This window comes from Neltuma alba, unplaced genomic scaffold (assembly GCF_004799145.2).
Source record: "Neltuma alba isolate B1F8T4 unplaced genomic scaffold, ASM479914v2 tig00012854_pilon, whole genome shotgun sequence".
In the NCBI taxonomy this organism is placed as follows: domain Eukaryota; kingdom Viridiplantae; phylum Streptophyta; class Magnoliopsida; order Fabales; family Fabaceae; genus Neltuma; species Neltuma alba.
In genome coordinates, this window is record NW_021637238.1 from 3109 (window position 1) to 75197 (window position 72089).

At 33.2% G+C, this 72089-nt stretch overlaps 6 protein-coding genes and 1 pseudogene across 6 annotated transcripts in view; 6 read left to right on the forward strand and 1 right to left on the reverse strand.

Moving 5' to 3' along the window:
- The first annotated feature begins 6128 nt into the window (after window positions 1-6128).
- On the forward strand, window positions 6129-10426 carry LOC114731853 (WAT1-related protein At5g40210-like). Its single transcript, XM_028919097.1, has 6 exons — window positions 6129-6401; window positions 6538-6651; window positions 6821-7022; window positions 9618-9779; window positions 9969-10120; window positions 10258-10426. Exons 1-6 carry the CDS (start codon window positions 6163-6165, stop codon window positions 10424-10426), a joined length of 1038 nt encoding a protein of 345 aa, XP_028774930.1. The 5' UTR covers window positions 6129-6162.
- Window positions 10427-13786: 3360 nt separating this feature from the next.
- Window positions 13787-35431, forward strand: LOC114731854 (WAT1-related protein At5g40210-like; annotated as a pseudogene).
- LOC114731855 (WAT1-related protein At3g28050-like) lies at window positions 21569-28739 on the forward strand. Its single transcript, XM_028919098.1, has 4 exons — window positions 21569-21968; window positions 22101-22214; window positions 22412-22640; window positions 28674-28739. Exons 1-3 carry the CDS (start codon window positions 21730-21732, stop codon window positions 22548-22550), a joined length of 492 nt encoding a protein of 163 aa, XP_028774931.1. The 5' UTR covers window positions 21569-21729; the 3' UTR covers window positions 22551-22640; window positions 28674-28739.
- LOC114731857 (uncharacterized) lies at window positions 26919-28309 on the forward strand. Its single transcript, XM_028919099.1, has 4 exons — window positions 26919-27139; window positions 27328-27390; window positions 27526-27639; window positions 28234-28309. The coding sequence occupies exons 1-4, from the start codon at window positions 27046-27048 to the stop codon at window positions 28251-28253; spliced, it is 291 nt and encodes a 96-aa protein (XP_028774932.1). The 5' UTR covers window positions 26919-27045; the 3' UTR covers window positions 28254-28309.
- An 11702-nt stretch (window positions 35432-47133) lies between the features above and the next one.
- On the forward strand, window positions 47134-55430 carry LOC114731860 (uncharacterized). Its single transcript, XM_028919103.1, has 13 exons — window positions 47134-47423; window positions 47557-47670; window positions 47868-48096; window positions 48312-48473; window positions 51171-51322; window positions 51653-51800; window positions 52695-52951; window positions 53063-53128; window positions 53264-53377; window positions 54191-54425; window positions 54505-54663; window positions 54756-54907; window positions 55023-55430. Exons 1-13 carry the CDS (start codon window positions 47185-47187, stop codon window positions 55147-55149), a joined length of 2154 nt encoding a protein of 717 aa, XP_028774936.1. The 5' UTR covers window positions 47134-47184; the 3' UTR covers window positions 55150-55430.
- Window positions 55431-58597: 3167 nt separating this feature from the next.
- Window positions 58598-60574, forward strand: LOC114731863 (WAT1-related protein At1g70260-like). Its single transcript, XM_028919106.1, has 6 exons — window positions 58598-58984; window positions 59102-59218; window positions 59314-59554; window positions 59678-59836; window positions 59946-60097; window positions 60213-60574. The coding sequence occupies exons 1-6, from the start codon at window positions 58722-58724 to the stop codon at window positions 60364-60366; spliced, it is 1086 nt and encodes a 361-aa protein (XP_028774939.1). The 5' UTR covers window positions 58598-58721; the 3' UTR covers window positions 60367-60574.
- Window positions 60575-61344: 770 nt separating this feature from the next.
- LOC114731859 (MLP-like protein 423) overlaps window positions 61345-72089 on the reverse strand; it is a 21383-nt gene continuing 10638 nt past the window's right edge. The window contains exons 3-4 of the mRNA XM_028919101.1: window positions 62239-62424; window positions 61345-61790 (exon numbers count right to left, since the gene is read on the reverse strand). Coding sequence (XP_028774934.1) covers window positions 61519-61790; window positions 62239-62422 — 456 coding nt within the window. The 5' untranslated portion in view covers window positions 62423-62424 and the 3' untranslated portion in view covers window positions 61345-61518. The remainder of the gene's footprint in view (window positions 61791-62238; window positions 62425-72089) is intronic.

The following is a 72089-nucleotide window of genomic DNA, read 5'->3' on the forward strand; positions in this document are numbered from 1 at the left end:
CCTTATTATAAGACCCCATTGACTTTTATTGGTCCTAATTATAAGACCCCAATCCATTTTGTCTCTTATTTATGCATTTTTTTCCAAGAAATCCTTCTAATAATGATAGTTTTAGCCAATATACTTAATTAGCAAGGATATTTAGAAATGACAACACTTATTATTATAAATAACCAACTTAACTTACTTCTTTATCTCCTCAAATAAGTCATTTGTCTTATAATAGGACCGGAGGGTATCATTTACCATCTTCTTTCTTTATATACATGGCATGTAAAAAACAATATATTGCTATATATATGTCTCCATGATTTACTATACGGACATATCAAACAAGATGTTTTTCTCGTTTTTGTCTCCGCCTGTGTATTATGTTTGTTTGCACCACACCAGAGAGAGAGAGAGAGAGAGAGAGAGAGAGAGAGGAATTAATGATTGAAGAAATGGCACACATAATTGAGAAGACGTACGAGATGCTAAGCGCAAATTAATAATAATGAACGATTTTAGTTAAAAAGGGCTAAAGTGAAGCTATAGGTCTTTTCCTTTGCCATAATCATGTTTGGTTCGAACGGGATGATGATCATAAGGGCATGAAGGTGGACAAGACAGACAAATTCTACAGAAGGTGATGTAAGCATTAACATTATCATTTGAAATGCTCTTTGGATTTTTATTGGGAGAAAGCTGTGTTCCACTCTTGCCTTGTGATGTGTTTATCAATTATTTGTGTCACACACACATAACGTCTATATATTCAGAAAACACTACGAAAATTGAATCACAAAAAGTCCAAGGGAGGGAAAAACAAATTAATTAAGAAGGCCACGGGAAGAGATCGAATTGGTCAAGAGTATTGCGTGTTGAAAGTATAACAGTGATACAATCACCAAGATACTCATCAAAGCTAAAGTGTCTCTGGAAAACCAAACACAAGCATTTATTGACAAAGTCTGGCTTTCAGAAATGTCTCCGGCAACTCGTTGTGTCTCTTAATTAATTTGGTGGCAGTTTTTTGGGATAATGGTTGGGGTTACACACATCCCACGCGTACGGTGCTTTAAAAATTTGAAGGTTCTGATAAAAATCCACTTGACATATATAACTATAAGTATTAATCTGCTTTAATATGGTGCTACGTACGTCACACATGCATAATTAGTATTTGTCGGTGGCACTGATTATATTTAAATATGATGACGAAGACCCTATATCAAGTTCTAGTTTCATCCTGTCGGGCTTATTCCCATTTCCCAAATGGTTTATGGGAAACAAAGAATATTAATTACTATTGAAATTAAGCCTTCACAAACAAGATAGGATTAAAACTAATACGAATATGATTCATACATAATTAAATGGAAAATGAATTACACGTGCAAAAATTCAAAAAAAACTTTTAAAAATAATTTTAGGTGTTGGGTGGAGGGAATTATATATGGGCACTTTTATTATCAGTAGTTGTTGCAGCCGACAAATATGGGGTGGAAAAAGCTGTAAAATTAAAGTGGAAAGCCAACCCCCAACATTGAAATAAACGAAGAAGCTGGATGCCACACGGCTCGACTTCTTTCGACTATTACTTTACATCTTTAGTATTAAAATTAATTTGACTTTCAATTTAATCTTAAATATAATATTTTAATTTATTTTGTTTTTCATATTTATCTATTTTTTTAAAACTAGTCCTTGTAATAGTTGTAAAAAAAATTATTAAATAATAGTTCTAACTAACACACACGATTAGTAGAGCTATTTTAAAGAAGACTATGCCTATTTATTACAAACAGGTAACAAATTTTTTTAATCTACTCACATTAATGAATTAGCTCTTTTATTAAGAATCAGGCTATTATCATTATTGAACCCTCACTCTTCTCTGGATCCTCGGCATACATGAAGAGGCACATTACAAAGATACTATATATGTTTGATTAATCAAATCAAGTACCCTCAATTAATAATTATATACACGTTTTTAATTTACAGTTAATAACGAAAATTAATATATCTAAATGGGTGGTGGTCCTCTAAATGGCAGCATGCATTTACGAACGTACTTCAATTTTACAGTGAAAAGCATTTGACGGATCGCAAATACTAATTCTATATGCGCCCTACTCACGGACTGGTATTACGTGCTGTCAAAGTTACTAGCTAGTAAATTCTTTTTAACACTGTGATATAATATTGCGCTGTAGAAACAGTGAACTGTATAAGTATATATATATATATATATATATTTCAGAAAAATTCATATATATACACTTCAAAATTAATTAAATGCAGCCCAAAAGTCAAACTGAAAGCGATTGATCAAGCTTAGCTCTTTAATATGGACAAGTGACATCCACTACCACTCCCCTCAAACACAATATTATATCTTCAAGCTCATCCCATGAAGGTGTTTCCTTATCTGCTGTCATGTGTGTGTGGTGTGGTGTGTGATATACAGCCATCTTCAACTCACACACACACACAGAGATGTTGTTGCATCAAAATTCAAACACTACACACAAAGAGTTATCGTACGTACGTTTGGACATGAGAGGTCCACACGTCTAGCCTGTAATGTTTTGACATCCATCCACTAATTAAAACGTTGTGATTGTGATTGTGTTTTTTTTGTTTTTGTTTTTTAATGCAACAGACATCATACCTGCTGTTCGCCACAACAAAGAGCTTGCAAATAATAATTGGTTTATTACGTTAGGGCTTGTTTGGAATGCAGCTAGGAAGCTCCCTCCAAGCTGACTTTTGGAACCCTAAAAGCTAATTGAAATAAAAAAAAAAAATTTATGGTTCGTATGGTTCTCCAGACAAATGATTTTTGGCTAAAAATCATATCTAGTTGAAGTAACTTTTTTTATTTCCGACTTTTTTATATTTATATTAATAATTTTTTTATAAAATCCTGTCCAAATATAAATTATATTATTTAAATAAATTCTTGCCAAAATTTTAATTTAAAAAGAATCAGTTAAGATGAAAGTCGAATTTTTTTTTTTAACCGATATTAAGAAGGCATTAGGCATGGACTGTGTGTGGCGTTATGGTACAAACACGATGCTTTGTAGTTCATGATTTCAGTGAATATATAGGTACGAGAGGGTAGGCTTGTGATTTGGGGAACTGGGACTTATTTAACAGCATGCGTTCATAATATGTCATGTCAAGTAAAGTTGAAAAGACGGCACGCACCCTTGATGCGTTAATCATTTATTTTGCTTCATCATCTCCGGTGTAAATTGCATATGAGGACAGATTTTGATCTTCAATTTGGAAATTATTTACTCCCTCCATTTTTTCAAAAAACCATTAAAATCGTACAATTCAAGATATTAGTTAAATTTAATTAGAAACAAAAAATATATAAAAAAATATAAATAAAAATTTATTACAAAGAGATAATAAATAACATATATTTATTGATAATAAAAATTGAAAGGCTAGTTTAACATTGTAGGTTTTCCGACAAAAAAAAAATTGTAACTATAGAGTATTTGACTCTTCTATTTAGAAACACACCAAATGGAGTAATTAATTATATATAATAAATAGATGAAAATTAAAATACAAGTACAAATAATGAATGTGGGAAGCGAGTTCATGTATCCGCAACAATGATTTTGTGGGAATTAAATAATATCGGAGAAAAAAATATTAGTGTCAGTTGTTAAGTGTGGAAGGTGGTATGGTAAAGGGTAATTAATGAGAGGGAAGAGAGGAAGCGTGTGAAAGGGACGTGAGATGGACAGAGTGGGATAGAATTGGCGTGTCATGTACCTTCCCACAGCTGTGCCTCGACTCAGTAGCGACTGAGATTTATGGATGGAGCCTCTCTAGCCCATTCCTATCACATATTTTTGTTTTCTTTCATAACTCACCAAAATTAATATAATATATTTAATTTATAGTTGTTTTTTTTTCTTATTTTATACTCTTTCGGTTCTAAATATGAGACTTATTTTATAATGTAAATTACATTAAAATATAAGTTTTATTTAGGATTGAAAGAATTACATTACAAAATAAATATTATTTAGAACCGAAAGAGTACCATATACTTTTCTGACTCTATTCATGAACCATTTTTAAAATAATGTTTTAACAAAATTAAAAAACAAACTTTAAATTAAACTTACTGACTTTGTTTTAAAATTTAATAACATTTCAATTTTGGGGGTAACATATACATTTTTTGTTCCGATACAGCTGGGGGGGTAATATGTTGAAGGAAGGAGGGAGTTTAGTAGGAAAATGTTGGTAGCTAAGGGTGAGTGTCCCAAAATGAAAGGCGTGGAAGGTGGATGGGAGGGAACATCGTACATGTTTGGACGCACATTATGGTATTCCTACTCCTAATATCAAACAAAAAAACAAACAGCCACCATTTCAGTCCTCCCCTCGAAAAACCGGGTTGACTGCCACCTGTCCCTAACCCCCCAGTCCCTCCACCTCTCTCCATGGGCCTCCTTATGCTATCTCTTCCCACCCCCCCACCCACACACACCCAAAAAAAAAAAAAAAAACAGTAGCATAGTCATAAAATCTAATCAAATTAATTTAGGGGCAAGGGAGATATATTAATAAGTCCCATCAAATGATCAATCCCACTCCTTCCCGTCTTTTTCTCTTGTTGTATGCAGCAAAAGAATGTCCCCCAAAACTATTTAATACTCTTGATATTATTTATAAGGTATTTCTAATATATTTTTCTTTTTTTAATTTTATTAACTCTATTTATAAAATTAAATAACTTTTTAAATTTACTATTATTTGTTATTTAATATATATAATTTTTAAGAAGTTAATAATCTATAAAACAATAAATTAGGGAATAAAATTGTATATTCATATAATAAATTTAGCTGAGCGATTTATATTAATAACAAAAAGAACTCTCTTTCTATAAGGGAGAGGAGTGTTTATTAATTACCAAATGTTTAACTAGTTCGTAATCTAAATTGGTGCGTCATTCTATTCATCATCATGGTTGGTGATTAATTCCATAATCCGTGGACTGGATCATGTATGCCTACAGATGACCCACCATGATTTGATGGGGCGCTATCAACTGTAAAAGATGGAAGGGTTGATGGGCTTCGATCAAAGGCCCCGATTGGGCGACAAGCCCATCTAGCCCTCTGTTCGATTTCAGCCATGGCATATCGGACTCGGGTCACACAGAAGCCCTGATAGTTACTTTTTTTTTTTTTTTGAAAAAATAACCTTTGTTTATAATATTTGAAAAAAAAGTGCTTTCAGAGATTTTGTTCGTTTGTGATCATGTTTGAAACGTGTGCCGTGAAAATTTACTTTCTCCTTATCTTTTAAAAAAATTCGTCATCTTTCATGAGTGCCTTAATAAATTATTGGCTAAATTTGATGGTTAGTGGAGCATATTTTAATTCATAAAATGATGCACTACATAATATTCGACCACCAAGGTATAAAAAGTAGACGGATCTTTCCATTAAACTTGAATTATATGGTCTTTTCCTTTCTGATGCAGTGAGTGAAAAAATGGGGCCGGGCAAGAAATTTTTGTTTCACTTTTCTCTATTGCAATGCTCCTATCTATTTTCAAACATGAAAGAAAAAAAGAAGAAGGAAGAATTGTAGTTAGATGCTAAAAAAGGATGTAATTACCTTAAAATACCAATAATAAGTGAATAGCAAAAATTAGTTGTCATTGCCTTCGGGAACTTGTCGCTGCATACTCTTTATGTTGTCAACAGACTTTAAGGTAATTAAATTCCTTCTTTGAAACTTAATTACAATTAAAAAAAACAAGATTTGGTTATACTATTTAAATACAGTTTGGACAATTTAAATTTCAAATTTTTAGCACATAATTTTGAATAAAAAATATTTTTAATTAAAATTAATTTTATTGCTCATCATTCAGAAACATTTCCTCCGCCGTTAAAATTTCTTTCCCCTCTCTTTTGTTGAACCAACAGGGTCCTAGTTCTAAAAAGAAAGTGGGGCATGGAGCACCTATGTTTCTTTTTGTAATAAAAAAATTGAAAACGACTAAAGCGGGCGGGGCAGGGCAAGAGGAATCGTGTCCTGAGGTAACAGGCGAAGCTGAGAGTAGAAAGAGTCAGAGGAAAGCGAAGCAGGGGAAGGAGCAAGAAAAAACAGAGCAGAAGATCAATGGAGGATCTGAAAGTAACAGTATTAATGGTAGTAGCTCAGGTGCTTGAGGTAGGCATGAACACTCTGATCAAAGCAGCCACCGCCAAAGGGATGAGTGACTATGTCTTCATGGTCTACTCAAATGTCATGGCTTTCTCTCTCCTCCTTCCATCTTCCTTCCTTTATTACAGAAACCGACCTTCTCCCTCCATCACCATCTCAATCTTCTGCAGAATATTTCTTCTCAGCTTGCTCATGTATATATATTATCCTTTACGAAGAAATCAAAAGGCTCTGTTTTGATTACTTATTTGCGTATCATCAATCTGAATTCTGATGATGTGTGCGCAATTGTGGAGAAACTTGATGGATTTATGGTGGAATTTGTGGTAGTTGTGCAGCGCAGACATTATTATATACAGGTATTGGATATAGCTCTCCAGTTCTTGCTTCAGTCATGTCTGATCTCTCCCCAGCTTTTACCTTCCTTCTTGCCATCATTTTAAGGTACGTCACCCACCATCTTTTGAACTTCAGCTTCTTTAGTTTATGTTTGTAAGAATGCAAAGAACGTTCTTGGGAAAATAAACCCCTAATTAGACCCGACAGCTATGATCCAGCACTGCTGGAGATGGGATAGTGAAAAAGTAAAACCAGATGTTAGGCAAATCTGCAGATATGAAAAAGTGGAGGTAAGGCAGGTGAGCAGCCATGCAAGGTGTATAGGGACAGTGTTGTCCATTACAGGAGCGTTAACAGTGACACTGTACAGAGGAGAGGCAAATGGGGGAGATTCCAAGGTGGAAGATGGGTGGCTTCTCGGAGGCATTTTACTTGCACTCGGCAACTTCTGTGTTTCAGTCATTTTTAACGTCAAGGTAGCTACCCTTAGCTTTTCCATTATTTTTGTTTCTGCGTCCCTTTCGTGTTCATAACCACTCAATAATTATTGCTTAATTACACTTGACTTTAATCTAATTTCATAAGCACCTCTGTCGCTTCTATATGTTTGTATTTTGGGTACAATTTTTTTAAAAGGCCACTGGACCCTGTATAATTTATTTGAGGGCATAGAGTTGACAAAAGGGAGCAATTTTATCACTTGGTTAACTGAGTTAAACGTCCGTTTGGGGATTTTGTGAGTCCCACAATTTTTCCATGCCTGAGGTATCTCCATCGTCCATCAAGGACGCGACCAACCTCCTCAACTGCCATTAACCAGGCATCGTCCTCCGCAGCTCAACTTCTCCAAACTTAGTATTTCTCCTCTTCCTTCTAAAGATCTCTTCAACTCTCATCACTCCAACTCATTCACCATTCAACTCTAATTAACCAACGCCTTCTGAATAATATTCTCTCTCTCTCAAACTTGCCCTCTCTTACTTTGACGTCAGGTCACATGGCTCTAGAAGCTCTCAAGTCCCCCACCGCTGTTCCTTCCTCCTTCCCTTTCGAATTAGACTCCAATTTTTATTCCTTGCAGCGATGGACTAAGAGCCCCCGTCTCGACCATCCTTCGTCGTGCCTAGGAAGAGTATCTCGCTCTCTGTCTCATTATGATGGCTCGCGGTGGCACTAACCCGCGCCGGAGGGGGAGATCATGCTGATATCAAGATGAGCTCTTTGGTTTTGTCTTGACTCAAAACATTTATCAACTAAAAATTAGTTTCGGCTAGGTGAAATACTTGGCATTTCCACTCATGAAAAATTGTATTTAAACTACTGATGCATCAAATCCTTTAAACTTGCTACAAGAGGACTTGATGAACAGCAAGAGCTTCAACTGAAAAGAGAGAAAATTGAAAATGGTCGTTGAGAATGGTCTGACCTGAATCTATGAGAGACAGGTAAAGATGGGAGGCAGGAAGGCCGGTCAAGGTGACAACGGAAAAGACAGATGAAAATATTTTATGCTTGAGAAACGGAGATGATAGGGAAGCTTGGTCAAAGGGAGGAATGGGAAAAATTTGTGGGGCTCACAGAAAAGGAGTGGAGAATTTTTATTGGAGAGTATGAATGACATGGAGACTATGTGAGAACCACCAGATTAAAAGTAACCACGGTTTAGGTTTGTTAATGAGAGTGGTAAAATTACTCCCTTTTGTCAACTTCCCTACATCTTTGCGTCCAAATAAATTTTATGGTTGCCAATATCTCTTAAAGTAAACTTAATTGAACAAAACATCATACTCCTTTAATTTTTAATATGAGACTTAATTAACTAATTTTGGTAGATTAAGAATGTTAGTTAAATTAGTTAACATATCATGTTTTTTTAAAATATTTTAAGAATCTTTTTAATTCTCTGACCCTCTCTCTCCTACTTAATTATTGTTAAAGAATTTTAATAGGGTTGATTTGGAAAAAAAATTAGTAAACATATAAAATAGGTCTTACGTATAATATTAACATCAACTCTCTAATTAGGTTTTATATTAAGCAGTGAAAGATGAGCATTAAGAAATTACTCAGATATATGGGGTCCGCAATTACGCTTGAGGCTGCAGCGCATACTTGTATTCATTCATTCAAATGTAAATTAAATTCCTCTTTGCAATAATTCATCTAACATTTTAAAATATATTTTTAATATATTCTAGGTGAGTGTTAAAGAACAATTAAATCATTAGTTCTTTTTTTTTTTGCCAACTTAAGTTATTATTGTATTGATAGTAGTCATGGTACGTACATCCGAGTATGCAAGAATTTTTCATATACAAGGAACCCGGGCATTATCTTTCAGTGCTTCATAATCTCACAGGCATCAGCTCGAACTCATGCCATGTGGTTTATTCAAAGCAGAAAACTACATGACGCATCAGAAAAAATACTTCTTTCCCTGAGCCAAGTACCTTAATATACTATGAAGATAAAATTTTACCATAAAAAAATACTCCTCCGGTCCTTAATATAGGATCTAATTGTTGAGTTAGTTTTGGTCCTAAATATAAGACCCATTTATTATATTTATCGAGTTTCTTTAAATTACCCCTATGGACACTCTCTCAACCATAATCAAGTAGAAGAGGGAGAGGTGGTATTAAGAAAGATGATTATGGTGTTTTAGGAAAAACGTGTCACATTTCTTATAATTAACTAACTTACCTAATTTTCTTAATCTAATCAAATTGGTTGAATAGGTCTTATATTAAGGATCGGAGGAGTATTTTATAGTATTGGCTTAAAAAAAACACTTAAAGTTTTCTTCGAAGTTAGGGCAATCTCTTTCTCCCTTTAGACCATGAGTGATTGTTTGTCTGCTAAGTTCATGAGTTAGGACTCATAAAATACTTTAAATATTTCATAATGTTAGATGAATTATAAAATACTTTAGGGCGTTAGTTGCAACTGAAAAAAAATTTAAAAGTGTTAGCTAAACCTTAATCCTAATTTTTTTAAAGGGCCGATATTTCTTTTTGTGTGGAATAAACAAAAAACGATACACACATACTTGGCTCGATATATATATGCAGACATGGATAATGAAGGAGTATCCTGAAGTTGTGATGGTGGCAACCATATCATGCGGCTTTGTGGCAGTGTTATCCGCCATTGTTGCTGTCATTGCTGAGATAAATAATGCTCAAGCATGGACTCTTCGCCCTGATCTGGAGCTGGCCGCTATATTATATTCTGTAAGAAGCATACAACAAACAAACACCACATGCATCATATATTTAACATAAAATCTGATATCATTATTTGGTATAATTAATACTAACACATTATATATCACATATATATTACTTGCACATTATATATATATATATATTCATGTTCCATAGTAATCGCTAATATCATTGATATAAAATACACATATGTAGAGCATCATTGTCGGATTAGTGAGAAGCATGATGTATATATGGGCATGCGGAAGGAAGGGACCTGTCTACGTCGCCATGTTTTCTCCTTTAGGGATGATCTTCGCTGTTGCCATGGGACTTATCTTTCTCGGCGAATCTGTTTCTCTTGGAAGGTACCCTATAAGTTCCAAAAATTTCAGATTTATAAGTTAAATTTTTGAGACTTTCCCCCCCTAAATATATGTATAGTTACAGGATAATTATAAAATGATAATAACGAATATTTTTGTGTTTCTTGTTGATGAGGCAGTGTGATTGGTGGTGGGGTGATAGCTATTGGGTTTTATGGCGTTCTATGGGGTCAGGCTCAGCAGGAAAAGATGGCTTTTGAGAAACAAGCAATTTGTAGCTGTGTGTCTTCATCATCGTCTTCTTCTTCTAATAATGCAGGGCCTCTTCTTCAGAACCAACGTGTGTGAAAGTGATATTAAGGGTTATGGTGGAAATTTGTTTTGGAAGTTTTCCCTCACAAATGCCAGGTATCTAAAAGTATTTTTGAGAGCAAAGTTGCCCCAAAAGTTTAAAATAGTAGTAATATTATCTTTTTACCGTTAAAAATATTGATAGTTAACGTCATTATTTTAACTGTCAACGTTAGTCTTTTGACAAATAGGGATAATATTGCTATAATTTTAAACTTTTGAGACAAATTTATTTCAAAAAACATTTCTGACACTGGAACTCATGAACGAAAATTTTGAGACAAATTTGCACATTAATCCAAATATTAATATGATCAGTTGTTTTTCATTACTGATGGAAGTATAGTCCGCATACGCGCAACTTTATAATTCTTTGGTTCTTTGTGAGCGTGTTCACAAATAGTCTACTTAACTGATCTGTTGATGTACGGAAATCAAAATGTCCAATAATATTTAACGGACGTCAAAGGGAATATAACCAAATCATCAATCGTGTTAGATAGGCATCAACGGCACGAGCTTATAGATAGGGTCGAAACTGCAACATTCTTTTTACATGGAAGCTCTCAATCTCATGCCACTAGAGTATAAGACCAACCATGATTAAGTTGATTTAATATGTTTTATTCAAGTTTACCAATTTGATTCAATTTAAATAGATTTAACAAGTTAAAATACTGAAAAAATTGCATCCTACTTGCTCGCTTTACGTGCGTAAGAAAAACATATAAAGGTATGACACACTATCATAATGATTAGATATCACAGTATCGAAGTAATGCCCTGTTTGGTACTAGGGAACTGGAATTAAGGAATTGGAAGTGGAAGTGGAACCAGCTTATATGCATGTTTGGTGTCCTGGAATCGACTTCCTCATGGAACCTAGTTCCATCAAAAACGATAGAACTTGATTCCATGCTCCTACCCATGGAACCGAGTTCCTACCTCAATTCTTTTCCCATTTTCTACCTCTGCCCTCAATTCTTCTGGCATTTGTGAACACTTCGACCCATCACCTTTCACACTCTTCTTCTCTGCTAGTCATCACTCTACCTCCAAGGCCGTCACCGACCGTCCACACCCACAGTTGCCATTGTCTCTGTTTTGAACTCATCTGCACACATCTCCCTCTAGCATCCACTTGCCAAGGCATGTATTTTCATTGAAATTATTCTTTTTAATTTAATTGCTGTATTGCGATGCTTTGGGGCTAGATTTTGAGCTTGCAAGCGGTGAAGTTTTTTTCTATGCGCTATCACGGTGGACGAGTTTAGGTATGGAAAGGAGGCTTCCTTTTTTTTTTTTTGGGGTTAAAGGGGCAATTTTGTTCATTCATATTTTATTTACATATATAAATTAGAAATAATACTCTTCGGTCCTAAATATAAGACCCCTTTTGTAGTGTAATTTACACTACAAAAGGGTCTTATATTTAGGTAATTACACTACAAAAGGGATCTTATATTTAGGACTGGAGGGAGTACATTACTTTCCTAAACATACCAAACACATTTTAAGTCCCACTTCCACTCTCCATTCTAATTCCACTTCTATCCAAAACTCTTCCATCATGGGACATATTAGTTTTAATAGTTATTAGTTCAAATTTAAATATAATCAATTATAATTAAAATAATAGTAATTTATGACGCTTGATTTTCCAAACATCAAATCCACCTTGTTCACTTAACTAAAGCTCGGGCAACTCGAGTTGTCTTACTCTTTCTATTCTAAATATAAAACACTTATATTAGTGTTGTATAAAGATTTTATATTTAAGACTGGAAGAGTATTTTGTTCATTTATAGTTGTCGCAGACGGAATCATGAAGAAGTGTACCAGAAAGAAAAAGCATGACTATACGTGAGAGACGGGGAGAGTTTCCAGTACCAAACCTCCGTTATGTAAATTATTGGACCAAAAAAAAAAAAAACAAAAGACGGGTCCTTGTTTTTTTGCCACATTACATGGGTCCTATGTCACGCAAAAAGCACAGCAAAAATTCTAGCCCCATTCTATTTTCTCAATTATAATTTTTACAACATCTTGTGTATATGAAATTTTAACTCATTTTTAATTAATTTTTTTTATAATTTTTTCAATTATAGGTATTACTTCCTATACTCATAATTTTTCAATTTGTACGAGAAGCTGCATTACTAGCTGATAGTGTAATTCTCACTCAACATACAACTAAATTGATGTCGTCATATGCGGATCTAAAAAGATTAAAATAAACCAAGTTACGGTTATACTTTTTTTATGCCAGCCAAATTATAGATTATACGGTTTATACCCATGCTAAGAGACAATTGTGAGTATAATAATTTTTTTGGGTTAATTTTACCACCTAGAGTAATTTCTTTGTCTTTAACATAAATCAATGTATAATTTCACTCTTAATTTATTGTTATATATATTTTATTCTTTTGTACTTCTCATAGAAAAAAGTTGAAAAATTATTAAATTCTGAAATACAGTTAAAAAATTCAAAATTTTGCTTGGTACAAATCAAACATGTTAGAAGTGACAAAAAAATAAAACGTATATAGTTGAATAAAGGATTGGTTTGTATCCAGCACTATAAAATATTTTATGGTTTATCCAATATACTGAAGTATTTTTTTCATATGCATCCAACACCTGTAGTATTTTTTTCAGGTCCGTCCTTTACCATTAAAAATACTAAAAAAAAATCTTTAGAGTACTTGATGTATATTTCTTTAAATTTAAACAATTATTTGAGGAGTTAATGCCTCTATTAAAATTGCTTTTAAAAAATACTTTAAGAGCATAATGCTTTTGACAAAGTTAATACTATTTCTAGTGCTTAATATAAGAGCTAGTTTAACTTTCAATTTGGTCCTGAATATAAGGCCATAATCCATTTTGTCTCTTATATTTAATTATTTTTTTAAAGTAGTAATTGTAGCGGTTGCATATGTTAAAAATTTTATTAAATGGTAACTTTAGCTAATACATATATTTTCTAGGAAAGACAACACTTATTTATTACAAAAAATAACTAGTTTAATAAACTTTTTTAATCTACTCAAATTAGTCAGGTAACTCTTATATTAAAGAGTGGAGGTAATACTTTAAAGATAAAATTATATTACAAAATAATCTAAGACACTTTAGGTTGTTGGATAAATAACAAAATAGGGTGCACGAAGTCCATTAAACCTTTGAATAAATTGATTGCATGGTTGAAAACGTCTGTAGGGTATGGAATTGTCCGAAAGCAATGAAGGGAGAAGGTGAAGGTGGAAAGAGCACAATAAATACACACACACACATAATAGGAAAACGAAACAGAGGAGAGGATCAATGGAGGATCTAAAAGTCACAATACTAATGGTAGCAGCTCAGGTGGTAGAAGTAGGACTGAACACTCTGGTCAAAGCAGCCACGTCCAAAGGCATGAGCGACTATGTTTTCGTTGTCTACTCAAACGCCATGGCTTTCTCTCTCCTCTTTCCATCTTCTTCTTTTATTGCAGAAACCGACCTTCTCCCTCTATCATCTGCAGAATATTTCTTCTCAGCTTGATCAGGTTATTTATCTACACATCTTTTAATTAACCGTCCGTAAACTTACCACAGGAAGAAAAAGGCTGTGTTTTGATCAGTTATTTGCCCGTCAATCTGAATTCTGATGGTTTGATATAGTGGAAATTGTGGTAGTTGTGCAGCGCAGACATTGACATATACAGGTATTGGATACAGCTCTCCAGTTCTTGCTTCAGTCATGTCTGATCTCTCCCCAGCTTTTACCTTCCTTCTTGCCATCGGTTTCAGGTATCACCCACACCATCTTTTTAACTGCAGTTTATTTCACTGGCCATGACGCTTTAAGCATAACGTCTTCATGATTTTGTGTTTGTATGAATGCAAAAAGAAGAGTTTAATTTCTGGGAGAGTGAACTTCTAATTACACTCGACAATACTTGAATCTAACTTAGAGGTACAGGCGATCAGCTAATTATATATTATTCAACTTCCCGAATGGATCAGAGTGGAACCTGGATTGAGATGTGAGGTAGATTATATTATATATTTGCAGATATGAAAGAGTGGAGGTGAGGGAAGTGAGCAGCCATGCAAAATGTATAGGGACAGTGTTGTCCGTTGCAGGAGCTTTAATGGTGACATTGTACAGAGGAGAGGCAAATAATGGAGGTTCCAAGATGGAAGACGATCGGGCAATGGTGGGGTCACAAGGTGATCAGTGGCTTCTTGGAGGCATTCTACTTGCAGCTGGCAGCTTCTGTGTTTCACTGATTCTTAATGTCAAGGTAGGGTTAGGTTTTACGTTAATCGCATGTGGGCCTACCTCTCAATTATTACTGCTTAATTACACTTTACGTTTAATCCAATCTCTACACATTTCTTCATCTTTCTCATCTATATTTGCTTTTATACATGTTTTTGCTTGCCGTGTTATTATAAACTTGTATGTTTAACCATTTATTTAAAGTTGATAAGATCTGTGTGTCTTTCATCAACTCCAAATAGTGATGTTTTGACTTTTTTTGGTTTTTTTTTTTTGGGGGGGGGGGACACTGTAGGAAACTACTCAGTTAAAGTTGCAGTGCATACGTGCCACTATTTGAAAGTTTTTGTTGGATCAATGCCATCTCTTGAAAGGGTTAAAAAATTAGCAGAATAACACCGACCATTAACATTTTTAATAGTCAGAGGTGATACTGCACCCTTTTTTGGTGTCATACTGATCCAACAAAAAGCACAAACTTCTTAGACAAAATTGCATTTTAGTCCATTTTTTCAAAAACCGATATTTTTGTGTGGGGTATATACCAAAAGGGAAAAAAAAAATGATACGCACTATTTGATGTATATATGCAGACATGGATAATGAAGAAGTATCGTGAAGTTGTGATGGTAGCAACCATATCGTGCGGCTTCGTGGCGATGTTATCCGCCATTGTTGCTGTCATTGCTGAGAGAAATAATGCTCAAGCATGGACTCTTCGCCCTGATATGGAGCTGGCTGCTATATTATATTCTGTAAGAAGCGTACAACAAACAAATTAAGTTAACCAACTCATAAAACCCGATACTATCTTCGGTTCCTGGTATAAGAGCTAGTTTAATATTCAATTTGATTTTAAATATAAAATTCCAATTCATTTTGTTTCTTATATTTATCTATTTTCCCCCTAAGATTGTCCTTGTAGTAATTGTATGTGTTAAATATTTCATCAAATGATAATTCTAACTAACACATATGATTAGTAATAGTATTTTAGGAAATACAACACTTATTTATTATAAATAATTAAGTTTACTAATTTTTTTAATCGAGTCAAATTAGTCAACTAACTAGCTTTTATATTAATGACCAAAAGTAGTATATCAGTATTTGTTATTTGTTCTAATAGATATTTGTTCACAGGGCATTATCGGGATATCGATGAGAAACATAACGCATATATGGGCATGTGGAAGGAAGGGACCTGCGTACGCCGCCATGTTTACTCCTTTAGGAATGATCTTCGCTGTCGCCACGGCCAATCTCTTTCTCGGCCAATCTCTTTCTCTTGGAAGGTAACTATGTGGGTAACAAACAGACAAAAAATATCCTTAGATTCGGGTAACCAAAAAAAAAAAATACAGAGTAAATATACATAGGTCCCAAAAAATTCCATATTTATAAGTTAAACTTGCATTGCATATCTGTAAGGTGAATCGTGTTATCGATAAACCGAATTTAATTAACAATTTATGTTCACAAGTCAAATTTACATATTTACAAGTCGAATTGTGTTCTTTATCGGTCAAATTTAAGAAAATAATAATAATAAATTTCGAGAATTGTTGGTACTTATTGTCCATATGTAGTCACAGTGTAATTATAAAACGATAATGAATAATTAATCTATTTTTGTATTTCTTGTTGATGAGGCAGTGTGATAGGTGGTGGGGTGATAACTATTGGTTTTTATGGCGTTTTATGGGGTCAGCAGGCTCAACAGGAAAAGATGGCTGCTTCTGAGACAAAAGTAATTTGTAGCTCTGTGTCTTCATCTTCTTCATCTTCTTTAAGGGTGGAAACAGGCCAGGCCAAGCCAGGCTTTACTCTTAACAGGCCAGGCCTGTTTTGTAGCCTATAGGCCTGAGCCTGGCCTGTGGCCTGTTACACGCTTATTTTTCAGCCTGAGCCTGACCTGTATAAAGACCTGCCCTGGCTTGAAACCTGTTAAAAAGCCTGTTTTTTTTTTAAAATTCAAATTACAATATTTTTTTAGAAAAAAGCTAAAATAAAAAAAGTATACATAATAATTAATTTTTTTAGTTTTGTCTTTTATTTAAATTTTAGTATCATAGGTGCTGTTTTAAATCTTAATTATAATTTATAAGGATATTATTAAAAACTAATTCGAATTATATGTTAAAATTTGGGACAAAACTATGTTTAAGTACCAAAAAAATTAAGACAAATAAATAAAAAAACTATTAATTTTACAATGAATAAAGAGAGTATCATAATTTAATTAATATAATACATAAGTTAATTAATCTGTCATTCTTGGAACAAAAATTTTCTTTCCTATTTTATTTATATTTTTAAGATTTAAAGATCATATTATTTATTGATATTTTTATTTTAAATTATATTTTTATCTTTACTTGTCAACTAAATTTCAAAATCTAAAGAAGAACTAAGCTATTAACTATATATTAAAATTAAAAAATAAATTAAAAGTACACATTAACAATACCATTAACTAATTTTTTTATATATTATAATTATAAATTTTTAACAGGCTCAGGCCGGCCTAACAGGCTTAACAGGCCTTTTAGAGAGCCTAAGCCTGGCCTATTAACTTTAACAGGCCTTCAAACAGGCCTGAGCCTGTCTCTTTTGGAAAATAGGCCAGGCCAGGCCAGGCCAAATACAAGCCAGGCTGTAGGCCCCTGACAGGCCGTCTGGCCTGTTTCCACCCCTAATCTTCTTGCAATAATGCAGAGTCGCCTCTTCTGCAGAACCAGAGCGTGTGAAAGTGAAAAAATATTAATATGATCAGTTATTGTATTTTTCATTAATGGAAGTATAGTCAGCATCATACCCCCGATAATATCTGACGGGCTCAAGGGGAATATGCGAAACTCATTATTGAGGCTAAATCAAACTAATTAATTTTTTATAAGTTCATTTTCTTTGTCTTTTTTATTTAAAAAATGGGCACTAACAACATGAGGTTATACGCAGATCGAACCTGTGGCCTCCTTTTTATAAGAGAGTTCGCAATCTCATGCCACCAGAGTATAAGACTATCAGTAATTAAGTTGATTTTCAATGGTTTATTCGAATTTACCAGTTTAATTCAATTTAAATAGATTTAATAAGTTAAAATACTAAAAAAATTGCATCCTACATGCTCACTTTATGTGCCCAATATAAATTTGAGTAGAACAAATTATAATTAAAATAATATAATTTAATAAATTTTTTAATTGAAACCCTCTTTTTTGACACTCCATTCTCCAAAAATTTATTGTTTGGGTTAGCCGCCTTCCTCAGTTTAAAGTCACTCTGTCTCAAACGCCACGTTGATCAGCCGAAGCAATTTTTCTTGACTTTGATTTGATACCTCGTGGTGCTGCGTTGCGGCGATGATTTTACTCCTCTACCCTTTATCCTTCTTTTTTTTTTTTTTTTTTAATGCCAACCTCTGCGTTTTATCCCTCGCTTCGCATGGTTAGTCACTGTTAGGATCGTCGCCTCACTACCCGGAAAAAAAAAAAACGGTAGAATAACTTTTTAATAGTACCTGAGATCTTAATTATAAGATCTAGTTAATTAATTTAAAAAGATTAAAAAAATTAAATTAATTATTTGTAATAAATAGGTATTGTCTTTCCTAAAATATCCTTACTAATAAACTCTATTGGCTAGGATTACGATTATTAGAAAAAATACCTTGAAAAAAATACATAAATATAAAAAACAAAGTGGATTGAAGTTTTATATTCAGAACCAAAATAAAAATCAAATAAGATTTTATATTAAGGACTGGAAGTAGTATGTATTCTATAATATTTTTAAATTTTAATGCTGTTTTATAAATTATAATTACCTATAGTTTATATTATAGTCATTAAAAAAGGTACAGTAACTTTTTAATGTGTTTTTATGATATTTTTCATTTTTAATATTATTTTTTTTATGGATCTTATATTTACATACAGTTATATTTGTATTTGATTAAATATACCTTTTTTAGTGTTTATAATTTTTTTAATAATACGTTAATTCTTTTTGTTTTTATAATAACTATTTTTTAATCATTTTACGTATAAATCTACTTTTCAATATATCATTTAAACAAGTTTTAATAGGTCAAACTCATATTTTTACATAGTTTATTTAAATAATATCGTGCTCGAATCCTTGTCATCACGTAAAAAGGAAAAAAAGAGAAGCTGCAATCAAAATTTTAAAAGGTTAATTTTAAAAATCTAAAAAAAAAAGTGGTCTACAAAAATGAGATAGAGTTCCGGAGTCAATTATGTGTGGGAAAGGTGTTAGGCATCTCACAACACCGATTTAAGAGAACGGTTACTCTAAATTAACTACTCAAAATTAATATGACATTTTTATTATGTTTTAATTACCCTAAAAAAATAAAGATAAAAACAAAAACAAGTTTTTATTTACAAAAAAATAAATTATTTATAAAACCGGACTTAATTTAGGATAAAAACCTAAGGCTTACGTATCCTTTAGAGGAATCAAAACTCATGTAATTCGCGGGTAAAAATACATGTTACTTGGTTGGTGTTTTTTAAAAAAAATCTATTCAGTTTAAAAAAGTGTTTTTTGATGGGTTGGTATTTTTTAATATATAAAAGCAAATTTTGTATTTTTATTTAGAAAATATTTTTTGAAAGAAATTTTGGATAATTCTTTCAACGGAAGTTCTGATAACTTCACACTAGAGAATAATCATTCAAGTTTATAGGGTTCTAAAAGCTTTACACGGCTTTGAAAAACATTTTAAGATTATATATATACATACTTAAAAAAGACTTTTATTTTATTATTTATTTATAAACATGAGCCCAAAATTATTATTTTTCTTTTATTTCAAATAGAAAATTTGTAAAATCACATTATTTTATTATTTATTTATAAATATGGTTTACTAATGAATTTAGATAGCAGCGGAGATTCTAAAAACCTCAGACAGTACAGATATAAAGAAGAAGCACTTTTGAAAATAGAGAAAAAAATACCCAAAAATATTTTATTAAAATTCAAGTTAAACATCGTAGATAAGAATTGAAGTCTATACTTGATGTTCCCCTTATCAATTAACTTGCTTCCTTTTTTATCGAAAAATTCTGAGTGTTTTTTTTCCAACATTTACTCTCTTATTTATAGACTCCAACTAAGGTTTTGTAAATTTTTTTTAATTTTTTTAAAATTTCTCTCCATTATAACTCATAATATAGCTTTATATTTAAACATCAAATTATTATCAAATTATGAATATTTCTTTTTGAATTTTTTATAATTATGACCCCAAAAGATGTTTCTAAAAAAATTTTGATTTTGACTTTTGAATTTTTTTATTTTCTTCTTTTTAAAGACTCCAGCCTTTATTTCCTAATTTTGAGGTTAATTGGTTTTAATTCTTATCTTTTATTTTATTGTTATTTATTATAAGAGGGATATTCTTATCTAATTTTTTTAATTTGACATATAGTGAATTTTTCACACTTAGCTTCCAAACAAAAATAAAGAAGATATTAATATTTTATTATTCTTTTATTTTATTTTTGTTTATTTAATTTAATTTAATATTTATTGTGAGTGCGGATAAAATTGGTTATTCACAAACATAAATCATGTTGTATTCTCTTTTATTTTATTTTTTTGCCAAACATGTTGTATTCTCAAATTTACAAAAATCAATTGCCATAAAAGTCACTTTCACCGCGCTCAATAAAAAGAGAAAATGACAATCAAATACTAATAAGGGCATCCAAATAAATAAAATAATAAAGAAGGCACCAAGTACTAATATGGAATTTTGATTTTGAATTTTACAAAACAAACAGTGGGATTTACAGCTTTTATAGTGAGAGTTACTACTTCGTCAATGGGTTTTGCAACTTGTTTTGAAGGGTTTGGCAAGTTTTTTGTAAAAAAATATAATTCCACGCCGAATTTTACAAACACATAGTAAGATTTACAACTTTTATAATGAGATTTATTATTTGGTCAATGGATTTTGCACCCTGTTTTGGGAGATTGGGTAACTTTTATGTTAAAAACAATATAATTTCACGCTGAATTTTACAAAATACATAGTGGGATTTACAATTTTTATAGCCAGAGTCACTACTTTATTAATGGATTTTGTAACATATTTTGAGATTAAAAATCAAAATTTTAAATTAGTACTTGATACCTTATTTATGATTTTATTTATTTAGATGTCTTATTTGTCATTTTAAAATTTAGAAAGGATTTTATTATCATTTTTCCCAATAAAAAAGCCTATCTGATTCCCTTGCTTTATTCATTTATTTGTTGCTGAGAGAATCGTGACGAAGCGTACCTGAAAGAAAAGGCAAGACGATGTCAGAGCATTAAAAAGTAGGGCTACATTCGCCACAGCACCCTGAACTATTTATCCAGGTATGTTTAGTGGCCTAAAGTAATTTTGAGTGCATCCAGTATCCTAAACTAATTAAAAGGTGCGTTCATATTTCAGGCTAACAGAAATGTTATGTTTAACTGTTACTTTTCTGACTTAACTTAAAGTTGACCCCATATATTCTAAATGGTAGACATATGGACATTTGATATGTATTATTCTTACTCAAAATTGAATTTATTTCCTTCCTCTTCTTCTAAATAAATTGACTTTTGAGTAAGAGTAATACACATTAGGTGCCTATGTGTCTACCATGTAGAATATCTGGGGTCAATTTTAAGTTGAGTTAGAAAAGTAACAGTTAAACATAACATTTCTGTTAGTCTAGGATATAAACGCACCATTTTAATTAGTCTAGGACATTAGATGTACCCAAAATTACTTTAAGTCACTGGACACACCTGGATAAATAGTTCACGGTACTAGTCGTACCTTAACTCTTAAAGAGTATATCGAATAAATGACTGCATCGTTGAAAACGGCCAAAGTGGATGGATGGAGTAGTACGGAAACAACAAAGAGGACAGTGTGAAAGTAGAAAGAAAGAGCACAATACATAGGAAAGCGAAGCAGAGGAAGGGAGCGAGAAAAACAGAGGAGAGGATCAATGGAGGATCTGAAAGTAACAATATTAATGGTGGCAGTTCAGGTGCTTGACGTAGGACTGAACACTCTGATCAAAGCAGCCACCGCCGAAGGGATGAGCGACTATGTTTTCGTTGTCTATTCAAAAGCCATGGCTTTCTCTCTTCTTCTTCCATCTTCCTTCTTTTATTACAGAAACCGACCTTCTCCCCCCATCACCTTCTCAATCATCTGCAGAATATTTCTTCTCAGTTGGCTTATGTATATACATTATCCTTTATGAAGAAAAAGGCTCTGTTTTGATTACTTATTTGTATATCAATCTTAATTCTGATGCTGTGTGTGAAATTATTGTAGAGAAACTTGATGGATTAACAGTGGAATTTGTGGTAGTTGTGCAGCGCAGACAATGGTATATGTCGGTATTGGATATAGCTCTCCTGTTCTTTCTTCAGTGATGGCTGATCTCTCCCCAGCTTTTACCTTCCTTCTTGCCATCCTTTTCAGGTATCATACCCCGCATCCTTTTGGCCGCAGTTTCTTTCACTGGCCACGACCATTATTTAAGCATAAGTTCTTAAGTTTATGTTTGTATGGACGCAAAGAATCCAAAAGTTGGGGATACATATCAGATACTTTTATTATTGTGCAGTGGATGGCGTGAAATCTGGATTGAGATGTTTGGTAGATTATGTTATTTGCAGATATGAAAAAGTGGAAGTGAGGCAAGTGAGCAGCCATGCGAAGTGTATAGGGACAGTGTTGTCTATTACAGGAGCGTTAATGGTGACCCTGCACAGAGGAGAGGCAAATAGTGGAGATTCCAAGTTGGAAGACGATTAGGCAATCGTCTTGTCACAGGATGAGTGGCTTCTTGGAGGCGTTCTCCTTACACTCGGCAGCTTCTGTCTTTCAGTCGTGTTTAACGTCAAGGTAGGGTCAAGTCTTTGGTTCTTCATTTTTTGTTTGCTAGCTGCAATTTTCTTTCCCAATCTCATCATGTGGGGCTGCTTTCATTATTACCCTTCCATAATTATTACTTGTAATTACTCTTCTGGTCCTATTTATAAGATTTTTACTCCTATTTACAAGACAGTGAGAGAAATTTTTTGCATGGATGTACAATTTTACTCATAATTTATTATTGTGTTAACTTTGTTTATATGAGGTATAATGTATATTAAATAAGGATAAAGTTGAAAAGTCATTAAATTTTAAATGAGAGTTAATAAAATTTAAGATTTTTTTTAGTCTGTGTGAAACATGCTAAAAGTGTCTTGTAAATAGAACCAAAGAAGTAGTAATTACGTTTTACTAGGTGCATCTACCATTTTGAAAAAAATCCGTGCCTTTCATCAAACTCTGATTTGATTGAAAATTAAAACGCACTTAGCTTGATACATATACATATACATATACATATATATATGCAGACGTGGATAATGAAGGAGTACCCTGAGGTTATGATGATAGCAACCATATCATATGCGGCTTCGTGGCGATGTTATCCGCCATGGTTTCTCTTATTGCTGAGAGAAAGAATGCTCAGGCATGGACTCTTCGACCTGATATGGAGTTGGCTGCCATATTATACTCTGTAAGCATGCCACAACCGAGCACTACATACACATTTTTTTCAGAGTCTTGACGTAAACTTGTAAAATCTGATGTGATTGTTTATTACTTTCTATTACCATAAAAGCTACTTAATTAATTAATTTGAATATATTAAAGGAATTAGATATAAATTAACTAATTATAACAAGGATTAAGTTTAAATTTGTATGGGAAGTTTTAACTTCATTCATGAGCACAAGGTACTTGAAAAATTTTTCTTTTTAGTTTGGTGTCACTTTAAAAGTTTAAATTCGTAGTAATATTACTTCCGACTGTTAAAAAACTAACATTGATAGTTAAAATTTAACAGTAAGAGATAACATTTTTCCAATATAATATTTGGGGAAAACCTTTAACCCAAAAACAACTTCCTAGACAACACTGCTCCAGAGCAAAAATTTCTGAGGCAATTTGCAGCTTAATCCTTACAATATATACTACTTGTTATTCTTAATATAATAAATTATTTGATTTTTATTTTAATTTTAAATATAATATCCTAATTTATTTTGTCTCTTATATTTTTTTTTCCAAGACTGTTCTTGTAATAATGATAGTTTTAGTCAATACACTTGATCAGTAAAGATATTTTAAAAAAGATAACATTTATTTGTTACAAATTACTAACACTATGTTTGGCTCGATAAAAAAGAGGGAATGGGAGATATTTTAATGAAGGAAAGGAGAAGGGAGAAAAGAGGAGGGTAGCTATAAAGAGGAGGGTAGAGAAAGGGAAGAGAGGGAAGGGATTTTAAAGATCTCTTGTTTGGATTGATTGGAAAAGAGGGAAGGAGAAGAATTTTGATGATACCTTATTTTGTTCTAATAAGAAATTGACTTTTAACCAATGAAGAAGGCACCTTCAAAGATGAAAGGAGATTGGGGCAGGACCGAATGGTGCGTTACAATTACAATTTTATTGCCTCAATCTCATAGTATGGAGTAGAAGATAGGGTGTTAGTTGTTTTATGGTTTCCAATGGGAATTGGCTAAACCTTCTAAAATAACGAAGTCTATAAAATTTAAATAAATTTTCTCACTTTTTATTTTATTAAGATATATATATAATGTAATTCACATATATATAGAATATCAAGATAAAAAGCTGCGAGTGATAGGTTTCAATTAGAGCAGAGGTATTGAAAGTAAAAGAAAATATGGCATAAAAGAATAAAATTAGAAGAAAAGGTCCAATAACATTCACCAACTTTGAAGACAGCTATCTCGAGGGCTTCTTGGTAGATATTTAGGGAAACTCTTTTGCATAGAAAATGCTTATGACTGATTAAGGATTAACAAATTGAAAAAGTATATGAGAAATTAAAGTATTTTAATTAGGTTAATTTTGAAACTTTAAATTTTATTTCTCACCTCCCCTCAAAAAAGTCTTACTTTAGAGGGGAGGCTTTAAAAAATATCCCAATAAAATAAGGGGAGGGAAGTAACTGCCCTTCCTTCCTTAAAAAATGTACCAGCCAAACGAAAGGTGGGAAGCAACTTCCCTCCCCTCCCCTTCAAAACTCCTGTATTGAGTATAGTTTAATTTAACCAATTTTCTTAATCTACTGAAATTAGTTAATTAGCTCTTATGTTAAAACGAATGTAGTAATGACATGGTGTCTCTAAAATACTTTTGTGTAACATTATTAGATTATATATCGATTTATAGGTTTGGTAAATCAGGTTAAAAAAATAACAAATATAAGAGACTAAGTGAATTGAAATTTTATAGTTGGGATAAAATCTAACTCTCAAACTCTTCTATCAAAATCCCAATTAGCATATGTTTTTGATGTGATGAAGGAGTATCGCATATATTACTGATCAATTAGTGATATGAAATATATGTGTACATATATAGGGGATTATCATGGTATCAATGAGAAGCTTAACAATTATATGGGCGTGCGGAAAGAAGGGACCTGTGTACGTGGCCATGTTTACTCCTTTAGGAATGGTCATCGCACTTGCCATGGGACTTGTATTTCTCGGCGAATCTTTCTCTCTTGGCAGGTACGTGTGAAGAGTTTTAGGTATGAAAATTATATAATTATATATGTGTGTGCACGCGCGCACATGCTTTAAAAAAATTATGTTTATAAATTGAATTGCGTCATTCAAAAGTGAAATTGAACGATTTATGTTCATTAGCCAAACTTGAATATATTTACGAATCGAATTGCATTGACAAATCAAATTGGTAAAAAAGTTGAATTTTTTTAAGACCTGTTAGTGCTGCGAATAATAACAACAAGCATTATTTCACCAGCGGATAATTTTTCATGATTTACAGTGTAATTATAAAATGATGATGAATAACTGATCTATTTTTGCATTTAATTTCCTGTTGATGACGCAGCGTGATAGGGGGTGGAGTGATAACTATTGGGTTTTATGGCGTTTTATGGGGTCAGGCTCAACAGGAAAAGATGGCTTTCCAGACAACAGTAATCTGTAGCTCTGTGTCTTCTTCTTCTTCTAATGCAGTGCCTCTTCTACAGAACCAGTGCGTGTTGAAAGTGAAACATCAATATGATCTGTTGTTATATTTTTTTTTGAGTAGGATGTTATCGCTAACTTAGGGTATCCCAGCGTATCGGCCAGACTAATCCCAGGGTGCCTCGCCAGGAATCGAGCCCATGACCCGGTAGGAGAACGCGCCTTGTGCCCCCGTTTGCGACCAGGAATCTGTTGTTATATTTTTCATCATTAATGGAAGTACAGTTCTTTTTTTTTTTTTTGTGTACAGCTCAAGTTATAATTAGTCTTTTGTCTGTGACATCTCTTTTACAAAGAATTCTCATGTGATTAGGCTATAAGATTAAGATCATTGGCAATTAATTTAATTTTCTAAGTTTTATTCAAAATTACCAATTCAATGATTTAACAAGTTTTAATATTAAAAAATGCATCCTACTTGCTGACTTTATATGCGTAAGAAAAACATAATGATTAAAATATCACAGTTTTCTGCCAGACAAATTTTGTTAGAAAACATGCCAACACGGTAGGAAAACCTCCTTCTCACGTTTTTTCTTATGCAATTAAATAACTCAAAGAAACACTCACGATCTCTTCATAATATTTTAAAGAATTTATAATTTACTCTCTCTCTCTCTCTCTATTTAATTAGAATTAAATAAAATGAAGATATTTCAAATTCAAAGGATCCAGTTATCCAGAGATTCTCATCCTCACATGATCACACCTAATTCTTGAATATTAATGTTAATGTAATACTCTTCCGGTTCTTCACATAGGATCTAATTATTGAGTTGGTTTTAGTCATAAATATAAGACTTATTTATCATATTTATCAATTTTTTCTAAATTATCCTTATAGATATTTCCTCAACCATAATCAAGTAGAAGAGGAAGATGGGGTATTAAGAAAGATGATTATAGTGTTTTAAGAAAAACATGTCACATTTCTTACAATTAACTAACTTATCTAACTTTTCTAATCTAATCAAACTAATCAAATAGATCTTGTATATATATGTATATCTATTTATTTAAGTTCACGTGAGGGGTAATCAAACTGCAATACGAACACGACCGTTATAGAGCGCAGCGGTCGGCGTCTGAATCTGGACGATAAGGGTAGGCAAGGAGATAGGGATGATGGATAGGAAGTTGACTTGCAAGTTTCACAAGCCTTTGGAATGAACCACATCGCGGAATTGAGTTTTGGTTCCATTTCGACTCGGAGTTAACGAGAATGGGGATGGTCGTTCTGCCATTTCTGGGAATGGTGATGGCGGAGTGTGCGCAGGTTGGCTTAATCATTGTCAGCAAAATAGTCATGTCTCACGGTATGAGCAGCCTTGTTTTCGTCTTCTTCTCCAACTCCCTCGCTGCCCTCCTTCTGCTTCCTTCTTCCTTGCTCCTCCACAGGTACCTTTTCTTTCTTCTCACACCCATCATGTTTGTTATATTGGATATTGCAGAATTAAACCTCACTATTTCAAGACTTCCTTCTTTGGATTCTTATTTTCAGCAGATCTGAGAGTCCCCCAATCACAATTTCTACTCTCTGTGGTTTTTTCTCACTTGGGTTGCTCGGGTAATTTGATTTCAGCTTTGTTCCATAGGAATATCGAACTTCAAATGTGGTAAATTTTGGTCGCAATTTTGGTTTCTAATTTCCGAGGCATGTCATTTTGTGGGTTCTGAAACCAGTATTTCTTTTTGGCCCCAGCTATTTGGCATAGGTATTTGGGTATGCTGGGATTTACTACAGCTCTGCTACACTCAGCTCGGCTTTGCTCAACCTTGTCCGTGGATTTACCTTCATTCTTGCTGTTGCTTTTCGGTTAGTCTTCTCCTTCATGCTTGTGAAAATTCTGTTTTTATATTTTTTATGCTGTTTTTTTTTTTATTGTTATTCCCAACTGAGACATACTGCCACAACCCGAGACATGAGAAAATAGGACCATATGCATCATATGGGGGATTTTTAAATTCACTGTGATCTTTTGTTGTGCTGGTGAACTAGCAAGGTCATGGCGGTTGAAAATAGCAAGATATGGATTTTGATGATTTCTAAAATGGTTGTGGTTGTCTTTTGATCAAGGCATGCCAATTCACTATTGTCCACTGGTTTATCATCTAAATAATACAGCATCATTTTCTATATTTTTCTCATAGGATAAATGATTCTCTTACGTTAATCAGTTATGATATATGGTTTTACACTCCTGCCACTTTCACTGGGGTAATTTGTTACTCTTATATGTTGACACTCACAACTTGCATATACTGCAAGTTCTTAAGTTTATGTTTGTATGAAAGCAAAGAAACTTGGTTCCAACCCTAAACTTCTGGATATATACCAGATAATTTTATTATTGTCCAGTGAATGGGGTAAAAGCTGGATTGAGATGTTTGGTAGATTGTGTTTTTGCAGATATGAAAAAGTGGAAGTGAGGCGAGTGAGCAGCCTTGCGAAGTGTACAGGGACAGTGTTGTCCATTACTGGAGCGTTAATGGTGACCCTGCACAGAGGAGAGGCAAATAGTGGAGATTCCAAGTTGGAAGACGATAAGGCAATCGTCTTGTCACAGGATGAGTGGCTTCTAGGAGGCGTTCTCCTTGCACTCGGCAGCTTCTGTCTTTCAGTCGTTTTTAACGTCAAGGCAGACTTAAGCCTTTGGTTCTTCATGTGCATTTTTTTTTTTTAAAACAAAAAGGTCTTAGTTCGCTGGCTGCAATTCTCTATCCCAATCTCATCATGTGGGGCTGCTTTGCTAGGTGCATCCACCACTACGAAAAAATTTGGGCCTTTCATCAAACTCTGATTTGATTGAAAATTAGAACGCACTTAGCTTGATACATATACATATGCAGACATGGATAATGAAGGAGTACCCTGAGGTTATGATGATAGCAACCATATCATGCGGCTTCGTGGCGGTGTTATCCGCCATGGTTTCTCTTTTTGCTGAGAGTAACAATGCTCAAGCACGGACTCTTCGCCCTGATATGGAGTTGGCTGCTATATTATACTCTGTAAGCATGCCACAACCAAACACCCACATACATATTTTTTTAGAGTCTAGAGATAGACTTGTAAAATCCGATGTGATTGTTTATTACTTTATATTACCATAAAAACTACTTAATTAATTTGAATATATTAAAAGAGTTAGATATAAATTAGTTCATTATAACAAGGATTAAAGTACAAATTTATATAGAAAGTTTTTATTCAGGAACGTTAGGTACTTGGAAAATTTTTCTTTTGGGTTCCATATCTCCCTGCAAATTTAAAATCATAGTAATGTTAGCCCTAACTGTTGAAAAACTAACACTGATAGTTAAGATTTTTACAGAGATAGTATATATGTTTGATTAATCAAATCAAATATCCTCAAATAATAATTATATACACGTTTTTAATTTACAGTTAATAACGAAAATTAATATATCTAAATGAGTGACGTCCTCTAAATGGCAGCATGCATGATGCATTTACGTACGTACTTTAATTTTACAGTGAAAAGCATTTGATAGATCGCAAATGCTAATTCTATATGTGCCCTACTCATGGACCGGTATCATCTAAAAAATTGATTTTGCCAGAAATATTAATCATGATAGAAAAGACTTGAATTAATAATTCAAAATGTCTATCATGATTATAAGAGCTTTACTAAACAAATTGTATAAAAACTATAATTAATAATATTTCGTAATAATTGGGTCTTGGGCTTTACAAAGTTCAGGACGTTACATTTAACTCTAAGCCTATAACATAATATTTCCTAAGTAAATTTTTTTCAAACCAACAGTAATCAACTATTTTTGAAAGTCATTGTGGATCCACAACTCACAGATACAAGCAAACCTCTGGTCTTCTATCAGAATGCAATCTATCAACAAATGTAACTAAGACAATTAGTCTTAGATAAATCAAAGTATGCAAAAACAGCTATATATGACAGTATACAAATACTTATCACATGACAAAAAACAAGCTATACAAGGTAAACTTGATACCTAAACCTCTGACTCCTTTTCCTAATGGACTACCACCTGAACTGTTAATTAAAACTGTTAAACCACGAGTGAGACAAAAACCTCAATAGCTAGCTTTCTAACTCATCATACATATTAACATGTGCTCGTAGAGTATTAAGTGGGACAATTATTAATTTCAAGAATTATAGATATATCAGTAGAAATATAAAACACGTATATCAAGATAATCTTAATTATCCAAACCCTTATTATGGGGGTTAAAACACAAGCCACATAAGTCTATCCCTAACTATGGGGATCAATCAGACATATAAGTTTATCCTTCATTATATGAGATGAATAAGAAATCACCTAAGTCTATCTCTCACTATAGGGGATCAATTAGACATGTAGGCCTATCTCTCATAATGGGGGGCGAATAAAATGCCACAAAGGCATAGCCCTTACTATGGGGGACGAAGGAAGCCAACCAATGTGCATTAATGGCAGTCTTACCATGTGATAAAACAGGACTCAATTTAAAATTCAAATAACAATCAATCATTCACAATATAACGAGAAATATTTTAATATTTTTTCAATATAATCTATAAAATATAAATCATATATATATTTTCAAATGGCTTAGTCACAATTCTAAAAATCCCACAAGACAATTTTCATAGCTCATAAGATATAACAAATCGAGTTCCAAATAGCACATCATTATTCCGGAATAGCAAAATACTCACAAACAATATATTAGCACATATAACAAGTGGAAAGTGATTGCTTTTAACCAAAGTTATAAAAAGGATTATTATAATGTCAACCCCGTGTTCAAACAAATAATCTAATAATTAATTTACACAATTAATATAATCACAAATTAATATCAACTAATTAATTAAGCTTATATATGTTATTTAAATTTCTAATTTTATCCTAAATTTTCACAACTCTCATAACTCAAAATTAAGTATTTTATAACTAGTTTATAATTTTCTAACAAGTCAAATTATTTATTAACATCCTCCAAATTATTTACTTTAATAAAAGAATCCTCCAAAATTTGCAAATATGAAATTATTAGGTTATAAATTTTAAAATCCCAAGTTAAATCTTAAAACCAAACCACCAAAAATTTAATAGTACCTCAAATATTTATAAATAATAATATAATCAAAATTTTAATGGTATAACTATCAATTTTCCCCCACAAATAATAAACTTTTTAGCTAAAGTAATTATTTTAAAACTTCCAGTCACCCAATAAATAAAATTAAACTAATTAAAATCTCAATAATATGTCAAACAATCCAAATAAATTATTTAACTTGATTTTGATTGGTAAAAATAGGATATATACTATATATAACAGATTTTTCAACTAAACAAGTTAATTTAGATATTAAAAACCAACAAATAGATAAATCTAAACTGATTAAAATTAACTACTCATTTACTTCTAAACTCTTATGGTTATCAAAACTCAATATTTATACCATATATAAGTCTTAAAATTTTCTCTAATCAATATAGTAATACTGTTATTAAAAAGCTTAAAATATATAAAAAATATTTATGAAGAAATTTTAATGAAAAGAAGTAATTTTATGTACCTAAATTATCTTTAACGCTTGTCCTCTGCTTCACAATGACAGCCGATCTGCTTCTCTCTCGCCCTCTCCCCCTCTTTCTCTCTTGCGCTTGAGGAAGGAAAAATGACTGTGGGAGTATGTTTAGCAGCTCTCACACATTTATTAGGGGGAGTTCCCCTAATAAATTCCTTCCTCACTTTCCATTTGGAAAGTTATTTTCTTTTTTATTTTAACAAATAAAATATTATCATTTTATTTATTTATATAAATTTTAAAGTAAAATTTAGGATATTACATGCAGCGGAGGCAGAACCCTGTCCTGAAGTAACAGACGAAGCTGAAAGTAGAAAGAGTCAGAGGAGAGCGAAGCAGAGGAAGGAGCAAGAAAAAACAGAGCAGAAGATCAATAGATGATATGAAAGTAACAATATTAATGTTAGTAGCTCAGGTGCTTGAAGTAGGCATGAACACTCTGATCAAAGCAGCCACCGCCAAAGGCATGAGCGACTATGTCTTCATGGTCTACTCAAACGCCATGGCTTTCTCTCTCCTTCTTCCATTTTCCTTCCTCTATTATAGAGACCGACCTTCTCCCTCTATCACCATCTCAATGTTCTGCAGAATATTTCTTCATAGCTTGCTCATGTATATATATTATCCTTTATGAAGAAATTAAAAAGCTCTGTTTTGATTACTTATTTGCATATCATCAATCTGAATTCTGATGATGTGTGTGAAATTGTGGAGAAATTTGATGGACTTATGGTGGAATTTGTGGTAGCTGTGCAGCGCGGACATTGTTATATACAGGTATTGGATATAGCTCTCCAGTTCTCGCTTCAGTCATGTCTGATCTCTCCCCAGCTTTTACCTTCCTTCTTGCCATCATTTTAAGGTACGTCACCCACCATCTTTTGAACTTCAGCTTCTTTAGTTTATGTTTGTAAGAATGCAAAGAACGTTCTTGGGAAAATAAACCCCTAATTAGACCCGACAATTCTGATCCAGCAGTGCTGGAGATGGGATAATGAAAAAGTGAAACCAGATGTTAGGCATATTTGCAGATATGAAAAAGTGGAGGTGGGGAAAGTGAGCAGCCATGCAAGGTGTACAGGGACAGTGTTGTCCATTACAGGAGCATTAATAGTGACACTGTACAGAGGAGAGGCAAATGGTGGAGATTCCAAGTTAGAAGATGGGTGGCTTCTCGGAGGCATTTTACTTGCACTTGGCCACCTCTGTGTTTCAGTCATTTTTAACGTCAAGGTAGCTACCCTTGGCTTTCCCATTATTTTTGTTTCCGCGTCTCTTTCCCAGTCTCATCATGTGGGGCTGCGTTCATAACCACTCAATAATTATTGCTTAATTACACTTGACCTTTAATGTAATTTCATAACCACCTCGGTCGCTTCTATATATTTGTGTTTTGGGTACAATCTTAACAACCACTACATTTTTTTCAAGGACCACTGGACCCCATAAAATTTATTTGAGGGCATGAAGTTAGAAGGGAGCAATTTTCTCACTTGGTTGACTGAGTTAAACGTCCGTTTATTTATTTTGTGTGGGTTCCACAATATTTCCGCGCCTAAGGTTGCTCCATCCTCCATCAATGACGCGACCAACCTCCTCAACTGCCATTAATTTCAATGAGGCCAGGCTCCAGGCATCGTCCTCCTCAGCGCAACTTCTCCAAACTTCTGTTTCTCCTCTTCCTTACAAAGATCTCTTCCTCATGGTCTGGCCTGAATCTATGAGAGAGAGAGAGAAGATGGGAGGCAGGAAGGCCGGTCAAGGTGACAAAGAGAAACTGAAAAAAACGTTTGAGAGACAGATGATAGGGAAGGTTGTTCAAGGGAAGGAATGGGAAGTTGTTAAACTTAGTTGTTCTCCAGATAAATTTTATGGTCTTCAAGGTAAACTTAGTTGTTAAAGTTGCAATTTAACCTTTGTATTTTTTTAATCATGTACTCTGTGTTTTGATTGGGAGGAGGAAAAAAAATAAAAAATTATACTCTTCCGATATTTAATATAAGACTTAATTAATTAATTTGAGCAGATTAAAAATGTTAATTGAATTAGTCAACATATCATTTTTTTAAAAAATAATTTAAGCATTTTCCCTTAATTCTCTCCCCCCTCTCTCTTATTTGATTATTGTTGGAGAATATTAATAGGGTTGATTTGGAAAAAAAATTGGTAAACATATAAAATAGGTTTTACATATAGAATCAATATCAATTCTCTAATTAAGTCTTACATTAAACACTGGAGGATAAGCATTAAGAAATTACCCAGACATATATGGTCTGCAATTACGCTTGAAGCTGCAGCGCATACTTGTATTCATTCAAGTATAAATTAAATTTCTCTTTGGAATAATTTTTTTTGCGTTAATGTTCATCTAACATTTCAAAATATATTTTTAATATATTCTAAGTGAGTGTTAAAGAACAATTAAATCGTTAGTTCTTTTTTTGCCAACGTAAGTTATTATTGTATCGATAGCAGTCGTGGTAGGTACATCCGAGTATGCAAGAATTTTTCATATACAAGGACTAGTTAATGAGATAGGACTCATAAAATACTTTAAATATTTCAGAATGTCAGATAAATTATAAAATAGTTTAGAGTGTTAGTTGCAACTGAAAAAAAATACTTAAAAGTGTTAGATAAACCTTAATTCTGATTTTTTTTAGAGGACCGATAATTTTTTTGTGCGGAATAAACGAAAAATGATACACATACTTAGCTCGATTTTATATGTATATATGCAGACATGGATAATGAAGGAGTATCGCGAAGTTGTGATGGTGGCAACCATATCATGCGGCTTCGTGGCGATGTTATCCGCCATTGTTGCTGTCATTGCTGACAGAAATAATGCTCAAGCATGGACTCTTCGCCCTGATATGGAGCTGGCTGCTATATTATACTCTGTAAGAAGCACACAACAAACAAATTAAGTTAATCAACTCATAAAACCTGATACTATCTCCGATCCTTGATATAAGAGTTAGTTTAATATTTAATTTGATTTTAAATATAAGACCTTAATTCACTTTGTTTTTTATATTTATCCATTTTGTCCTAAAATTGTCATTGTAGTAATTGTACATGTTAAATATTCTATTAAATGGTAATTCTAACTAACACATATGATTAGCAATGATATTTTATGGAATACAACAACTATTTATTATAAATAACTAAATTTACTAATTTTCTTAATCGAATCAAATTAATCAACTAGTTCTTGTATTAAGGAGTGAAAATAATATACCAGTATTTGTTATTTGTTCTAATACACATTTATTCATAGGGCATTATTGGGCTATGGATGAGAAAAATAACGCGCTTCTGGGCATGCGGAAGGAAGGGACCTGTGCACGCCGCCATGTTTACTCCTTTAGGAATGATCTTCGCTGTTGCCATGGGAATTGTCTTTCTCGGCCAGTCTCTTTCTCTTGGAAGGTAACTATGTGGGTAACAAACAGACAAAAAATTATCCTTAGATCCGGGTAACAAAAAAAAAAAAAGTAAATATACCTAGGTCCCAAAAAAATTCCATACGTATAAATTAAACTTGCATTGCATATCCGTAAGCTGAATCGCGTTATTGATAAACCAAATTTAATTAACAATTTATGTTCACAAGTCAAGTTTACATATTTACAAGTGGAATTGTGTTCTTCATCGGTCAATTTTAAAAAATAGTAATAATAGATTTCGAGACTTGTTGGTACTTATTGTCGATATGTAGTCACAGTGTATTATAAAATGATAATGAATAATTCGTCTATTTCTGTTTTTCTTCTTGATGAGGCAGTGTGATTGGTGGTGGGCTGATAACTATTGGGTTTTGTGGCGTTTTATGGGGTCAGGCTCAACAGGAAAAGATGGCTTCTGAGACAAAAGTAATTTGTAGCTGTGTGTCTTCATCTTCTTCCTCTTGTTGTAATAATGCAGAGCCTCTTCTGCAGAACCAGAGCGTGTGAAAGTGAAAAAAATATTAATATGATCAGTTATCATATTTTTCATTAATGGAAGTATAGTCAGCATCATACCCCCAATAATATCTAACGGACTCAACGGGAATATGTGAAACTCAACATTGAGGCCTAAATTGAACTAGTTTTATAAGTTGATTTTCTTCTCTTTTTTTATTTATTAAAAGAATAGGCACTAAAGGCATAAGGTTATACGTAGCATCAAACCTGCGATCTCTTTTTACAAAAGAGTTCTCAATCTTATGTCATTAGAGTGTAAGACTGTTAGCGATTAAAGTGATTTTGTATGTTTTATTCACATTTACCAATTTAATTCAATTTAAATAGATTTAACAAGTTAAAATACTAAAAAAAATTTGCATCCTACTTGCTCATTTATATGCGTAATAAAGTTTGAGGAGCACAAATTATAATTAAAATAATAAAATTTTTAATTCAAACTCTTTTTTAAACCCCATTCTCCAAACGTCATATTCATCTTGTTCACTTAGGGGGTGTTTAGTTTCCTTAAAAGTACTTTCACGCAAGTTAAAACAAAACTCTTCTCATATATTTATTTTGTATATTATAAAATTATTTTTAAAACTATAATTTAGTTGTCATCCAAATACTCCCTTGACTAAGTAGAAAACGCGCCTTAATTAAAATGACTGTTTGAGTGAAAAGCATGGTAGACCTTTATATTGACATTTATTGTTTGGGTTAGCCGCCCTCAGTTTAAAGTTATGGTCTCAAACGCCACGTTGATCAGCCAAAGCAAATTTTCTTGACTTTTGATGCCTCACTGTTAGGGATGAATATTCAGTTTTTTGGTTCGGTTATCGGTGATAACCAAATTAATTGAATAACTGAATAGAGTAAATTTTAAATACCGAACCAAAATTGATTAACCGAAACTGAACTAACTGAAATATTTCGGTTCGGTTAATTGATTAACCAAAATATATAAATATAAAAAATGATTTTAAATTAAAAAAATAATACTCCTCCGGTCCTTAATATAAGACCCATTTAACTAATTTGATTAGATTAAGGAAGTTAGGTAGGTTAGTTAATTATAAAAAATGTGACACATTTTTCCTAAAACACCATAATAATCTTTTTTAATACCCCCTCTCCCTCTTCTACTTGATTATGGTTGAGGGAGTATCTATAAGGGTAATTTAGAGAAAATTGATAAATATGAGAAATGGGTATTATATTAGGACCAAAACAACTCAAGAATTGGATCCTATATTAAGGAACGGAGGAGTAAAACACAATTACAACCATTAATTAATAATATTTCATCGTTCAATGTGATTTATTATAATAATATTTAATTTATTATAATCATATTTATTGAATATAAATATATTTAAAGAGTTTACATAAACCGACATATATATTTATTATAATAATATTTATTAAATATAATATATAATATATTTATTTTAGTTTTTCGGTTAACCAAATTTTTTTTCTACTAGCCGAACCGAATACCGAAACCAAATTGTTTAAAAAATAAAAACCAAATGTGTAACTGAAAACCAAAATAACTGAACCAAAAAATCGAAATTGAATTCTGTTTGGTTACAGTTCAGTTTTGTTCACCCTTATTCACTGTGTTTGCATTGAGGTCATAATTTTACTCCTCCACCCTTTATCCTTCACTGCGGGCAGTTAGTCACTGTTAGGATAGAATTTTTTTTATTTATTGCAAACTAGATATCATTACGTTTGTCATCCTACTTTTTTTTATTGTGAAAAAAGACATACCATAGAAAATTTTAGTAATATAGCACGACAAAGTATACAATGTCTTGTACTTTTGTCATCCTTGATAAGAAAGTAATGACACTGCAAGATCTATGATCAAGAGCATACGTTTGTACCTCTCATCACACAGATACAGGCAATAATCATTATGTCCTATCAAGAATTTTATATAAACACTTCAAAAATTGTGGCTCTTAGAAGTTTTATCTTCTAAAAGCTCCCACTTATAAAAAGCATACAAATATTATTCACAAAATAATCATTCAACAATAATTTAAGTAATTTCATTAAATGAAGTAACACACTTAGTCTGTTTATAATGCATGAAACCAAAAACTTAATATAACAAACATTAATAAAGCGAATACAAATATTATATCATTTGATATGAACATAAAGGTAATCAAGCATTGCTTTCCTCAGTTTCCTAAGTTTGCGTGTTTTGGTCATAAAGGATGATACTAAATCTATAGCCTAAATCTAGTAAAATTTCCTTATGGGTTTTCTTTTAGGTCCGCCTCTGACCCTTATTGCTCTTATGTATTCCATTATGACTTTAGGGTAGAATTCAGTATTTTTCTAGTAAAATTTTTTTTTTACTAGTCGAACCGAATACCCAAACCAAATTTTTTTCTATAAGCGTAAGTCCAAGCCGAAGGAACTTAGACACATTAAATTATGTGACAGAAGGAATTTGTAGCTACCAACAAGTCCAAGCCGAAGGAACTTAAACACCTTAAATACCATATTCTAGGTTTGATTCTTAGAATGGTGTGTATGAAACAAACACTATTGGGAGGGGTTCCCGTTACGATACTTGACAATACCCCGAGATATTAGTCTCTTATTGTTCGGGTGGGAAAATACTCTGAGTAACAAAAAAAAGGTAATTTGTAGCTGTGTGTCTTCATCTTCTTCCTCTTGTTGTAATAATGCAGAGCCTCTTCTGCAGAACCAGAGCGTGTGAAAGTGAAAAAATATTAATATGATCAGTTATTATAAAAATATTAATATGATCAGTTATTATATTTTTCATTAATAGAAGTATAGTCAGCATCATACCCCCAATAATATCTAACGGACTCAAAGGGAATATGCGAATTCAGCCCAAAAAAAGGGGAATATAGGAACCTCATCATTGAGGCTAAATAAAACTAATTTTATTAGTTGATTTCCTTTTTTTTTTCTTATTAAAAGAATAGGCACTAAAAACATAAGGTTATACATAGGATCAAACCTGTGACCTTTTTTCACAAAAGAATTTTCGGAAGGTATTTGGATGTCTCCAAAAGTATTTTTAAAAAATACTTTTTAGTAAATGGAGACAAATTTCTCTACATATTTATTTCGTATATTATAAAATTATTTCTAAAATCATGGTTTGATTGTTATCTAGACACTCCTCAATCTCATGTCATTAGAGTATAAGACTGTTAGCAATTAAAGTGATTTTCTATGTTTTATTCAAATTTACTAATTCAATTCAATTTAAATAGACTTAACAAGTTAAAATACTAAAAATGTGCATCCTACTTGCTCACTTTATATGCGTAATATAACTCCGAGGAGAACAAATAATAGCTAAAATAATATAATTTAATAAAATTTTTAATTCAAACTCTCCTTTTTTGACGCCCCATTCGCCAAACGTCGGCTTTTTTACTAATATACTGCAAACAGTAAAACATATTACCAAAATCCTGCAAAATGAAAATTATTTACCAGAATACTATACTTAAAAAATCGTTCATGTAAAGAACGAGTTTAAGATTGCAAGGAAGTCGTTCATGCAAAGATGAATTTTACTTTTGTTATTTGTCCCATTATCCTAACAAATTTGACACATACATTATTTTGAATAAAAAAGTAAACTTCATCACGCATACATCGATTTTGCCTTCCTCTCTCCTCTCTCTTCTCTCTTGCCACCGGAATCAAACGGAATATTTGAAAAATTGATGAGTAAGGAATAGTTTGAAAAAACACACGGTGATGGCTATTTGGGGGAGGAAAAAAATGATTGATAGAGTTAATGTACAAATTATGGGATGGAGTAAAATAGAAAAATCAAATATACACTGACTTAATTTTTAATATAAGATCTATTTATCTAATTTAAATAAATTAAAGAAACTAAATTAAATAATTAATTACTTGATTATGAATATGAGAAAAAAGGTAGATAAATGACTTACACTTAGGATCAAAATTTACCCTCAAACTAAGTCCTACATTCAAGACAGGAGGAGTATATTATATCAAAAAATGTAAAAGTGTTTTAGTTTGAAAAAATTATAAATATAAGAGATAATATAAATAAAGGTCTTCCATTTAGGGAAAAATTATAAATACAAGAAATAAAATAAATAAAAATATTATATATTTGAAAAAAAATGATAAATACGAGAATTAAGATAGATATAAATATGAAAGATAAGATAGATAAAGATCTTACATTTAGAAAAAAAATTATGAACATGAGAAATAAAATAGATAAAGGTCTTATATTTAGAAAAAATAATAAATATGAGAATTAAGATAGATAAAAGTCTCACATTTGGGAAAAAAATACTTTTACATTTTTTGATATAATATACGGCTCCTGTCTTGAATGTAGGATTTAGTCTGAGGGTAAATTTTGATTCTAAGTGTAAGTCATTTATCTACCTTCTTTTTCATATTCATAATCAAGTAATTAATTTAGTTTCTTTAATTTATTTAAATTAGATAAATAGATCTTACATTAAAAATTAAGTCAGTGTATATTTGATTTTCCTATTTTACTCCATCCCATAATTTGTACATTAACTCTATCAATCATTCCCCCCCCAATAGCCATCACCGTGTGTTTTTTCAAATTATTCCTTACTCATCAATTTTTCAAATATTCCATTTGATTCCGGTGGCAGGAGAGAAGAGAAAGGAGAGAGCAAGGCAAAATCAATGTATGCGTGATGAAGTTTACTTTTTTATTCAAAATAATGTACGTGTCAGACTTGTTAAGACAATGAAATAAATAGCAAAGGTAAAATTCATCTTTGCGTGAATGACTTCCTTACAACTTTAAACTCGTTCTTTACATAAACGATTTTAAGTATAGTATTCTGGTAAATAATTTTCACTTTGCAGGATTTTGATAATATGTTTTACTGTTTGCAGTATATTAGTAAAAAAGCCCCAAACGTCAAATTCATCTTGTTCACTTAGCTATTATGGGTGTGTTTGGATAAACGGTGGGAGAAGTTATCTTTTTTTAATATGATTTTTACAAAAATCAGATTAGGTAAAAGTCAGATAGGGTGATGTTATTTATTTTTGTATTAACTTTTGTAGAAAAGTTAGTTTGAGAAGTTGAAACTTGTTTGAATGAATAATAAAAAAATAAGTTTAGATACAAAATGACTAAAAAAGACATAAATTTTATTAAATAATATTATAATAGTAAGTTCTAAGCAATAAAATAAAAACAAAAAGATATCTTTTTTTTTATACAAAAAACCAAAAAAAAAATAAACATTAAGTAAATAAATGGAAAAATGGCATGGTACTTTATCCCCCCCCAATTTACGTTCATTATTTACTTTTTTTTGATAATTTATGCTCAGTATTTACTAAAAAAATATTATCCTCAATTTATTGTTCAACTTTTACAACATGTGAATGTCCAAAAAAAAAACTGTTCATGTCCAGTATCATATCTTCTCTTTCTTCTTTTCCTTCTGTCCTGCACACCTCACCGTCCCCTACCCCAAAAGCGCAAAAAAATAGCTTCTACTCAAAAGCTCACTAGACCCAGAAGTCCATCACAAAAAGAAGTCAATCCAACAATTTCAAAATCCAAAAAGTAGCCGGTGAAAATGTACATTTAGGTCACAAAATGTAATCCCAAACACAGCCTATGTTGGATCAGCCGTTGGCGAAAATGACTTTTCACTTGTTTGCGTCAGCTGCCCTCAGTTTACAGTTACTCTGTACCATAGAGAAAATAATTTTATGACTAATCATCTTATCAAGTTATCATATAGGATAAAGAAAATTATTGTATCTTTAATCACATTTCATCTTTCTTAATGAAAGATAAGCTTCCCTTTCTTGCTGTGACCTTGATTTTGCTTTTTTGTAATAAATATAGTTTCTATTCAAAAAATGTCCACTCTGTCTCAAACGCCACGTTGATTAGCCAAAGCAATTTTTCTTGACTTTTGATGCCTCGCTGTGTTGCGTTGCGGTGTTAATTTTACTCCTCTGCCCTTTATCCTTCCCTTCGGGCAGTTAGTCAGTTGAGATAGAAATTTTCTCACCTCACAGAACAGTACTGGGCAACAACCGAAAAAAAAAAGGAAAAATGACATTAAGGTCCCACACAAGTATAAATACAACAAAAAGGTTCCTTGAAATCTCATAAGTTTTTTGAAGTCCCAAAGGGACTTGTGTGCAATTTTCAAATCATCAAATGACACTCTTGCCCTAACTATCAGAAACAAAGATGGTGGATGAGGAGTTTTCCCGATCAATATGGTTGAGAGAGAAGACGTTGGGAAAGAGGGAAGGAGCAATTGATGATAAAGTATCTTCTCCATTACTATTAGTAAACTCCAAAGAGCTTCTATGTGAATCTCCACAAATCTTTAGGTGTGGAACTTTCTTTCTTCTCCTCTCCTACCTTTCTTGACAGATTGTGCATTTGTTTGGAAATAGGAAATCAGAAAATCGTTTTTGCCTTTAGTACTGCAAAGCTTTTGTTTTTGGTCTAGGATTCACAAGTTAATCAATGGAGAAGCTGTGTTTTTTAGTTAGTGTGTGTTGGTGATTTAAGATGGGTGTGTAAGATGATCATGGGTGCTCTGTTTTTGGGTTGCTTGGGGTGGTTTTGCTCTGTTCTGACGTTAGTTTAGTGCAAAGGAAGATGAAGATGAAGGTTAGTGTGGGTAGAAACCCTTAGCACGAAATGAGATATTGTGTTGTCAATCAAGCCGCGATAGTTGTCAATGTGTGCTGCAGCACTTGTCAATATAGCGTCTTGACTTGTCAATGACAGTTGCATGATTCTTGATGCAGGTTTAAATTCCTGATGACGAGTACATCTGTAAAGCATCTATTTTGCTTTGTTCACATAGGGGGAAAATTTATAAATAATAGAGAAGATGATATGAGATATGTGGGAGGTAGTGTAAGAACAACAAATGTAAAGGAGGGCACAAGTTATGAAGAATTGAAGGAGATAATATCATCAATTGCTGGAAAAGAAAGAAATTCATTTCTTTTGAAATTCTCAGTTGTATTTGCTAAAAAAACTTTTGTGGAGTTATAGATGATGATGGGTAGAACATTTGATAAAGTTCAATGAAGAAAGTGGTCATGTGTATGTAGAAGAGAATGGAAATAAGACCACATAGAAGCAACAAGGGATAATACACTAGAGGAACAAATGTGTAAGTTTAGTTTAACAAAACTATTATTGTCATTTCTTCGTATGTCAGTTGTTACTGTCTTACTACCAACTTGTCAATGTATGCACCTTAACTTGTCATTTCCTGCAGGATTAATCAATCATTTGGAGGTGTCAATGAATTGTTTATATCTCCACCTACCTTATCTGATGTGATTGGAGAGCCACCATCAATTCCTTGTGCTGTTGAAATGATCCCAACACCTACACCACAAATAAATTTTACAAAATGGAAGGATTTGATTATTGGAGAAGGACAAATATTTCCAAATGCCACTGCTCTCCGAAAAACATTGTACAAGACATGCAAGAACCCAAATCCCAACTGAGAACATATTGAAGTCAGCTATTTTTTGTATATGGATGTGAAGAGAATATTTTGTAAATGGGTGTGAAGGAATTTTTTTGTAAATAGATACACACCACTGGTTTTTTTGACATTACATGCAACCCCTATGTTTTTTTTGAATGGGTTGTGAAATAGGTGTAGTTTCATGTATATGAAGGTGTAAATGAAAGTTGACTATGAATTGGCATGTTAGATTCTGCTGTCAATTCAGTTGTCATTACCTGCACCCTGCGTTGTCATTAGACCTGTTATGACTTGTCAATCATTGCACTATGACTTGTCAATAAATTTGCTGATGTAAATTGTCAACAATATGAATTCAAGTAACATAACCTTTTTTTACCATCAAATGATATTTTCAATCACTATGTCATATTATATTTTGGTTATATTGTCATATATAATCATTATTAATGAAGTGGCAAAAACTTACCTCTTCCTATCCCCTGTCAATGGTGGCACTGTGACTTGTCAATAGTAACACACTGACTTGTCAATGGAGCTCTGTGTCTTGTTAATGAGAACACTGTTCCTTCTCAATGATGGCACAATGACTTGTTAATAGAGCACTGTGACTTGTTAGTGAAGACACTGTCCCTTGTCATGGTCACACTATGACTTGTCAATAGAGCACTGTGACTTGTTAGTAAGAACACTTCCTTGTCGATGGTTGCACTATGACTTGTCAATGGAGCACTGTGACTTGTTAGTAACAACATTATTCCTTGTCAATGATTGCACTATGACTTGTCAATGGAGCACTGTGACTTGTTAATGAGAAACTGTCCTTTGTCAATGTTCGCAGTATGACTTGTCAATGGAGCATTGTAACATTATTTATATAGACACCTTTAGTGGTGAAAATTTTGAATATCAATTATTAATATCCATATATTCATTTGTTATGAAATTCTTATATCACTTGTCATTAAATTAGAACATTTTATAAAACTCTGTCCCTTAATATCTCTGCACATATAAAACAAAAATGTAATTAAAAATGTAATAAAACTAAGAAATTAGTATTACAACATGTGATGACAAAGGTAATAATATTATAAACATAATATGATTAGTTTGTTACAAAATGACCTGTTTGCCAATCATCTTACAACACATATCATGGCTAACAAAACAAAAAATTAATAGACTACTCTATCTCCTCTTTTTGCTCTTGTTGTAGTTCGATAACATCGACATCACTTCACTTCCATGTTCATTATTTGGATGGATAACCAACCACCACAAACAACCAACCTTCAACTCTTGTAGTTCACCATTGGAGTATCATAGCATTGTATATCCTGCATCATCACGAACAGTGCCATCTCACTCTTGTAGCAAAGAGAGAACATGAACTCCACATGAATCACTGCCAAGGAAATTGAATATGTTAGTACCATGCAATTGTTATTGTGAACAAAAACAACATAATACAATTGAACAAAACAACTACAGTCACGTATCATTTTGCACATAAACTTTAGCCCATTTCACTTCGTTGTCAATTTTGTCCTCATTGGCAAACAATTCTGGCTTAATAGCACGCAACATCGTATGGAAACAGTTCATCTGTAAAAAAAATATAATCAAAAGGCTTCACTAACAACACAGCATCTAGTGACAAGTACACATCATCCAGTGACTAAAAACACAACATCCACTCACTAACTAACATCATCCAGTGACAAGGGACAGAGCATCCAATGACAAGTAACACAGCATCCACTAACAATTAACAGAGTATCCAGTGACAACTAACAGAGCATCCAGTGACAAGTAACACAGCATCCACTAACAACTAATAGAGCATCCAGTGACAAGTAACATCAGATAAGGTAGGTGAAGATATAGACAATTTATTTGTGGTGTAGTATTGGGATCATTTCAACAGCGCAAGGAATTGATGGTGGCTCTCCAATCACATCAGATAAGGTAGGTGGAGATATAAGCATTCATTGACACCTCTAAATGATTGATCAATCCTGCAGGAAATGACAAGTTAAGGTGCATACATTGACAAGTTGGTAGTAAGACAGTAACAACTGACATACGAAGAAATGACATTAACAGTTTTGTTAAACTAAACTTACACATCTTGTTCCTCCAGTGTATTATCCCTTGTTGCTTCTATGTGGTCTTTATTTCCATTCTCTTCTATATACACATACCACTTTCTTCATTGAACTTTATCAAATGTTCTAACCCCATCATCATCTACCAACTCCACAAAAGTTTTTTTGAACAAACACAACTGATGATATTATCTTCTTCAATTCTTCATAACTTGTGCCCTCCTTTATATTTGTTGTTCTTACACTACCTCCCACATATCTCATATCATCTTTTCTATCATTTATAAATTTTCCCCCTATGTGAACAAAGCAATATAGATGATTTACAGATGTACTCACCATCAGTAATTTAAACCTACATCAAGAATCACGCAACTGTCATTGACAAGTCAAGGCGCTATATTGACAAGTGTTGCGGCACACATTGACAATTATCGCGGCCTGATTGACAACACAATATCTCATTTCATGCTAAGGGTTTCTACCCACACTAACCTTCATCTTCATCTTCCTTTGCCACTAAACTAATGTCAGAACAGAGCAAAACCACCCACAAGCAACCCAAAAACAGGGCACCCATGATCATCTTACACACCCAACCTAAATCACCAACACACACCAACAAAAAACACAGCTTCTCTATTGATTAACTTGTGAATCCTAGACCAAAAACAAAAGCTTTGCAGTACCAAAGGCAAAAACGATTTTCTGATTTCTCATTCCCAAACAAATACACAATCTGTCAAGAAAGGTAGGAGAGGAGAGGAAAGAAAGTTCCATACCTGAAGATCTATGGAGATTCACATGGAAGCTCTTTGGAGTTCAATAATGGTAATGGAGAAGATACTTCATCATTAATGGCTCCTTCCCTCTTTCCCAATGTCTTCTCTCTCAACCATATTGATCGGGAAACTCCTCACCCACCGTCTTTGTTTATGATAGTTAGGGCAAGAGGATAGTTAGGGCAAGAGTGTCATTTGATGATTCTGAAAATTGCACACAAGTCCCTTTGGTACTTCAGAAATATTATGAGATTTCATGGGATTTTTTTGTTGTATTTATGCTTGTGTGGGACCTTAATGCCATTTTCCCAAAAAAAAAAAAGTAGAATAACTCTTTACTCCCTCTATGTTTTTTTTTTGTAAAACAACCTTAAATCTCATTATGTAAATCAAAAAATTAATTAAAAATAATAAAAAATAGAAATAAAAAATTTTTGCGCAAAAATACCTTTATTTATAGGGAAAGTATGAGAAAAGAGAATTCAAAAATTATTATAATAAAGATAATTATAAAAAAGAGAAAATGTGTAATAGAGAAAGATGATGTTTTGAGTATTAACTAAAAATTTAATGGGAACAAAACAAAAAATTTGCTACAAAAATTTAAAATAACTTGCAAATATTGCTTATATTTAAGGACAAGAGGAGATGGTAGTTAGTTATTACTTATAAAAAGAGATGGAGGGAGTAATATGTTAATATTTTAAATTTTTAATATTATTTTATAAATTATGTTTACCGATACTTATATTTCAGTCATGAAAAAAAGGTAGAATAAATTTTTAAATATGTTTTTATTTTTTTTTTTTTAATATTATTTTATAAATTTTATATTTACATATGTTTATATTTTTTGTTCATTAAATATATCCTTTTTTGTGTTTATAAATTTTTTAATGATGCATTAATTCTTTTTATTTTTATAACAATTTTTTAGTTATTTTATATATAAACTTACTTTTTAATATATAATTCAAATAAGTTTCAATCCGTTTCAACATGATATTTTTACAATAATTTATTTATATATAATTTATTCACAAAATCATAAATTTGAAGCTTATTGCTAACGCGAGAATTTTGTTAATAGATGATCTATAGGTATTTCTTAAGTGCTTCTTACGACTGGATGCATGTCCTAATGCGGTGTATTTTATTCATTTATTTATCACAAAGAGAATCATGAAGAAGCAGACAATGTCAGTGCATTAAAAAGTATGTCGAATAAATGATTCCATCGTTGAAAACGGGCAAAGTGGATGGATAGAGTAGTCCGGAAAAAATAAAGGGAGAGTGTGAAAGTAGAAAGAAAGAGCACAATACGCAGGAAAGCGAAGCAGAGGAAGGGACGGAGAAAAACAGAGGAGAGGATCAATGGAGGATCTGAAAGTAACAATATTAATGGTGGCAGTTCAGGTGAATGAAGTAGGACTGAACACTCTGATCAAAGCAGCCACCGACGAAGGGATGAGCGACTATGTTTTCGTTGTCTATTCAAACGCCGTGGCTTTCTCTCTTCTTCTTCCATCTTCCTTCTTTTATTATAGAAACCGACCTTCTCCCCCCATCACCTTCTCAATCATCTGCAGAATATTTCTTCTCAGCTTGCTCATGTATATATATTATCCTTTATGAAGAAAAAGGCTCTGTTTTGATTACTTATTTGTATATCAATCTTAATTCTGATGTTTATGTGTGAAATTATTGTAGAGAAACTTAATGGATTAACAGTGGAATTTGTGGTAGTTGTGCAGCGCAGACAATGGTATATGTCGGTATTGGATATAGCTCTCCTGTTCTTTCTTCAGTCATGGGTGACCTCTCCCCAGCTTTTACCTTCCTTCTTGCCATCATTTTCAGGTATCATACCCCGCATCCTTTTGGCCGCAGTTTCTTTCACTGGCCACGACCATTATTTAAGCATAAGTTCTTAAGTTTATGTTTGTATGAACGCAAAGAATCCAAAAGCTGTGGATATATATCAGATAATTTTATTATTGTGCAGTGAATGGGGTGAAACCTGGATTGAGATGTTTGGTAGACTATGTTATTTGCAGATATGAAAAAGTGGAGATGAGGCAAGTGAGCAGTCATGCAAAGTGTATAGGGACAGTGTTGTCCATTACAGGAGCGTTAATGGTGACCCTGTACCGAGGGGAGGCAAATAGTGGAGATTCCAATCTGGAAGACGCTAAGGCAATCGTCTTGCCACAAGATGAGTGGCTTCTAGGGGGCGTTCTCCTTGCACTCGGCAGCTTTTGTCTTTCAGTCGTGTTTAACGTCAAGGTAGGGTTAAGTCCTTGGTTCTTCATTTTTTGGTTGCTAGCTGCAATTTTCTTTCCCAATCTCGTCATGTGGGACTGCTTTCATTGTTACCCTTCCATAATTATTGCTTATAATTACGCTTTACTAGGTGCATCCACCACTTTGAAAAGATTTGTGCCTTTCATCAAACTCTGATTTGATTGAAAATTAAAACGCACTTAGCTTGATAAATGCAGACATGGATAATGAAGGAGTACCCTGAGGTTATGATGATAGCAACCATATCATGCGGCTTCGTGGCGATGTTATCCGCCATGGTTTCTCTTATTGCTGAGGGAGATAATGCTCAAGCATGGACTCTTCGCGCTGATATGGAGTTGGCTGCTATATTATACTCTGTAAGCATGCCACAACCAAACACTACATACATATTTTTTTCAGAGTCTTGACGTAAACTTGTAAAATCTGATGTGATTGTTTATTACTTTAAAAGCTACTTAATTAATTAATTTGAATATATTAAAGGAGTTAGATATAAATTAACTAATTATAACAAGGATTAAGTTCAAATTTGTATGGGAAGTTTTAATTTCATTCATGAGCGCAAGGTACTTGAAATTTTTTTCCCCCAGTTTGGTGTCACTTTAAAAGTTTAAATTCATAACAATATTACCTCTGACTGTTAAAAAACTAACATTGATCGTTAAAATTTATCAGTAAGGGATAACATTTCTCCACTATAATACTTGGGGACAACCTTTAACCCAAAACAACTTCCTAAACAACATTGCTCTTGAGCAAAAATTTCTAAGGCAATTTGCAGCTTAATCCTTAATATAAGAGATCATTTGACTTTTATTTTGATCTTAATATAAGATTCTAATTCACTTTGTCTCTATATTTATTTATTTTTCTAAGACTGTTCTTGTAATAATGATAGTTTTGGTCAATATACTTGATCAGCAAAGATATTTTAGGAAAAACAACACCTATTTGTTACAAATTACCAATGATGTGTTTGGCTTGATAAAAAGAAGGGAATGGGAGAGATTTTAATTAAGGAAAAGGGAGGGGAGAAAAGAAGAGCGTAGCTACAAATAGGAGGGTAGAGAAGGGGAAGCGAGGGAAGGGATTTTAAGGATCCCTTGTTTGGAAGAGAAGAAAGGGGAGGAATTTTGATGATAACTTATTTTGTTCTAATAAGAAATTGATTTTCTTAACCAATGAAGAAAGCATCTTCAAAGATGAAAGGAGATTGGGGTTGGACTGAATGGTGCGTTACAATTACAATTTTATTGCCTCTAGCTCATAGTATGGAGTAGAAGATAGGGCGTTAGCTGTTTTATGGTTCCCAATGGGAATTGGCTAAACCTTCTAAAATAACGAAGTCTATGAAATTTAAATGAATTTCCTCACATTTTATTTTATTAAGATATACATATATATAATGCAATTTCTAATTTTGACTTACAAAACACCATCACACACATATAGAATATCAATATAAGGAGCTGTAAGTGATAGGTTTCAATTAGAGAAGAGGTATTGGAGGTGAAAGAAAATATGGCATAAAACAATAAAATTAGAAGAAAAGGTCCAATAACGTTCACAACTTTGGAGACAGCTATCTCAACGGCTTCTTAGTAGATATTTAAGGGAACTCTTTTGCATAGAAAATGTTTATAACTAATTAGGAGTTAACAAATTAAAAGGGAATATGAGGAATTAAATTATTTTAATTAGGGTAATTTTAAAACTTAAAATTTTATTTCTCATCTCCTCTCTCAAAAACCCTACTTTTAAAGAGGAGACTAGAAGGAAAAAAAAGGGGGAGAAGAACTCCTCCCCTCTTTAAAAAATATCCCAACCAAACAAAAAGAGGGAAGTAACTCCCCTCCCTTTCTTAAAAAATGTACTAGCCAAACGAAGGGAGGGAAGCAGCTTCCCTCCCCTCCCTTTCAAAACTCCCATACCGAACATAATATAATTTAGCGAGTTTTCTTACGCTGTGTTTGGCTTGATGGAGGGAAAAGGAGGAGAGGGATTTTAATCAAGGGAAGAGAGGGGAGGAAAGGGAGGGTAGTTACAAAGGGGAGGGGAGGGGAGGGAGGGAGGGGAGGGGAGGGAGGGGATTTTAATGATCTTCTGTTTGGATTGATTGGAGGGGAGGGAGGAATTTTAATAATACCTTATTTTGTTCTAATAGAAAATTGACTATTTTAACCTCATAAAATTTAAATGAATTTTCTCACTTTTTTATTTTGTTAAGATATAACTATATATATATATATAATGTAATTCACTAATTTTGATTTACAAGACATAGTCACACACTAATAGAATATCAAGATAAAAAGTCATGAGTGATAGATTTCAATCAGAGAAAAGACATTGAAGGTGAAAGAAAATACTGACGGCTTCTTGGAGTTAGAAGGAGAGGAGAGAAAAAAAGGTTTATAAATGCTTAGTAATTTTGGAGACAATCATCTCAACAACCTTTTGCTAGATGCTCAAAAGAACTCTCTTATGTAGAAATATTTACGACTGATTAAGGGTTAACAAATCAAAAGGGTATATGAGGAATTAAAATATTATCTTTTATTTCTCCTCCAAAAAACCCCACTTTTGGAGGGAAAGCTAGAAGGGAAGATGAGGGGAGAAGAGCCCCTCCCCTCTTTAAAAAATATCTTAACCAACTCCCCTCCCCTCCTAAAAAATTGCACCAGCCAAACAAGGGAAAGAGAGCAACTTCCCTCTCCTCCCCTTTGAAAATCTCGTACCAAACATAGTGTTAATCTACTCAAATTAGTTAACTAGCTTTTATATTAAGGATCGGAAGTAGTATGACGTGGTGTCTCTAAAATACTTTTGTTTAACATTATTAGATTATATATCGATTTATAGGTTTGGTAAATCAGGTTAGGAAAAAAAAATATAAGAGACTAAGTGAATTGATATGTCATGCTTAGGATAAAATCTAACTCTAAAACTCTTCTATCAAGAATCCCAATTAGCATCTGTTTTTGATGTGACGAAGGAGTATCGCATATAGTACTGATCAATTAGTGATATATAATATATGTGTACATATATAGGGGATTATTGTGGTATCAATGAGAAGCTTGACAAATATATGGGCATGCGGAAAGAAGGGACCCGTGTACGTGGCCATGTTTATTCCTTTAGGAATGGTCATCGCACTGGCCATGGGACTTGTGTTTCTCGGCGAATCTCTCTCTCTTGGCAGGTACGTGTGAAGAGTTTTAGGTATCAAAATTATATATATATGTATGTATATATATGCTTTAAAAAATTATATTTATAAATTGAATTGCGTCATTCAAAAGTGAAATTGACCGATTTATGTTTATTAGCCAAACTTGAATATATTTACGAATCGAATTGCATTGACAAATCAAATTGGTAAAAAAAGATGAATATTTTTTAGACTTGTTAGTGCCGCGGATAACAAGCCTTATTCCGCTAGCGGATAATTTTTCATGATTTACAGCGTAATTATAAAATGATGATGGATAACTGATCTATTTTTGTATTTAATTTCCTTTTGATGACGCAGCGTGATAGGGGGTGGAGTGATAACTATTGGGTTTTATGGCGTTTTATGGGGTCAGGCTCAACAGGAAAAGATGGCTTTTCAGACAAAAGTAATCTGTAGCTCTGTGTCTTCTTCTTCTAATGCAGTGCCTCTTCTACAGAACCAGTGCGTGTGAAAGTGAAATATCAATATGAACTGTTATTATATTTTTCATCATTAATGGAGGTATAGTTAGCATACGCGCAACTTCTTCTTCTTCTTTTTTTGTTGGTTTGTATAGTTCAAGACTTCAAGTTATAATTAGTCTTTTATCTGTGACATCTCTCTTACAAAGAAATTCTCATGTGATTAGGCTATAAGATCATTAGCAATTAATTTAATTTTCTAAGTTTTATTCAAAATTATCAATTCAATGATTTAACAAGTTTTAATATTAAAAAATGCATCATACTTGCTGACTGTACATGCATAAGAAAAACATTCAGACGTATGGCACACTATAAGGGTGTTTGGATAGAAACCAAACTATAATTTTAAAAGTGCTTTTATGGTATACGAAATAAATATGTGGAGGAGTTTGTCTCGTTTTACAAAAAAGTGTTTTCTTTTGTACAATCCCAAACACCCCCATGATTATTAAAATATCACAGTTTGCTGCCACACAAACTTTGCTAGAAAACATGCCAAAACGGTAGGAAAACCTCCTTCTCACGTTTTTTTTATTTATGAAATTAAAGAACTTAAAGAAACACTCATGATCTCTTCACAAAATTTTAAAGAATTTATAATTTATTTTCTCTCTCTATTTAATTAGAATTTAAAAAAATGAAGATATTTCAAATTCAAAGGATCCAGTTATCCAGAGATTCTCATCCTCACATGATCACATCTAATTCTTGAATATTAATGTTAACGTAATATATGTATATCTATTTATTTAAGTTTACATGAGGGGTAATCAAACTGCAATACGAACACGACAGTTATAGAGCGCAGCGGTCGTCGTCTGAATCTGGACGATAAGGGTAGGCAAGGAAGATAGGGATGATGGATGGGAAGTTGACTTGCAAGTTTCACAAGCCTTTGGAATGAACCACATCCCGGAATTGAGTTCTGGTTCCATTACGACTCAGAGTTAACGAGAATGGGGATGGTCGTTCTGCCATTTCTGGGAATGGTGATGGCGGAGTGTGCGCAGGTTGGCTTAATCATTGTCAGCAAAATAGTCATGTCTCAAGGTATGAGCAGCCTTGTTTTCGTCTTCTTCTCCAACTCCCTCGCTGCCCTCCTTCTGCTTCCTTCTTCCTTGCTCCTCCACAGGTACCTTTTCTTTCTTCTCATACCCATCATGTTTGTTATATTGGATATTGCAGAATTGAACCTCACTATTTCAAGACTTCACATGTGGTAAATTTTGATTCTTATTTTCAGCAGATCTGAGCGTCCCCCAATCACAATTTCTACTCTCTGTGGTTTCTTCTCACTCGGGTTGCTCGGGTAATTTGATTCCAGCTTTATTCCATATGAATATCGAACTTCAAATGTGGTAAATTTTGGTCGCAGTTTTGATTTCTAATTTCTGAGGCATGTCATTTTGTGGGCTCTGAAACCAGTATTTCTTTTTGGTCCCAGCTATTTGGCGCAGGTATTTGGGTATGCTGGGATTTACTACAGCTCTGCTACGCTCAGCTCGGCCTTGCTCAACCTTGTCCCTGGTTTTACATTCATCCTTGCTGTTGCTTTTGGGTTAGTCGTCTCCTTCATGCTTTTGAAAATTCTGGTTTTGTATTTTTTATTGCTGTTTTTATATTGTTATTCCTAGCTGATGCATGCTGCCTCAAACCGAGGCATGAGAAAATAGGACCATATTGATCTTGTGTGCGCTGGTGAACTGACAAGGTTCATGGCTGTTGAAAATAGCAAAATGTGGATTTTAAAGATCTCTAAAATGGTTGTGCTTGTCTTTTGATTAAGGCATGCCAATTCGCTATTGTCCACTGGTTTATCATCTAAATAATGCAGCATCATTTTCTATATTTTTCTCATAGGATAAATGATTCTCTTGCGTTAATCAGTTATGATATATGGTTTTACACTCCTGCCACTTTCACTGGGGTAATTTGTTACTCTTATATGTTGACACTCACAACTTGCATAGACTGCAAGCCCGTGTACAGTTTTGCAAGGCTTGCTAATAAATTACTTATACTAGTGGCCACCTTGTGGCTACTACGCACAAAATTCGTTGAATCTTCTTGAAAGCTTGCCTTGCTTTTGAAATGAGTTTGAATAACATAGTTGTTGTTCAGACAGAAACTTTTTTGAAGAGAAGTGTACTGTAACAGCCCTTTATTCAATTGCTTATAAGATAAAAATGAGCTTCGCTGGTTTTCAAGTTACATATATAAGCACGCACAGCAAAATAGCTTCAGAAATCATATAGTCCAATATGCGCTTAAAATCAATTGTAGAGCAAAGGATGATATAGTTGTGTTTTCAATCAGTCATTTAAAGCAATTCATTTAGCTAAACTGAACTGATTGAACTTGGTGGTTTCAGGATGGAGAGGTTAGATTGGAGAAGCTATAGTAGCGTTGCTAAATCACTAGGAACCGTAGTATCAATTGCTGGTGCATTTGTTGCAACTCTATACAAAGGCCCTCCACTTCTGGCTAGGCCATCTCCTGCAAGCTCCTCTCGACTGCAACTTTTCTCGCAAGAGTCTAATTTCATGCTTGGAGGACTATTTCTTGCGGCAGATTGTGTGATGGCTTCAGCATACATCATCATGCAGGTAAAATCATTATGGATTAATGAAGTTTTCATGATCAGTGGTTTCTAAAAACTCTTAACCACAATTTATGATTTTGCAGGCTAAAATTGTAAAGAAATATCCGGCAGAGTTGATTATAGTATTCTTTTATTGTTTCTTTGTGGCCATTCTATCCGGCGCAACCTGCTTGTTTCTGGAAAGAGATGCAAGTGCATGGAGCTTACAGCCCATGTTGAGATTGCTTGCAGTTTTATACTCGGTAATTTAACTATAAATGACTCTAAATGTTACTAGCAATGATAACTGACTCATTCCCTTTAAAAAGCCTTAAACCTCGTGAACATGTTGCAGGGGGTTTTTGGTTCTGCATTTCAAGTTGGTGTTACTATATGGTGCCTCCACCAGACAGGACCTGTTTTTGTCTCTATGTTCAAGCCCTTGGGCATTGTTATCTCAGTGATTGCAGGTGTCATCTTCCTTGGAGATTCATTCTATCTTGGAAGGTAGGCTCTCTCTCTCTCTGTGTGCGTGTGTGTGTGTAGAAAATATTTTCCTGGTGTTTGGTTGTGTTGCTGAGGATATTGTCTCTAAGACAGTATTTTTTGAATTCCAATGCAGTTTGGTTGGTGCTATTGTAATAGTTGTTGGGTTCTATTCTGTGTTATGGGGCAAAGCCAGAGATATTGACGATGCTGGCGTGAGAAGTTCAGAATCAAGTGGCGAAAACACTCCTCTTTTAAAGTAAAATAAGCAGCTTAAGGGATATAGAAGAGGCTTTGGATTTATTCAAATTCATATTGCCACACGAAAAAGTGGGATGTTCTAATGTAGTATTGCTCTGCACAGAGTGAAGAGTAAGCTCTAGAGCTATTTACTCATGCATTGGTGCCAGGACTGGGACATTTGAAACATAATTTCTGGTTTCAACTTCAAGCTTGTAAGTTGTAAATATGATTTATTTACCAAATCTTTCACCAAGTATAGCACTCTCCATTTAAAAGTATGATGTTATTTGTTAGCACTTAACAGGGTTCTAGTTTTTGCCTTTAGTATCTTGATAGAGATTCATGATGGTTGAGTGACTTTTCGTTAGTGGTGATGTGTCTAAATTTAAAATGAAAAGAAAATGGAGGTAGAAAAATTTCTTAAATATTTGCTGTCTAATAAAAAAAAAAATTAAATCAAACAAAATGAAGTCCATCTGATAATAAAATAATATTAAGTTGTATAACTGAGTCTCTTATTTTATTATCTAGTACTTTTGGTCTATTATAATATCGTTACGTGCATGTTGTAATTGAATGCGCTTATTATCCTTTGGTGGACAGTTCATACTTGATAAAAAGCAAACCATGGACGTTGGCAAAAAAAAAAAAAAAAAGCAAACCATGGACGTTTTTTAATTATTTTTTTTCGTTACTCTAATATTGCTCCGCATATTTTATTTTAATAGAATTTAAATCTTGGGGAAAGGCGGACGCAACCTCTGAGAAAACCTATAAATTATCAGGGGCAAATTAATGTGGAGATCTTCGAATTTCTTTCGATTTTGAATTAGGCCCTTGATTTGTCCCACCCCCACCCCCCCAATATTGAATTCCCTAACTTTTTGCCCTTGATGAGAACTGACGGTTAAATTTTCGTTAGAAAGCACGCAGCTAGAATATTTTCCTTCTGCCTCCTTCCACCCTAACGCCATCTCTCTCCTCTCTCGTTCACTTGTTCCTGCATCTTCTCCTTCCCCACCATTAAAATGGCTCACCGTTCCTTCCCCAACATTAAAAGCCATCCTTAAATTCGACTTCTCTGATCATAGTGAACATGCGGGCATTGGGACGAAATCCTAAGGCGGAGGAGTTTCGGTCGGAGAGGTTTTTGGAGACGGAGGTAGATTTTCGAGGACGAGATAGTCTGATGTCCATGCCGTTCGGGACTGGTCGGAGAGGGTGTCCAGAGATGCAGTTGGAGCTGTGCACGGTGAAGCTGGTGGTCGCTCAGTTGATCAATTGTCTCCGGCGGGAGCTTCCGCCGGAGATGACCCCAAAAGATCTGGACATGAAGAAATTTGGTCTTTCAATACCGAGAACAGAGCAGCTGCTCGCTGTGCCAAGTTTTCATTTTCATTCCAAATCAATACTCCTCCGGTACTAAATATAAAACCCTTATGTCTTATATCTAGAACCGGAGGAGCATGCCTGTATGAATGTAATAGTGAATGGATATGCTTTGTTAAAACAGCATTATAAAATTATCAACTTCATTTTATATCATCTTAAATTTATTGTTTGAGTGACTCAGCAAGACTTTTGAATGGGGATTGCTTCAATGGAGCAGGTCGAATCAAGAAAATTCTTCCATTCATATCCAAACTAAATTCTCAGTGTTGGTGGTGGGGAAGGAGAAAATGAATGAGCGAACGAGAGAGGAGAGAGATGGCGTTGCGGTGGAAGGAGGCAAAAGGAGAATATCATCCAGTTGTTTGCTCCACCAAAGAAATTTAACTCCGTTAACGTACAGTTTTAAGTTTCAGTGACTAATGTTTGCTCAAAAAAAAAAAAAAAAGAAATTTCAGTGACTAATAACTCTAATGATACAAACTACAAAAGCTAAAGAATATCACTCCTAATCCTTAATATAAGAGTTAATTAATTAATTTGAATAAATTAAAAAAATTTGTTAAGATAGTTATTTATAATAATTAAGTGTTGTGTTTCTTAGCATTTCATTTCTAATCATAGCTAGAATTATAATTTAATAAAACTTTTAACATGTATAACTATTATAAGAACTATTTTAAAAAAAATTAGATAAACATGAGAAACAAGGTAAATTGTAATCTTATTATTTAAGACCAAATTAAATGTTAAGTGAATTTTTATATTAAGTATTAGAGATTGTAATCTTGGGGGGAATCTAATCTCCTATATCAGGAAATACAAGGAGAATGGAAATTCACAACTTAGTCACATTAATATGCTTGGGACGTCTCAAGTTTCAAATTGCTGAGGATCAAAAGCAGCCAGGGGATTGTGTTTGGATAATTGGATGTCTCCAAAGTTCAAATATTCATTTTACCAAGATGAAAAGCTTAGATATTGTTTTCATATTTTTATCTTACTTATACTACCTCCGGTCCTTAATATAAGACCCCGTTTGACTTTTAGTTTGGTCCTAATTATAAAACCCCAATCCATTTTGTCTCTCATATTTATGTATTTTTTCCCAAGATAGTCCTTCTAATAATTATAGTTCTAACCAACACGCTTAATTAGCAAGGATATTTTAGGAACGACAACACTTATTTGTTACAAATAACTAACTTAACTTACTTTCTTAATCTCCTCAAATTAGTCAACTGGGTCTTATAATTAGGACCGGAGGTAGTAATAGATTTCTCCTTGGATACGTTGCAGTGAAGCATTTTATAAAATTATGTGAAACCAAATCCCTTCCAATCACCTCAATTTGTGAGTCTTCAGCCTCAACTCAATTAGTACTGGCACAATTGCTAATTTGCTACAGTTCAACCTCTAAACAAATCTTACAAAATTAATCCCGATAAGGGTGATTCAATTTGAAAATCACAGACTCTGATATTTTAATTAAATGACACAAGAAGCATGATAGACGCTTCATATATCTTGAAAAAAAATATTTTAATTAAAGTGCTTCTTCATTACACGCCAACTAAAAAGAGTGAGCTCCATTGATATGTTAAACTAATCATTTCAAGGTAGGCCCTCTGTTAATGCCTACCACGAAAGCATTCTCCCTCATATCAGAAAACCCTTCCACAATTAATCATTTGTTTTTCTGTGGGGTCACTTAGATTCATAAAACAACGTCTGAATAGGCCACGGTGTGGCATATATTTTAAATACATCACCACTAAATTTCTTGGAACCTGACTATAAAAGAAAGATAACAAAAACCCAAAATTATAAGTAAACCTAAGCGGGAAATACGTTCACGACATGTGTGATCAATATTTGATGATTTAAAAGCAAAAAAACTAGTTCAGACGTCAGCTTTTGATCCCTTGTTTAATATCTAGGGACACTCGAGTAGCTGCTTCTCTTAAGAGTAGCTTCCCCACTTTGTGAAGGGTTATCCCAATTCCTCATGAATCTTCTTTTCATCCCTCTGTTTTTATATCTTGACGAGAATCATCAAACACACAGAATCAATCAGGTTTCTCGCAGAATCATAGGGTATAGATTCTCAGCCTCAGAAGTCTCTCTGGCTATTATAAGAGAAGACTTCTGTTCAGTTTCTATCACTGACATATAACTTGTCAGCAAAAGAAACAGAAGATTAATGGAGGCTAAGACTCAGACATGGGAAGTGATGCCATTTATAGTGATGGTGATCATGGAAGGATGCACTATTGGACTAACTATTTTCGCCAAAAGTGCATTAACTAATGGAATGAGTCCTTTTGTGTTCATTGTATATACCAATTCTCTGGCCACTTTAATACTCTTCCTCTTTTCCTATCTAATACACTCTAATGACAGATCTGTGCTGCCACCTTTTTCTTTTTCCATGTTTATGAGATTCTTGTTCCTGGGAATTACAGGGTATATTCTCTTTCCCAGTTTTAAGAATCAATACTGTTCCATTTGAATATGCTCTGAAATGAATATTTATCATCTTTCTCTTGTTTTTCTCCCCCCCGCCATTGATGGGTTTTGCAGGATAACTTTGTCTCAGACATTCTCATTCCTGGGTCTTGGCTATAGTTCACCGATACTCGTATGTGCGATGGGTCTTTTGATCCCCTCCTTCAATTTCCTCCTCTCTCTCTTTCTCAGGTGGCTTTTGCATGTTTCTAACACTCATTTTCTGGTGCTCCTTTTTATTTTCTGATGATAATCTTCCTGATTCGACTTAATTGATACTATTTAAGGAAGAAAAATTTAAACTTTAGAAGCTCTGCTACGTTATTCCAAGTGATGGGCACTCTGATATCAATAATGGGAGCAGCTCTAGCTGAGTTCTTCAAGGGCCCACTCATAAGGCCCTCTTCTCACCAACTTCGCCATGCTCAGCACTTTTTCATCTTCTCCTCAACCCCAGAGTTCTGGGTTCTTGGTGGACTCTTGCTTGCTGCTGCTTCTTTCTCAGTTTCACTTTGGAACTTTATGCAGGTGCGAATCCTTTTCCAAGAAACTCATAGGAATGCACCTTTCAAGTTTCAACTACTGTACCTGTTTTCATCTGCATATCTTGATTTCTGGTTCTGCATGATCAAACTTCGTTCTTTGCTTCAGAAGGGAACTGTTAAACTCTACCCAGAACCAATGAAGGTGATCTGCTACTATAACTTCCTTGGGACAATCTCAAGTGCAATTGTATCGATAATGGTTGAGAGAGACTCAGATGCATGGAAGCTGAAGCATAAGATGGAGCTTATTCTCGTTGTGTTGACTGTAAGCATTAGTTTATTTATCATTTAGATTCAGAAACTCTTTCATAATGACAGGCCAACACATACTGACCAGGAATCTGATTGTATGGCATATTAAAATCATTATATAGGCTTTATTTGGGGGTGTGATTCGTCCCACCGTCCAAGTCTGGTTCACACGCTTGAAGGGTCCATTTTATTTTCAAATATTCAAACCCTTTGGAATTGCCTATGCAACTATATTTGGGGTCACTTTCTTTCCTAATAGCCTTCATTTTGGAAGGTACCTTAGATTTTTCTCATTTAATATATTATATTCTACATTTGTACGTATGTATATCAATATATGTTCATGTTCAATGCTATTTTTATATTGGTACTAAAATATGTGTTTTCAGTGTTGTAGGAACAACTATAACTGGAATAGGGTATTATAGTGTCATGTGGGGACAAATCAAGGAAGATGAAGACAAAATTGGTTGTGACGAGAGCTCAGATTCCTTGGACAAGAAAGCTCCTCTGTTAAAAGAAAATAAGGAAATGCAAGTATAAACAAAGCTTCAGAACGCTAGAGGAAGTCAATTATTATCCAGAAGCTTCCCCTCTGTTCCCTTGTAATTGGAGCTCTGTGTGTGTGTGTGTGTCTGTCTGTCTGTGTATATATGCGCAAAGGGATTGTCTTTGAGGTTTCATTTGCTGTAACATGTAAATATTTTGAAGTTTTAGATCTAAGTGTTCATATGAAGTTCTTTTGTCCAAACAAAAAAACTGACCCACTTGATCATGGCGGTATATTTAGTGGAAAATTCTTTTAATTGAATGGGAAGAAAAACCTGGATGAGAATACTTGTAATTTTTCTTTTTTTTTAAAAAAAAAAAGAATCAAGAGAAACAGTGTTAAAGCAGTAACATATTAATGGACCCAGTGAGAAAATGAACAGAGTGTTTGATCAACGAACTTGTGATGTGTTTGCACGAAAAGAGTGAATGAAGCAGACAATATTAAGAGAGAAGGAAAATAAAAATAAAAATGGAAGAGCCGGCCAATTATAATTAGATTGAACTTGTGATGTTTCATTTGCTCTGCTTTTGTTTTTTCCCCCTCCGTCTTTTTGTTCTTGTTCTTGTCATTTTTGTACATCTTTATTTATAATTACTAGTTATTTTGTCATAAGTGGAATTTTTAAAGAAGTATTGTTACATATTTATGGAATAAACTATATAAGAAATCATATCATTCATATGAACAGCGCAACTCATTTAACATATCGTATGAGTTATTAGGGTTATAATCATAATTTAATTACTATTAGTATATTGTCATTTTCATTGCTATATATAAGCGACTTATCAAGCAGTTTAAATATATATTATCAAATCTCAACTATTGACTTGACTTAGTATATGTTTGTGTATCCATTTTTCAAATATATTTCCTCCGAGTCTTATATTTAGGATTGAAGAAGTAACACAAACTTGCTCTTAGACATTACTCATTTGCAACATTGTTATTATTCTGAAACTCATCAATAATGGGATAAAAGGCACCAAACAGGAGAATCAATTCATCAATACAATACAGAAGCATGAAGAAAGCCATGTCCTGTGATTTTAACCAAGTCCAAGATAGCATCAAATGGAAGTGGCACAGCCACATTATTTATCAATCCATCTAATAGTCCTTCAAAGGCATATCTACCCTCTCTATGCCTTCTGAATATAGGCATCCACCTCTTGGAAGTTCTTGATTGCAAAGTCCTTGACCATATCTGGATCGGGAACTTCATCGCTTGCCTTCTCATACTCACACCACCACTTCACCAGGCTCCCTTCCCCCTTGGCTTCTAAACTCATGTGTGCCTTGAAAAGCTTGAAGTACGTCAGCAAGTCTCCTCCAACGACACTATAGGACAGTGTCTTCTTAGCATCATCAAGAGTTTCAATTTTCTCTTTTGATGTCTTGACAAGTGAGGATCCTGAAACATAAACATAATCCATCCAAAAAAAAAAGAAGGTTTAAGATGCAAATTGCGCATGTATGTGTCGGAAATGTCCCACGTTGGTGGCAGAAGAGAAGTTAGAAGGCTATAAAAGAGTTAAGGAAAGCTTCAACCATTTTGGGCAAAAGGCCTACTGATCACTATTAAAACCTGCATGATGAAGACTTGCATGATGAAGACTAAGTCCAATAATAATGTTGGATCTATACTCCTTTTATGTAGACTCAAACAAGGCTTACATGATAGCTAGATGTGATACTCACCAAAGATAAACACAGATAAGAATAATCCTTCCTGTGACTAGGGTTTACTTTAGCACCGATAGGGAAATGAAGGTTTTGCTGTTTGAAGCATGATTTTCTCAGAGACCAATGAACAAACAGGATGACTACATTAACAAGAGGAGAATGTAAGTTCATGTTACCTTCACCATAAGTGACGAGGTGGACAGAACCAGCAGACTTGCCATCACCCTCAAGAATCTCAATGCTCTTGTAGTCCTGAGGGCAGGCCTTGGGGAAGATAGTTACATCCCTAATGGTTGCCCAGAACTTGTCTGCAGGAGACTTCACCTGCACTTCTACCTCAAGTTTTCCAGCCGTAGCCATGGAATTCTGTGAAGCAGAAAGGAATCAAGAAATAAAAGAGACACAATGTAGAATGTTAGGAATTGAAAAATGAGGACGAAGTATAAATAGGAATGACGCGGTGCGTGAGGACAAGAGGCATAATAAATTCATTAGGAGCTACTCTCTCTCTCTCCTCCTTATCACTCCCTAGTCTTCAGTTTATAAGTAATAACTACCATTCCTCTCTTTATTTTAGATATAAATAATATCTACAAGTTGTCTTAAATTTTTATAGCAAATTTCTTATCTTATCCTGTTAATTACTTATTTTAGGACTCGATATATTTATTATCTCATTTTTCAAACTATTACCTTTCTCTATCACACATTTTTTTCTTTTCATAATTCTCTTTTTTATAATAATTTCTTATCGTCTTTCTTATACTCTTCTCCCCCCCCAAAATAAATATATTCAAGGGAAAAAACTTCTAATTTCTATTTATTTATTGTTTTTAACTAACTTTTTAATCTATGTAATGGAGTTTAATATTGTTTATAAAAAGGGACGGAAAGAGTACAAGACATCTTCTAGAGGAAAAAAAGTTCATCCTTTTCATAAGGCCTTGTGATAATTTCAATTAGCATTAAATTTTTTCTCCGTATATATTTATATTTAATAAGAGTAGTGAGAGAGAGTAAAAATTACTCCATCCGTTTCTTATTATAAGAGACATTTGATGCTTATGACATGTTTCTATATATAAGAGACACTTAAAAGTTGTCTCTACTTTTTTGTGTTGATTTCCTATTTTACTTATATTTATTATCTCCAACTCACACTCTTCCTCTCTCCCATTTCTCTTTCTTTTAATAATTTAATTGTTCTCTCTCATGCTCTCTCTCCTTATTAATGAGGGCATTTTTGAAAAAAAATAATACTTTTTACACAATAATTGTTCTTAACTAATTTTAACTTTTTTTTTATCAATGTACTTCGGTTATTTGTCTCTTATAATAAGGAACGGAGGGAGTAATATGATGTCGGAATTGAATATATGACTTCTGGTTGTAATTATAAGACTTTATTTGTAGTCTACAAATGAGGTTTTATAAATAAGATTGGAGGTAATAGTTAATAAGGATAATATTAAAAATAAATTGAATTTTATAACAAATTTAATAATTTTAACGATTTTTATCGATACGTGTGAATTTATGATGACTATAAGGAGTAGTTGAACTACCACTCTGTGGAACGGTGGGGGGGGGGGGAGTTGAATTTTGCAGGTAAAATTGGTTGTGAGAAATTGATAGTTGGGACCCAGAAGCAATGTTGTCAAGAGACGGGTAGCTGAGAGTTTTGTATCATATTTATAGAGCGTTTTCATTGTTTATGCTATTTGATTCTTAATATAAAAGTTTGTGTAATTTTTATTTTAATTTTAAATATAAAATCTTAATTTACAAGATGGTCCTCATGAGAAATTGATAGTTAAGACCCCAGAAGTAATGTTGTCAAGAGACGGGTAGCTGAGAGTTTTGTATCATATTTAAAGCACTTTTTCATTGTTTATTCTTAATATAAAATTTTGTATAATTTTTATTTTGATCTTAAATATAAGATCTCAATCTATTTTGTTTTTTTATATCTATATATTTTTCTCAAGATTGTCCTTATGATAATAAAAGTTCCAATCAATATACTTGATTAACAAAGATATTTTAAGAAAAACAACACATATTTATTACAAATAACTAACTTAACTAATTTTTTAATATACTCAAATTAGTCAACTAGTTCTTGTATTAAAGATTAAAGGTAGTAATTAGAATTACTGAAGACTTGATTTTGTTTTTCCTGGCAAAAATAAAGAAGAAAAGGAAAACTTGAACTTTGGGCACTGGCCTGTTGATTGTGTGTTGGCCTAACTGTATGATTGATATGAAACTTGTAATTCTGTAAGTGCATGAATCGCGTCAAATATTCAAGAATAAGTAGAATATTGTTCCACTAACAGAGATTAGATTTAATGAAAGGAAGGGCAACGAATCAAAATTTGAACCCCGCTAAGAGGGACATTACATTTAATATCTGATAGTACATTAAATAAGGGGAAAAAATGTGATATGCTAATGCAACGACAATAACTTTACCAGGGGAAAATATTATAGTTCCCTTTGAGCTATGTGCAATACGTTCCACTAGTCTAGTTGTGAAAAGAGTAATGTATATTGGGTTTTTCAAATTTTTTTATTAATTTATATGTGATATCTTTTTATTTCAAAAATATTTTCTTTTCATTTAATTTATGCTATAGAAATGTATCCCCCTCCATTTACTATTTTGCTGCTGCTCACAAGCCCCATATTTTAAATGGAATTTGACAAAGAAAGTGCGTTTTGAACAGCTTGTTATGCATTTTACATTACATGTTGATATTGATGGGAAAACAAATATTTATATAATCTATATTTTTTATGCAATAAAATCGTTGAGTTATTTGTGCAGTGCCTTCTGTTGTGCTAAACATGAAGTTTTCATATTGAAGTTAATGATAATTTTTTTAAAATATACTGATAATATAAAATTGGTCGACCGTGAAATAATGATATTTCTTATTTTATAATTGATTATGGTTAAGAGTCTGAATAGGTGTGATTTCATTATTTAAGCGTAACAATGTGAGGTTGGTGCAAGAGCAATTGCATGGTGGCATCGGTCGGTGACGTCGCCATGACCATATAAATTATAGTCCCCTTTTCGTTTTTGGGGTGAAATACAGTCCGTTAGTTTTAGCGAGAAATAGCAAATGGGCCATCCAAATTAATTTTTACAATGTGACAGGCGTGTGACATCGAGGATCTCACTACTTCCCATAGTTTATTTCGGTCTCAATTTATTTATAAAAAAAAAACTAAAATACCCTCAAAAATATTAAAAAATAAATAAGAGTAGGTGAATTTTAAAATTTTAAATTAGACCCGAGGTACTATTTTGAAATTTTAAAATAGTGAAGTGACAATATTGTTCTTATGTACCAAAAAAAAATATTGTTCTTATTCTCGGTGACTACTTTCATATAGCTATTAACTACTCTAGTTTAACTATTGACTACTTTTGTTTTCAAAGTTTCGGTGACTATTTTTATATAGCTATTAACTACATAAGAGTAGTAAATAACTAAACAAAAAGTAGTCACTAGATCTCTAATAATACTTAATGTATTTTTTGAATTTTTGAAACAAAAGTAGTCAATAGCAAAACTAGAGTAGTCAATAGCTAAATAAGAGTAGTCGCCAAAATTTTAAAAATGAAAATAGTCAATCACAATATGAGAGTAATCAGTAGTTAAACAAGAGTAATTATTATAGTTCTAAAAATAAATGTAATCAACAACTAAAAAAAAAGTAGTCAATGCATAAAAAAAGAGCAGTCACTGGAGTTCTGATGACATGTCGCCAGAGCTTTGGCGGCTAGAAGTGCTGAGAGGGAAGTATTAAAAAAATAGGAAAAAAATAGTGTTTGTGTAATTTTACCAAGATTCAAAAATTTCAAAATGATACCTGGGGTCAGAATTAGGATTTTAAATTCACTTACCTTCATTTGTCCTTTAATATTTTTGAAGATATTTTAGTGTTTTTTTTCCTTTAATTTTTGACTACCATTTTTATTGCTATCTCCGATCCTAATTATAAGACCTTATTCACAAGAGGTAGTATTTAACAATATAAGTTAATCATATTATTCCTTTTATTTTTTTTGCCAGCGGTTGATCATATTATTTGAAATGTAGATCTTGTGTTTATTATTGCGAAGCCGGTGTGATTGACCAATTTATTTTATTTCTGGGAGTTGTAAAACTAAAAGGTCAAAAGTAAAGTATTTGTCCAAAGTTGCTTATCATAAATATGTTTACGTAAATCAAAACAAAATTTATTTCACACGTTTATCCTGTAAAACATAAATCATAAATAAAAAACGACTTCTAAAGACTCCAATAGTCATTCCGAGCAAACTCATACAATCGTGTGTATTTTACGATTTACAAAAGTGATTTTATTTTTTACTGCAGGCACAGTAGGGGGGAGTTTGGCATCCCATATAAGCATTTAAAAAAATATGTTTATGCAAGTAAAAGTAAAACTCTTTTCACATACTTATCTGGAGCTTTGTATCATTGGATGAATGATTAGCTGCATTTTTGTCACCTCATATTTCATCCATCCCTCTCACCCCCGGACTGCTCTTTACTTTGCAACTCTGATCTTATGTCACTTAAAACCAAATTTAATTACTCTTGTTAATGCAGTAGATGATGCTTAACCAGAGATCGATCTCAAGGAACTCAAATGTCTAATAGTGTTGTTAAGTGATTGAGTCACAAATTAGGGTAGAAATTAGGTGAATGCATTGGCAACTAATATGAAATCATTTATGGAACTTGAATCAAATGCTACTAAACAGAAATTCAAAACTTCAGAGCAGAGAATGTTTTGAGCTTGGAAATCAACGAGATGAATGATTCCTAGGAGATATAACTTTGCCTTCACAGCCTTTTTTGCATTAATTAGAGTTTAAAAGCTTTAATTGAATTGATTTCTAATGAGATGAGATTGATTAAATGGAGATTCAGCTACTTCCAAAAGAAATATCAACCAATACTTCTCAAGAACTCAATCACAATGTATAAATCCATAACTAGACCTAGCTACAGAATCACACATCATTACTCTAAATCAAGAAAATAACCTTTGAATACAATTAACCAAATCTCAAATCACAAAAGTAGATAGACATGAGTCTGAATCCAGAAACAAAGATTGACAACACAATCATAATGTCACTGAAATTAAACACCTACAAACTCTAAACTCTTCCCTGTTAAAACTATAGCTTGGGCTCCATTATAGGTCCTAGAAATCCTTGGAGCTTAGCTAGACATGGAGGGTGGAAGATTCAAGTTGGTGAATGTAAACTTTATCGCAGCAATGGTGATGAATGGAATGTGGCAGATCTGTACAAGGATTCTGAGAGAACAAAAAAAGAGATGAAGATGAAAAACCTCTCTCTGAAAAACTGAATAATCCTCCCTAAATACTTCACTCACTTGTAACTAATGCCTCCCAACTGAAATTAGTTCAGGATCCGCATGCTAACCAAAATAGCTCCAAGATCCAGTTCCATTCCTTCTCCAGAATCTATCGCACGTTCTTCTGGTTTAAATTGCTGATATCCGTCATCCATTGCAGCACCTATGATCATCCTCCTCGGCGCACGTCCAAAACTGTGTCATTTAGATGAGTGACTTTGAGCTGCCTATTGAACCAAATTCGCCGCGGTGCTTATTCAAATCCGCCGTGGCACCTTTTATAGAAAGTCTGCCATTTTTGCACACTAAGTCCCTGAATGTTCCCTTCTTTGATTTCTGAACCTGAATTCTCATGAAATTACAAAACGCTCCTTCCAAGTAATTATTACTATTTCATCACAATTAGTTTCAAAATTAAACATATAATTTCATAAAAATCACACTAGAATCAATGAAATACAGAGATATATGAGATATCAAACTCTCATTAGAGGCTTTACATCTATCATCCTCGCAGGAGAAAGAGAGAGAATGAAGTAGAGGACGTACACAAGTTTTTACGGTTCCTCAAATTCTCTATGTTACGATTTTTTTAGGCTAATTATTTTTTCCTTCAATCCACTTACTTGCCCAAAAAAGCAAAAACAGAGATATTCATATGATTTCCTCTGCCTGCACACAGGAGAGGTGCCTCTGCTACCCAACACCCAAGGAAAAAACCAGACTGGACCGGCCGGTTCAACCGGAAAATCGGTGAACCGGTGGTTGGTTTGGTCTGGTTTGCTAAAAAAACTAGTGCTGGGATGAACTGTTTTTAAACCGATTCGACTGATAATAGCCGGTCAAAACCGAGTAGGTGGACGGTTAGATGGGTTGCTTGGTTCGTAATTTTTTTTTTTAAAACCTCCAATCCTACAAAAGGATGTCGTTTAACATTGGAAAAAAAAAATCAGACAGCCAAGTCAAAATCAAAGGCAAGGCTCCCTACTCACATGTAAGAGCCATGAGAAATAAAAAGAAAGTCCATCTGAAAAACAGAGAAAGAGGGTGAGAAAGAACAGAAGGAAAATAGAGGAAGAGATACAAAAAATAACTTACTGGAAGGGAAAACTCCTGAAAAATCATGATGAAAAATGAAGTGAAATTTTTAAAAGGTAAAGAGCATGGAAGAGGGAAGAGAATATGCTTCAGGAGGTGAGCACTCAAGTGTCGTTGTGTGAGATGAAGATCGGAAAATTGAGAGAGGAAGAAGCTCCAATAAGGCCACAGTCCAGGATTCAAAATGAAAATGAAAAGATGGACAAGGCAATAATGACAGAGTTAACGTGTTGCAGGTAGTATTAGTACTCTTTTTCTTCCTTTTTTCATTCTCCAAAGCTCAGTCATCCACTCCCTATGTTCATTTAATAGGATATTTTTAAATATTATTTTTATTAAAATATTTTTATAATAAAAATGAATATTTTTGAAATTTTATTTAAATTTTTTTTAAATAATTACCGGTCTGACCCCAGTTCAACCCTAATCTGACCTATTAACCTTTAACCCACTATCTCAACTGATTTAGTACTCAATCAGGTTTTTGTTCCTAAACACCTCCCCGAACAAAAAAAACTTTTGTACCACTTTTGGGTCCAGAGAGTATCTCAAAAGGGAGGGGATAACAGCTGATCCTACTTTTGCTAGCAATTACTTGGGCCTAGATAACATTTTGAACGGTAATTGTGCTCTGCAACAACAAGATACATACAGTGGCAAGTCAGAAATGGAATTTATGTCAACTTCTTCAATGATAAGTGGTTATTTCCAGATTAAAAAATAAAGGAGTTGTGTTTAAGACCTTTATCAAAGGGGAGAATGGTTCGACAGTAGTTGATTGGGTTGCTCATGGGTCATGGGATTCCACGAGGCTTGGTACTGAAACAACGCCTTATAGCTAGACTCCCACCATTATCAAATTTGGAAATGACGTGATGATGTGGAAAGGTACTAGCCATGGTAATTTCACTGTGAAAAGTGCTTATTTCTTGATTGAGAGGAACCCTCCTAATTTATATAGCTCTACTTATAAATTGATTTGGCATTGGCCAGGAGTTTAAAAAAATAAGAGTTTTTATGTGGTTAGTCTATAATAATAGATTACCCACTGATGCTTCACATAGTAAGTGGTCTGCCACATCCGCTTCATGTCATTCTTCTAATTTAGAGGTTGAGGATATCTTACATGTGCTTGGAGATTGCCAATATGCTACATAGATGTGGTTACAACTTGTGGATTCTAAATTTCATAATGCCTTCTTTGCTGTATCTTTGAGAGAATGGATTACCTTGAATCTTAAAAAGAAATTAGGAAGACATTTGTTTTCAAGGTGGAATCTTATCTGCGAAGTTGCTTGCTGGACACTTTGGCTATGGCGAAACAATACTATCTTTATGAATGATTTTGTGAAACCAGAAAAAATCCTGCTTTCACTATTATGCAGACTTGGAAATTATTTGTGTAGATAAATGAAACCCCTACTATGGGGAATCAATCAATGTCTAGTAGCTCTATTAAATGGCAACTCCCCCTGTTGATTGGGTAAAAGTCAATGTAGATGGGGCAATGTTAGCATCAACAAGTAGAGGAAGCTATGGAGGAGTGATAAGAGATGAATATGGGAATTGGATTGTAGGGTTTTCACAAGCTCTTGGTTTGTGCAGCGTTCTTGAGTTAGAAGAATGGGCTGTGTATAAAGGTCTCAAATTAGCCTAGGATATGGGGTTTAAAAAAATAATTCTTGAATCTGATTCAAAAAAAGCGGTAGACATAATTGTTGGAAATAGGAACAAGTCCATCTACAGTCTCATGATCATTCAGATTATGAATATGCTAAAGCTTCATTGGGAGGTGAAAATCACTAGACAGTAAAACCGAGTAGCAGACTCTCTTGCAAAGGACAGGTTATCCAAATCTACTTTTTTGGCTTCATGTCCTTCTCATCTGAGGGCGTTAGTTTCTGAAGAGTGTTTGGGATCTAGATCCCTGCCTACTTAATTTGCTTTGTTTTGGGTGTTGCCCTCTTATGTAACCAAGAAAAAGAAAAAGAACATAGAAGTAATCAAAACAATTAAGAAGATGTTTTAATGGAATCAAAACTATTGTTTTAAAAGTGATTTTACGATATACGGAATAAATATGGAGAAGTTTATCTTGATTTGTGAAAAAATGTTTTTAAAAAAGCACTTTTCTTGATTCCCAAATACCCTTAAATTTAGTAAAAAGAGCTAGTCTATCACAATGTAATAAATCGAGGTTTGAATTCGTACTGAAAGAAGTTTCTGATAATACCTCAAGCAAGATTACCTCCAATAAAAAACTATCTGCACTTAGCCATAAAAAAAAAAACATCGAGAAGTGGATATGACACTATATTTTAACTCAAATCTTAAATCACTGATTGCATAGGTCCTTTTCACTTGTACGTTTCTTTTCTAGTCCACCGATATAATACTTTTCCACAAATCAAGCCAAATCTACTCACATTTGACATCTTAACACTGTTCATGGAAGGAATAGGAAGGATAAGCCAGAACCTTATAGGGAATTTCATTTATAATCATATTTTAATGTTAAGGGTAATTTAGTCAATTACTAGACTATCATTTCTATTTTTTTTAAATAATCCATTCCAGTACGCCAATTTAGGGGAAGAGCAGCAATAGCTTTTTGTTCTGGAATATGGATCCCAACCCCAAGGGGTCACATGGTTTGGAGTTCCTTCATCGCATTTTCCGGAGGCAATGGGTTCCAATTCGGGAGTAAGCTTCCATTCGTTTCTTTCAGGGGAAAAAAAGCCTTTATTCTCTATTATGTCCTTTGCTTCCCCAAAACTCCATTTCAAATTCAAACAAACAGGCCACAAATACATAATTATGCACCTTTGACCATTAACATCAACCAAACGTTTTTATTATTTTATATTTTCATTCAATGCAAGTAATTAATGACATATAGTATAAGAAACAGAGTTAATTCTTTCTACCAAGAAATGTTCATCATCCTCCCTATTTTCTACAACCCCTCATAAATGTTATTCCACGCATGCATGACTTTTCCGACCTTATTTTCACTATTAGTTTGCCTGCAAGTTTAATCAATCTTTTGGCTTGACAGCTATATAAAATATACTATATGCTTCCTCCCTTTTCTTCTGTATATCTTTTTACCTTCCTTTGACGTAGACTCGCTGGAGATGGTACCCGACCCGGATCCGATTCCAGATGGTAACTGACCTTGGGTCCCACGTTCATGGTGTATGGTTTATTATCGGTGTCCAAGGCAAAGTCATAGTCAATTGCTGACGATGGAGGGTAGACATAATTGATAACACTTGACAGTTACACCATACATAAGAAGAAAGAGAACATAGAAACAGGTTCAAACATTTGCTTCCCTTTATTAGTTCATATAGTATTCTAAACATGCATCACTATGAAGAATTCAACGAAACCTAAACTGATCTGAATCCAATTAGGTAGGACTAAAAAACCGCAAAAATCTGTGAACTAGTATTTAATACGGCTACGCTCTTAAAATTTGAACTCAAGACTTCTGATTAAGTTAATACAATTCC

Bases quoted from the DNA above. Each gene is read 5' to 3' on its own strand.
- LOC114731863 (XM_028919106.1), top strand. From the start codon at position 58,722: ATGGAGGCTAAGACTCAGACATGGGAAGTGATGCCATTTATAGTGATG. The intron at 59,219-59,313 runs GTGGCTTTTGCA...ATACTATTTAAG, and splicing joins CTCCTCTCTCTCTTTCTCAG to GAAGAAAAATTTAAACTTTA. The intron at 59,837-59,945 runs GTAAGCATTAGT...ATCATTATATAG, and splicing joins TTATTCTCGTTGTGTTGACT to GCTTTATTTGGGGGTGTGAT.
- LOC114731855 (XM_028919098.1), top strand. From the start codon at position 21,730: ATGGAGGATCTGAAAGTAACAATATTAATGGTGGCAGTTCAGGTGCTT. The intron at 21,969-22,100 runs GTATATACATTA...AATTTGTGGTAG, and splicing joins TTTCTTCTCAGTTGGCTTAT to TTGTGCAGCGCAGACAATGG. The intron at 22,215-22,411 runs GTATCATACCCC...TGTTATTTGCAG, and splicing joins CTTCTTGCCATCCTTTTCAG to ATATGAAAAAGTGGAAGTGA.
- LOC114731860 (XM_028919103.1), top strand. From the start codon at position 47,185: ATGGAGGATCTGAAAGTAACAATATTAATGGTGGCAGTTCAGGTGAAT. The intron at 48,097-48,311 runs GTAGGGTTAAGT...TGATAAATGCAG, and splicing joins CAGTCGTGTTTAACGTCAAG to ACATGGATAATGAAGGAGTA. The intron at 53,129-53,263 runs GTAATTTGATTC...TTTTGGTCCCAG, and splicing joins TTCTCACTCGGGTTGCTCGG to CTATTTGGCGCAGGTATTTG.
- LOC114731853 (XM_028919097.1), top strand. From the start codon at position 6,163: ATGGAGGATCTGAAAGTAACAGTATTAATGGTAGTAGCTCAGGTGCTT. The intron at 6,652-6,820 runs GTACGTCACCCA...GCAAATCTGCAG, and splicing joins CTTCTTGCCATCATTTTAAG to ATATGAAAAAGTGGAGGTAA. The intron at 10,121-10,257 runs GTACCCTATAAG...TTGATGAGGCAG, and splicing joins GAATCTGTTTCTCTTGGAAG to TGTGATTGGTGGTGGGGTGA.
- LOC114731857 (XM_028919099.1), top strand. From the start codon at position 27,046: ATGGGGATGGTCGTTCTGCCATTTCTGGGAATGGTGATGGCGGAGTGT. The intron at 27,140-27,327 runs GTATGAGCAGCC...TATTTTCAGCAG, and splicing joins CAAAATAGTCATGTCTCACG to ATCTGAGAGTCCCCCAATCA. The intron at 27,391-27,525 runs GTAATTTGATTT...TTTTGGCCCCAG, and splicing joins TTCTCACTTGGGTTGCTCGG to CTATTTGGCATAGGTATTTG.